Here is a 72,089-nt window from a genome sequence, read left to right as displayed (position 1 = left end):
GTCTGTGATTGATTCTACTTAGTTTAATTTGTTATTTGAGAAAGGTTTATTTCAGGAATGAATTCAAATTACCCAAATTATACAAGTATACACCCAGGGTTGGCATATTTAACACTTTTTGTATATTTAATTTGTACTATAAAAAATATGAAAATATAATTATATATCATATATATCCAAACCACTGTATCTTGAGATCATTAATGTATCATATCATAGGATACCTTTATCATCATGATCATCCCAGCCCTAATTTACAAAGAATGCGATAAATTGGAACTGAATTTTTAAGTCAATGTTTAACTTTATATTAATGGGTGTTCATTTCTCACATGTTACATGTATTTTTTTTTCCAAAACAAAAGGGGTTTTTAAAATGTACAGTACAGTTAAATGAACTTCTAATACATTCCCTTAATATGATAAACCACAGATAATCCAAACAAGACTGAGCAAAATTTGATACAGATAACCTTTCTTGCAGATGGATACTGTTTTTATATCTTTATACTGAAACAGTATGGTCAGGAGATAAAACCAGATGGAACTTGTTAACAGGGTTACTTAAACCAAATACTAGTTTTACCTAGAAAGCTATTTCTAGTCATCTGCCTGTAGTTTACATGGTATTAAAACCTTCAGTCTGATTGTAGTCTTTTGTTAAATTACTAATTTCTGATGGTAGATGACATTATTTCTAAAATTGTGCCACACTGTCAAAACCAATTTGATCTCGTTCATTGGCATATTTGGCATGCTTTAAAGTTATTGAAATTTGCTGACTTTATAAACACCTGGACAGATCTTCACAATTGTGAATGGTTATAAACCTCCCCTCTCTGGCCCAAAAAATAAATATATAAACACTAAAAATGTATCCATGGAAAGCACTGAATGAAAATAATGATGATGTTTCATATAATTTTTAATCTACTTTGTTCTGTAATATTAATATCTAATAGACAAATTACTTAGCAGATCCAATGCAAATGCATTCCATCATTATGTCAATCACAACATACTCATCATAAAGCCCACCAAATACCATCCTGTAAGAGCGATTATCATAAGTATTCCTATTTCCCTCATACCATCCAAGAGTGGAACAAACTACCATCAGAGATAGTCTTGGCGAATACACCTGAGACCTTTAGGTCTTAGGTGATCGCCTTCCAGCCATAAATAAGAAATATTATTTTAATCTTTTAACCTTTTAAAGTTTTAATTTTGGTTATATCATGCGCACCACATTTGCCATAATAATCAGCTTGTTGATTGTGGGCAATACTTGGCATGAGCAGAAGAAGTGAAATGTACGAAAACTATGTTTGAATTCATCTTACAAATCAAGTAAAAAATATAAACAAAATGGAATATCATGAATTTAGGACACATATCTTCTTTTCTAAAGGTAAATATATTAATCTAAAATATGTGTGCGTAAGGTTACTGGCTTCACTTTTGCAATAACAAGACAACACTGAAGTACAATACATATCAAACTATACTTAGGCAGGGCCTGGGAAGGGGCCGCGCCATGCGCTATCAGTGTTCGAAATTCAGAATTATTTTCTATGGGTCCAAAGGACCCACAGAGAAAGGGACCACATGAGTCCTTCCAGGGCAGCGTAGGCCCAAAAATTATTAATACCATAAAATATTTGGGAAAAATAAACTTTTACGTATTGATGATCTCGGTAAGTTTATTGCTTCATATGAAATATGTCAATTTAATAAAGGGTAACTACAACTCGCAAGTATTAACAATATGAAACGGTAAAACATCAATCGTCAAACAGTCTTACTTGGTCATATATAACATGTAAAGAGCTTAACATGTGTTTAGATTTTTCCTTGGAATTACAATTTCTGTTTTTAAAATCGGCGGGTAGAAAATTACACAGGTTTCTTAGATTACCACAATATGTTGTTAAAATGTACTTATAAGTATACTTGGACAATTTTCCGTAGAAAGTTTGTAACCGCATACATATAGCGTAAATTTATTCCACGCAGGAAAAAAAATTAAATCTTCAGTATTTATTTAAAATGCACATGAAAAGAAGATATCATCATCGGCCCAAAATTATTTCAAGGACCCATTTAGTCATACTATTCGTGAGTCCTTCCGTTTGTACGTCGGCGCAGGACCGACGGGCCGACGCTAATTTCGAACACTGTGCGCTATATGCGCATACTTTCAAAAAATGGTGCAATGCCTTATGGTCTCTGTGCCATGTGCCATGCCCTGCAAAATGCAGGCACGCATGATTTTCTACTTTGTAAGTTTATCGCAATTGGCACTATTGGTATTCCTCATCGAAGTTAGATGGAATCTGCAATGTATCATATAATAAAATCAGAACCACCATTCAACATATTGACATTCACTGGCAAAGAAACAAACTTTTCCTCCCATGTGATTCATAAGCATCAAGTCTTTTTGGACGACTGACCACAGCTTTTCAAAAGTCATGCACATGGAAAAAAATTACCTTACAATGAAATACCTTATCAACCAAATCTACTTATCTTGGCCTGTCCCTTGATCTCTAAATGATAAAATCAGCATTTTTTATTTAGAATTGGTGCATTTGGTTTAAGTATAATTTTTCTAATACTTGCTGTGTTAGATGACGAATGTTTTAATTAAGAATTTCTTAGCAATAGAAAAATCATTTCCACTAGTCAATGTCATGATTTGTCAATTCCTATTGCATTTTTTCTTTGTTTTCCTAAATTTTGTTGTCAGAGATGTATGCATTATCATAGCATCTTACTATGATATATTTTAGAATGGTCCCAATATTTTCCTCTTGGCCCCTCGAATTTCAAAATGACCCCATCATTTTATGAATAACGGGGCCATTGGCCCCATCTGTTGTTTGACTTTCCCAGACACTGCTTAGGCTGAGTATTCTTACCTATCTAGTCAAATTGTATCATTTGAAATCATATTTTTTAAAGTAGAAAATGATAATAATATATGAGACTCTTGTCTGTCTACATGTTTTAGACTTGTAAATTTTTGGCTGTACTGACAACAGGTCTTAGCACCTCATTCTCAACATACAAATTCCACCCTAAACAATTCTCTTTTAGAAATATGTATAAAATCTTACTTTCGATAGATTTAAATACCCAGTTATCTAAAAATAGCTACACAGGTGAAAACAATCTTTACAATATACTGAACCTGTCAGGTATCAACAAGAATAATGTGTATCCTTTCCCTTTTCATAAAATTTCTCGCAATCTTTATTTCATATCAACAGCGTAAAAAGTCAGAACAATTCCTAAGTCCACTGCAATGACGACATATCGTGACTGGTGATGACACAAATTGCGGATTCATGCTATGATAAATGCGTAACAAAGGGATTTCTAAACCTGACAAAATAAAAACACTAGGGCTCTATATTTACCTTCGGTCTGTTGAACCATTTTCGAAGAGAATTCATCTCTAGGCTGGTTAGATAACATAATCAGATTGAGATTATCACATTCATTTGTCACCTGAAGGTACATTAGTCATAATAAATTGTTCATTCTTTCCTAACAGGATTTTCTACCTTCCCAGTCTCGCGATCATCTCGAAGTGGAATAGATAGAGAAACCAATATGAGTAAAAAAGGATTATCCGGATTCGAAAAATTCTGGCTAATCCAGCGCGAAGTTCAGGATCTCTCGTGATTTTCATTGTTGAAAATTTTACAAAGTATTCTAGAGCTTAAAATAATATATCCTTCCCCATTCATGCCCATAGCAACGGTTCTTCCTGAAGTTTTTACTTTACTTGTCTCAGAAATTCATTTGAACATATTGCACCTTCACTAACGCCGGAGAGTGAATGGTTTAAAGTAAAAAAAAAAAAAAAAAAAAAAAAAAAGATGGAGATTGTCGATCGTGGAACAAAAATTTGATACATTTCGCTGACATTTCGAGATTGACGAAGGGAGCTTTAAAAGAATACCTTAAGATTTTTTTGGTATAAAATAAAATGTACATCGATTGGCTGTTCCACGGATTTAATTAGTAAAATAAGTTCAAAACCAACGCATTTTCTTTAAACATGCTTAGCTCTCCGGTCTGTCAACAATATTTTTCCCGGAGAGCTGAGCTGTGAGTTTGTGAATACATATATAAGAAATCATCTTAGTTGGTTTGTGTATTAATTAAGATGAAAATAAATATTGAAATTATATATTTTATCATAAAAACTTCTTTATATAGCAGTTTCACATAGTTTTACAAATTAATTTAGATACTGAAAATAATTGCGTGATTGTTTAAAAAATATTTTTTTTATTTATTTTATTTCCTTCATCACTTGCACAGCAGTCTTTCTGAATCTTAGTTTTTGAAATGGATTTTAAAAAGATGCGGATGCTGAATAATTTTTCATTTTTCCTGCCTCGATTATCGAATTTTTCAACGGTTTCCAATGAAATTTTGAGTGAGAGTGTAAGTTGGAACAAGAATCCATGTCCATTTGCAGATGACAAGAAAGATAACTCTAGTTTGGAACAGCATTTTACTTTCGTTGGGGTCATCTTTAAAAAAATTGTTTGTTTACCCTCTCCCGACCGACTGACTAAAAACGGCCCCACTCAAAACTTTTTTTAACCTCCGGGAAACATTTTTTTTCATTTCGAAGTTTTGGTGAAGTTAAAATAGTTATTAGTGAGATGAAAAATTTTCTCATCTCACTAATAACTATTTTAACTTCACATTGATAAGTGTATTGGAATAAAAAAAAAACAACCCATCTACCTACCCACCCATTTTTTTATTCTGGGACGGGAGAGGACAAGCAAACATTTTTAAAAAGATGGTCTGAAATCAAATGTCAATGTTAGGATTAATATACAAGAAACATCATGTATTTGAAGCAAGTGCTTGTGTGGCGGATTTAGAGGGGGGGGGGGTCCAAAATATACATAAGATTTAATAAATATTTTTTTTGGGGGGGGGGGTGGCTATAGGCCCCTATCCCGACCTCAAACTGGTCGCCCACCCCTTTTCAAGATTCCTGGATCACCCACTGTTGTGAATTTATGTTTCTTAATAGAGAACCTTATAATTAATCGACAATGTCATTAAAATATTTAGAAAAAAATTAACCAAACAAAACAATCTGTTATAGCAGTAGGGTATCTGTATAACACATTTGATATATAGCCTAACCGTTTTTTAGACTTAGAAGAAAAGTAGCTTCCCCCACCACAACCTTCAATAGAAAAGTTGGTCGGGACCACCACAACCGCACCCTCTGGAGAAATAAAAGACCTTTAAACCCTCCCAACAGGAAACACTGAACTCCTCGTAAATTTGAAGAAGAGTCACTCATATAGATGCAGATATGGATATATATGGATATGAAGGAAAGCCGGCGGCTTAAATTGTGCATTATCATGAGAAGATCCCTCTCCCCTCCTTGATAAATAGTTTTTTTTTTTTTTGTTTTTTTTTTTGTTTTTTTTTTTTGTTTTGGTTTTGTTTTGTTTTGTTTTGTTTTTTTGTTTTTTTTGCGTTTGGACATGATGTTTATAGACATAGTACGCAAGGTCGGGTTAAACGGTCAACAGGAGATCTTCACTCCTACCTCTGGAATATTCCCAGGAGTCCTCTGTTTACAGATTTGTATTGTTTGTAGGTTTTTTGAGATCGATCACTGTTCGTTATCTTCACCTATTTCATTCCACTTACTGAAAAAAATCTGGCATCTTATTTCGGAATATCCAGATTTTACCGAATATATTTCATATTTAATTGAGGATTTTGTCTTAATCAACTGCACGTTTGAAGTCACGAAGATTTAGTAAGTCCCTCTGAAACAACTAAGTAACATTGAATATTGTTCTGCTTTCGGTTTTCATGGGACAAACCCGTTGAAACCATTAAAGGATATTGATAAATAATTAAAACTAAGACATTTGAAGTATGGAACCTCATAGGCCAGCAGTATGGCTAGACGATACAAGAATGAATGTCTTGTTTTCGCCTTTTCGAGAAAAGAATTTAAACCCTTCATCGTGGAATCAGAAAATGAAATTTTGGATTCAAGTCATAGAAGACGAGTTTAAACATTCAAACAAGTGTATTCTAGAAAGAAAATCCATACCATTCGTTTTCAAGAGAAAAGGAAAAATGCCAAGCTGTTTAGATACTGTGATTACAGAAATGCTAAGGTAAAATTTGCACATATTCATATTTGATGTGAAAATTATATTGGGGCTGCATTCAAGATCGTAGCAGCTAGTCTTGATGCTATTTTAGATATCTAAGTCATATTGAATGCACTGTATGAATTAACACTTGTTATGACTAGAATAGCATATTGTTCAAGATGGTACAGGGGTTGAAATATATGGTAGCCCGACCCCGGGGCTAGTCATTTTAAGACTCGGGCTAGGTAATTTAAATGTAACGATAGTCCATCGGACTAGCAGAACAGAAAAAAATTCTAGATCATCAGTTTACCATAGCTTTTCTATGTAGACTGGTTTCTTTTGACAGAGAACTAAGTTAATTTGTTCCTGTCACCAAAGTCAAACGTGTGTGACACTTTAATTTGTTACATTTTCATTTTGCATGAAAATTGTTGGGCTAGTTAGTTTAATATTTCAGGGTTTGACACTCGTTAAAATTTGGTCTCGCCATTTGGGCAACCTTGGTACTGATTTCAGGTTGCCCAATTGAATTTCAGGTCGCCCGAACAAAATATCAAAAGAAACAAAAATGTACAATAGTTTAAAATTTGTTAAAATAACAGAGGTTATGCTATTATAAAATGTGAACCAAATATTTTTGGAATATCAAAAGCTGTCTTCCAGTATATTATCAAACAAAGAAAACAAGCAACAAATATTAATAAGCAGAATCAGAATGCTAATTAGACTTTAAAAAAATTATGTTTGTTTCATGTATAATATTCCCAATTAATCAAGGGTTAGTAGGATGGGATTTTATTTATTTATTTATTTTTTGCTAATATACAATCTCACCTCACATATTCATTATTGACACAAAATAAAGTTTCTAGTTTAAAACATTCATTTTCACTTAACAAAAAGGCCTTAATAAATGGGGTCAAACATCCCTGGACTGAATTAACCAGGTGTGATGTTTACAGTGGACACCCTACATGGCTGTCTAGCAGCAGAAAACGAACATCAGAAAGTTGTGGGGGAAATACTGGATGTTACAATAATGATCATTACTCTTTATATTTATGGTGATTGTTGACTAGGTTTACATATTTTATATCTCAAATAAAACTTAATTTAACACTTTTGGTAAAAATTACATCAGCTGATTGATCAAACACAGATTTGACAGAAAGAAAAATCCACGCGGCTGCTAGTTGAATGGGTCGGTCGGGTTACAGGAAACAATGTTTTCAAGGCCTTATAAAGTGTATTTTAAAATATTAAACATCATTATTGAAAATTCCCAACTCGTCCCAGGTCGTCATTTGGGCGAGCCAGACTGAAAATCAGGTCGTCCAAAATCAATCAGGGGTGGAAATGACGAGGTGACGAGCGTGAATGTCGAACCCTGATATTTGGGCTAGTAAATTTTTACTGATCAGTAGCCCCTGGGCTAGTGGGTTTTCCGGAAAAATTTCAACCCCTGTGGTAGTGGCTACATTTAGCTAAGTAACTGCAACAATCTTGAACGCAGGCCTGATTTCTTAGTCAACAGGCCCGGCACTGTCTCTTCATTTAGCTTGATCATGAATTAGCTTTATAGCTGTGTATTTCATGGGCAGATACAGGATTTTTGATTGGGGGGGGGGGGGGGGGCGTGGATAAATTCGTTCAGACAGCTCCTGGATTTTTGTGATTTTAAGAGTAAAACCAGGTACAAAAATAGTGGTATTGATTAGTTATGTACACTATGATATTTCACTTTTTAAAAGAAAAACACATACACACACACACACACACAAACAAACCAAAAAACAACGAACAAACAAGATCAGATTTTAAAAATAGCATTTTACTTAGGTATACAAGAAGTCACAAAAATCAGAATGTGTTTCAAAGTACACTGTCACTTAAGAGGGCTGGGTGGTTGTGGCCATTTTCAGACTATATTGATCTCCTTTAAAAGAAGAACTCCATATAAAGATATGCAAAAATGATCAAATTTTAAAACTAAAATGTGTGAAATTTTTGTTCGCCAAATGATAGTTGACAGCTTAAGATATCATATCTAAAAGATTAAGTTATATCTGATGGTTAATTTTTTGCCCCCCCCCCCCCCTCCTTATCTGGCCCATATTAGCAATTTAAGTTGCAAAATTAAACATAGTTGATAAATTTCATGCCAGGAATATCCAGTGTCTTTCTAACCTAGAAAACCGATACTTGGTCATTAAATAAAATTACCATTTTTAGCTCACCTGAGCTGAAAGCCCAAGTGAGCTTTTCTGATCACCTGTTGTCCGTCGTCCGTCCGTCCGTCCGTCTGTAAACTTTTCACATTTTCAACTTCTTCTCAAGAACCACTGGGCCAATTTTAACCAAACTTGGTACAAAGTATCCTTGGGGGAAGGGGAGCTTAAATTGTTAAAATAAAGGGCCAAGTCCCCTTTCAAGGGGAGATAATCAAGAAAAGACAAAAATAGGGTGGGGTCATAAAAAAATCTTCTCAAGAACCACTGAGCCAGAAAAGCTGAAACTTATGTGGAAGCATCCTGGGATAGTGTAGATTCTAAGTTGTTAAAATCATGACCCCCGGGGGTAGGGCGGGGCCACAATAGGGAATCCAAGTTTTACATTGAAATATATAGGAAAAATCTTTAAAAATCTTCTTCTCAAGAACCACTGAGCCAGAAAAGCTGAAACTTATGTGGAAGCATCCTGGGGTAATGTAGGTTCTAAATTGTTCAAATCATGACCCCTGGGGGTAGGGCGGGGCCACAATAGGGAATCCAAGTTTTACATTGAAATATATAGGAAAAATCTTTAAAAATCTTCTTTTCAAGAACCACTGAGCCAGAAAACCTGAAACTTATGTGGAAGCATCGTCAAGTAGTGTACACTCTAAATTGTTCAAATCATGACCCCGGGGATGGGGGGGGGGGCACAATAGGGAATCCAAGTTTTACGTTGAAATATATAGGAAAAATCTTTAAAATTCTTCTCAAGAACCACTGGTTCAGAAAACTGAGACTTAAGTGGAAGCATCCTGGGGTATTGTAGATTCTAAATTGTTCAAATCATGGCCCCTGGGGGTAGGGCGGGGCAACAATAGGTATTACAAGGGGGGAAGTCTGGTAATGAACAGCATGGCCAAAGTTACTCAGGTGAGCGATGTGGCCCATGGGCCTCTTGTTTAATTGACCATTGATTGTAAAACCAAAGTAGGGCATTATTAATAGTATTCGCATTTAAGGGGGGGCGTGCGCCCCCCACACTCCCCCCACCCCCCTTAAATCCACCAATGTATTTAGTTATATAATATAGAAAGGCTTGATTTAGCTGTTTTGATACATTTAATTAAATAAATGTTTTATTTTGAAAGCGAGGTCCGTGTTTGCTCTGTTCCTATTTTGTATTGTATAATGGACTTTTGAGCTTGAATACTGTTCGTTATCTCCATATATTTCATTTATTTTGAAAGCTATATATGGTGTATCTGAGCTTAAAAAAAAAAAGGAAATTGAGTGTATAGATATGCATGATATATGTTATGTACATTAAAATTACAATTTTCACCGATTCTGAACTCAGATAACCTCACTTTCTGTAGTTAAATTGACTTTAAATTTTGCTGTAATTGTGTTGAATATTAATAAGATCTGCCAAGCACATGACTTCAGGAAAATACAGCATTAAAGCCATGATGGAGAAGAGGTATAATGTACTTGATATTGTTAATATAACATAATTTTCTCTTTATGACTCCCCATGTCTGCCTATGATATCTCTTTCTCGCATTTCTCTCTGAATCTGTTAAACTGCTTGTGTTTGCTGGTCTACCCCTCATTCTCATCACTGTCAAATTAAGGTGGTGTTAATATGCACATCTCCATTATTTTTGTGGAGTCGGTAAATAAATCGGTTCTTGTTTTAAATTTTTGATATCTTTGAAACGTGATAGATTTAAATTATGTAATTTACAGAAAAGTCCATTCTTTATATAAAGTATTGAAACAAATAGATCTGTTTAATTTTGGTTTTCTAAACTTATCAAATATACACCCTATAAAGCTTTAAGTGTGCAATATTTCAGCTTATAAGAAAAGTCACAGTTTGATGTTTACTTGTATGTTATTCTTGAAACAATGCATGAACAAATAACTTTTCAAAAAGTGTTTCCTTCAGAGCATTTGCAATGAAAGTTCTAAAAGTCTGTCAGGGTATATTATATGACTATAAAAAGTTATGTAAGCAAGTTTGATGGCTGAAACTTCCTTTTTCTCTTCTTTTGTGCAGCCTTGGAAAGATTCGAAAACTTCAGAACAGTGACATTCTCCAGCCACCTTCAGAAGCCAGTGGTAAGGGCTGGCTGACGTGGGGATATGACACCCTACTTAAGTCACCCATCACTTGGAGCTGGAAAGCATTGACTAAAGACGAGAAAAATGAGGATAATACACAATACATATTGGAGGAGTGTTTAAAAGTATGCATTAAATGTTTCACTGTCAGTGACTAATGTTTTGATATTCCCTATTTTTAATGTTTTCAATGTCTTTCCAACCATCTGTGGACAATTTAATTGTACTAATGGTTTTATTTGCAAGTCTTTCAATGTGCAGCTGGTATAATAAGGTGTTTTATGTTTGTCTGTATTTTTTTTTTAAATGCTTACCTCTCTAAATTTTCAAGAAAATTTAATAATAAAAATAAGATACATAATATTCTGTAAAAATGAAAATATTGTAAGTATTAATCTTACAAGACCAAGAGCAATTACCATGAATACTCTTGATTAGATTATACTTTTAATTTCAGGATCAGTGCACCAAAGTTCTACAGAGGCATCAGTGTCAGGTGTATTGTGACATTGTCAGCAACATTATGGAATACTCTGTGCTCTACGTTCAGTGTGGTGATCTGTGTTCCTCAGAACTGGAATTTAAGGTCGTGTTACAACAGCTCGTAAAAGAAAACAAAGCAGTGATCAGTTCAGATCAAGACACTGTTGTAAGTTCAGCTGAAGAAATGTTTTCATTTTATCAGATATTTTCTTCATGATACATATATATTCATATATCCATAGATATATGATTGTAATTGTGCCAAAATGTCAGCAATTTGTAGGTGTTTAATTTCACTGGTGTTTAAATTTATGCATCCTTTGGATTTTTGTTAAAGCTAGTCACTAAAAATGTCCTCATTGATGCACATAATTATTGCACTTATGAAATATCACTGTTTCTTCAATCTTGCTTATATTTAAACTGTAAATGTTCATAATGCCAGCAAATCCCCCCCCCCCTTTAATGAATCTTCTTCAGAATGACTGGGTCAGGAAAGCTTAAACTACATCAAATTTTTTTTGCAAGCGTTTTTTTCTATTAAAGAAAATACAGTAGAAATTGATTATAAGAATGTTTATTATCTTTACATCTGTTTAACATTTTTTCCCCCTACATTTTACAAGATTGTTAAATTTTGTTCACGGGATGATGACCAAGTGAAGAAAATTACAGAGGAAGATTTAAAGATTTTGAGGTATGAAGAGGTCATTGCAAACATTATCAAGAAGCTTCAAACTTTTCAAAAATTGAAAGATTTTCTTCACAATTATTTTTTTTAAGACATCATTCTGGTTTTCTGAAGTTTTATTTTCATTTTAAGGGTTTTATTTTTAGAATTAAGAAAACATCTGGTAAACTTTTGAACGATGTTGAAAAACTGTCAGCTGTAAGTGAGAGGTAAGATTGAAAAGTTCAAACACAGGGGCATCTTATCCACTCTGTTCTCTACATACACGGGGGCATCTTATCCACTCTGTTCTCTATTTCACATGTGCTAATTATGTGTGAAATAGAGGACAGAGCAGATAAGATGCCCCTGTGGTTCATACAGTCTAGCATTTCAATGTACTTAAGTCTAAATTAGTACCTTGTATTTTTGGTAAAATCTTACTCATATGCAACTTAAAGCCAAATACTTTTTACCATCTTGTAGACTTGTACTTGTGTACACATGTAAAATATTAAATGTGTCTTGCTTATTATAGATTAAAAATGGAAGCTATTCAACATAAAAATCAAAGCAAGAGGCAACATGTAAGTTGAATCTATATTTTTTATTATATTTTTTTATGCAGGCCATTCAGTCTGTATAAATATAATAGCACATACTACTATAAGTTATCAACTTTGTGGAGGGACAACATACAGGCATCATAACAATAGTTTTTGTTAGACATAGGGGTGCAACGATACACCAACCTCACGATACGATACGTATCACGGTATTCAGTTCACGATACGATACGTATAACGATACATGAGAAGGTTAAGTCTTTCAAGTTTGTCAACATATTTTTTTCAAAACTTGACAGGGTTATATTAAATGTTAATAATTTTTGATAATAATGAAAATATAATTTTGTTAACTTGAATTGGATTGATTGGAAAATCTTTTGAGTTGTGACAATATTCTAAACCAATGACGAACATTTACAGGGAACCATGGGGACCTTTCCCAATAATCTTTCTTTTAAATTGGAATGAAAAAGGGAAGACATTCATTCTTTTATTCCTTTTATTTTCATAGAAAACCAGTTGTCATATTTCTCGTGTTAACACGTTTCAATCAATAAGACAGCGAATTTTCATCGAAAAACACGCGTGATGAGATATCGTGTATTACCATAAAATACGTTTAGATTCAAAGGGTTTATCACTTGTCTTAATATCTATAATACTAGTAATTTTAATCACATTAAAAATGAGATAAAGTCCTCCTCCGTGTTAAATCTGAGGTCTGTAAGATGCTGGAGATGAGTTTAACTGCCATTAATGCGTAATCGTCGACCTCACGTTTTGCGCGGAAGCCATTTTGAAATTGTAAACATGGAAACAAAACGGACGATTCAGATAATTCTGGACTGATTGAATCGAACCGCGATATCAGTCTAGCGTATCGTGAATTGAACCGTGGAAAAATATACTGCGATATACCGTCAAACGGTTTATCGTTGCACTCTTAGTTAGACATGAATTTAGTAAATGCATGTATACACATAGCACTGAAGTAATTTATATCTATAAAATACCATGAATATTCTTTATTACTAATGCCATTTAACTAATTTTTTTCAGGCTTTGAGAGCATTCAGACAGTATAAGAGAATTCAGGACAGAATTTCCAAATTATCAAACTCTATTGACTTTTTAGATGATATTTTACACAGGATAAGCCATGCTGCATCAGAAGAAATGGTAATTCATTAACGTAACTCAAACAAATGTATCTATATATACAAGTACACTGTACATTTGTTGTGACTTTACTCAGTTTAAATACGTTATCATTTTATTTTCAGAGTAAATGTTTTAAGTATACAGTTATGACTGTATTTGAATGTTTTTCTAGTGATGTGAATTGTCATTAAAATTGAGATAATCAAAAAGAATATTAATATTTTTATCGAGGATTCATTTTGTTTGTAGATTGTAAAGGCCATTGAAAGTGGAACTCAAGCTTTAAAAAGCATCAATGAAAGAAATGACCTAGATAAAGTTACTGACATCATGGATGACTTGAGTCAGGTATTTTACTAGTATTTAAATTGCTTAAATGGGGAATTTTAACATATTTGAATCATGTATCTAACCATTATTTGAATTGCTTGAATGGAGGAATTATAACATGACAGCCAAGCTTCTGGTTTCTAGCAGTAACTGTTAGTCTAACATTGCATGAGATATCCTATTTGATTAATGATACATAGGTGATTTTTTATAATTGTCCTACTGTGATCAATGGAAGTCATATCAGCTTTTAATTTATTTATTTTTTTAATATTTCTGATTTCAATGTTTACCATTACAGACAATAGAGGATCAGGAGGACATTCAGAATGAATTAGGAAGATTAAGTAAGGATGATGAAGAGTCCTTGGAGGCTAGTCTAGAGAATCTGCTCAAGGGAGATAATTCACCTCTAGTGGATGTTCCCACAACACTCTCTGATGTAATGGATGGAAAAGGTGATCAGTTGTCAAGTGCAGATGAACTAGCAGATCTACTGTCTGGTGAGTACACACATAAATTTGTACCCCCCCCCCCTCCAAAAAAGGTAATTAAATCCTCATGTGTGTATAAAATTAAAACTGCTATATTTAGAATCCCAAAAAACCAATTGTTCTATTTTTAGATCTGAAATTGCCTGAGGTGCCAGAGTCTCCTCCAGGAAGAGAAAAGGATTATGGGAGAAAGGAACTACCAGCACATGAAGATATATTTATTCCAGATTTATCTCTACAAGAAGCAAAAACAACAGAAAAGTCAAAGAAGAAAAAAGAGGCTGCTTGATAATGTATAGAAGAAGTATACCCAAGTCTTTCACTGAACAAATTAGGAGCATTAAATATGTATTTTATTTAAAAGCAATCATGCTTATCATTTCACTTCATAATCATATCAATTAAATATTTATACTGCTTAATATCCCTTCAAAGTATTTTTAATTATGGATATATTTTCATCAAATTATTATCATATCTTGATATTTTAGTGAATTATTAAACAAACCGCCTTGAGAGATTCAATACTGTGTAACTGTATCAATAAAGTTTTAAAATACCTCAGTCAGATTTACAATTAAAAAAAAATAAAATCACTGGTATCAACTGACTGTCTATTACGCAGTAACCATCAATCATCAAACACGGAGACTCCAGAAAAAGATATGAAATTCTCGGACCTTCTTCAAAACCAATGGATCAATTTCAACCAAACTTACCACAGTACTGGGGCCGATTTTGTAACATGAGAAAATAATCTCTTGAGTGTAGAACGTATTTCGAATAAATGTTCATCTCACCCAGGTGTTGACTTTTTTAACAATAACCAGTATTTTTTTTGTCTTGTCTTCTTTCACTTTCTATTTTTCTTTTCGTTAAGAAATTCTGATTCTCTTTTGCTAATTACAGGGTGTGTATTTTCCCTTTAAAATGGCATGTGCTCGAAAAAGTAAATTTTTGAAGGTGCTTTATTTGTTGTGAATGTCTAAGCGAGAAAATGTCGAAAAAATGAATACATAACAATTTTGACAAAACATCGAATTTTGGCTCTGTTTGCTGAAAAAAATCTACTTCTTAAGGTTGCTGAAATAAACTCTACGTTTAACATCACCTATAAACTTCAAAACCTACGACAGAGGGAGAAAAAAATTAAAAATTTCAAACAAATGAGTATTAATTCATCTACATGGATTAAAATACTGTTGATATTTGTACATCATGTAGGCACCCTGTTTAATGATCATTTTCAGTAAATGATAAACTCAGCTCAAATATACCTCACAGAGAGCCCAAATGTTGTCTATCTCTACGGAATGCAGTTTTTAGGTGCTAAGGGGAAGGTCACGTGACTGAGCTAGGGTAAGGTCGTTTTCGACTAGGCTCCGTCTTTTTGACAATATTTGGCCTTTTTGAAGGCCTGTCTTTCGCCAAAAACGGTGATTATAGGTGCAAATTGTGTACCTAAGCTGTATATATGTTCATTTTCACTCTTTGAATTAATGTGGACTTTGCATTTTGTGTATTCACTATCGGCGAGTAAGTGTTCACTATTGTTTGTAAACTACTGACACGCTGTATTCGTATTGTTTACCTGTCCTGTATTGTGTTTTGTGTCCTGACTACTGAACATTTATATAATCGTGTGAACTATTTCAATATGTCCGGTGTTTATTAAAAACAAAAAAATTACAGAATACGTTATTATGCAAGCTCGTGTGTGTCCAGCTGGACCGGAGCCTATGGCATGTATACCCATCCGACAAATCAAGCAGACAACAGCTAGTATTACAAGGCATTGATCTAACAATCAGAATTTCAACGTCTATGACAAAAACCCCTTTCTGCTTGCACCCCAAAGAGACCAGATAATCTCCTCAAGGTAACAGATCTATGTTAAATAGTGATGTGGAAAACATGTTAACAAAGCTGGGTGCCAAGCTTAAACAGGTCTGGTACAATCACTAGATTTAGCTACGTACTAGCTTGAATTACTTACATAGCTTTATTTACCTACCTGAAGTAGCTTTATTTAGCTACTAAATCAAACTTATTTCTTAAATTAGCATTTTTCTCAGGAAGTGCAGAAAATTGCACTTTGACGCAGGGATAATTTCCTACTTGAAGTCATCTGAAAACAATTCATGAAAAAATCACTCTTAGAGATGTGTTTCATTTTCTGCGCATTTGCAATCAAAGTTCTAAAAGTTTTGGGGCTATATACAACAGTTAATTTGTGGCCAAACAGTTACATTCAGAATGGAATAACAAAAAGCGACCAGTTTTGTTTAACATGAGCACAAGATGAAGTAACCATACTTATCCACGCCTCACCGCACACAAGGTGGTGTACAGTTACTCAAACAATGGAAATACATCTTTTCTTTAAAAGTGTTCAAACGCAGCAATGTTTAATTAAATAATCCCTAGTATAATTATTAGTAGACATTTACTTGCGACTTTTTGTCTTTTTAAAATAAAATGCAAAATTGTGAAAAGTTGCCTTGAAATAGCTAAATAAAGTTACCTGAAGTAGGTAAATAAAGCTACGGTAGGTAATTCTAGCTACGTAGCTAAATGTACTGATTGTACTGGACCTGTTAAAAGCGCGGTTGAGTTTGAGAGAATCCGCAACCCCATTACCGGTCAGTTGATGTCGGTTCTCGATGGGAAAAGGATCGTTTACGTAGAACCACTAGGCCTACCTGACAAAAAATTCCTCCCTCGGAAAAGCTATTGCTGTGGTCAACAGTGTAGCATCTATCATTTTGGGCAACCTAATTAAGTAAGCCAAAAGAAATGAAGTATTTGCTGGAGTGATCAACATTTCACACACGAGTGCAAAGAGGGGCCCAAATGTAAGGTTTGCCTACAGGCCGGAGGATGAAGATTGTCCTATATATCATAAACAACACCCTCATTCTGTTTCAATGTTTAGTGGAAATGAGAACCATGAAGACGGTAGAAAAATTTTGGTTAATATTAAAATTAATGATTCAGTATATACTATTGTAAATGTATATGCGCCAAATAAACGAAAATTGTCGCTCAGACTCTTTTAAAAAAAACTACAGAAAGTGGATATGCCAATTCTCTCTTAATGATCAAAATATAATTTTAGCAGGAGATTTTAATACTACTTTAACCAAAGAAGATAGACACTGTTCACAACAAGCTATAAGTGATAAAAGCTCCAAACATTTGGCAGATTTACTGAAATATTTAAATTTTACTTATCTCTGGAAAATAACTACACCAAATAAATGTGGTTTTACGTGGTGTGAATGATAAGGAAATCCAAAGAGTCGCATGTACTTTGTTTTTATATCAAAACTTTTCGAATTGGAAATAGCTGATATTCTTACTAAAAAGGCACCAAGTATACAGAACAACAAATTTTCGGATCATTTGGCTATAAGATATGATTTTATACTTGCTGGAGAAAAAAGAGGACGAGGATACTGGAAATTATATACTTCTTTATTAACAGATCCAAGTTCAAGTTCAGTTTATTCACCCAAACCAAAATATTGGTGCATGGGGTACATTAATAATATATATACATTATATACTGGTCAGAGGAACATGTACAACAAAACAAAAAAACATGACAGAAGATTGAAAAAATAAATAACTAAAAGAGGGGAGAATATATATATATATATATATATATATATATATATATATATATATATATATATATATATATATATATATATATATATATATATATCCAGGCACAGGGGCTTGCTCCCGGCGTGTAATAATTATTTATTTAAAAAAATCATATACGGTAATATTAAAAATAAATAATTATTACACGCCGGGAGCAAGCCCCCTGTGATCCAAGCTATATAACCAAACTTAGAGAACTGATAAAAGAAAAAAAGGAGGAAATTAATAATATTTTAGATGATCAATTAAAATGGGAAAAATTAAATACAATTGTTGAAATGTTTTCAATACATTTTTCGTAACATAAAGTTTTGAAACGAAACAACGTATAAAGTCCATAGAGGAAGAAATAAAAAAAAAATTAGAAATAATAAATTCCAGCACTACTGATATGAAAAGAAAAACAACTGGAGGCAGAGAGACTTGATATATATAATAACGTTACAAAAGGTGCATTTATACGACCAAAATCAAATTGGATTGAAAAAGGCGAAAAGAACACGCCTTGTTTTCTAAGATTAGAATGACAAACACAAGCAACAAACGTGATACATGAAATAAAAACTGAAAATAAATATTTAATCAAACCGGCGATATAATGAATAAATTATGTGAATTCTATGAAAATCTGTATGCAAGTAAAAATATTTCTGAAAATGTTATAAATGAATATTTAAATGATATTAAGAGTACTTCATTATATCAAATCAAAAAAGACAACTTTGCGACGAATTTCCTACCCTCACAGAATGTGAACAGGCTATAAAACAAATGAAAAACAAGCATTCTGAGAGTATTGCATTAGCAATACTAGTCCCCTACCGGCAAGTGTAATCTGGTTCCCGTTTAGAATTGAAATGCCATAATTCCGTCAAAAATCAATGAAGCGGGACTAAATGCAAACTTGATCTATAACTAATCAAGGTAAAGTCACATATCAAAAATCAGCTCAATATCTGCAAGCGTTTAGGAAAAAAGTGCGGAAAACCAAGTGGGACAGATTGACAGACAGACAGACAGACAGACGGACGGACAGACTCAGAGGAAACCTATAGTCCCCTCCGGTTTCACCGGTAGGGGACTAATAACACAAATCCCCTGACTCAGATGGATTACCCGTTGAAGTTTATCAAATATTTTGGAATGATATAAAAGATTATTATTAGTCCCCTACCGGTGAAACCGGAGGGGACTATAGGTTTCCTCTGAGTCCGTCCGTCTGTCTAGCTGTCCGTCTGTCTAGCTGTCCCTCTGTCTGTCAGTCTGTCCCACTTGGTTTTCCGCACTTTTTTTTCTAACGCTTGCAGATATTGAGCTGACTTTTGGTATGTGAGTGTATCTTGATGAGTTTTAGATCAAGTTTGCATTTCGTTCCGCTTCAATGATTCTTGACGGAATTACGACCTTTTCAATTTTTCAGGGTTTTCCGCAATTTTTTTCTGAACGCTTGCAGATTTTGAGCTGATTTTTGGTATGTGACTTTACCTTGATGAGTTTTAGATCAAGTTTGCATTTCGTTCCACTTCATTGATTTTTGACGGAATTATGGCATTTTCATTTTTTTCAATTTTTAACGGGAACCATATTACACTTGCCGGTAGGGGACTAGTATTGCTAATGCAATACTCTCAGAATGCTTGATATAATTCACTAAAACAGACTTCCGAAAAAAATAAAATGCCCTTTACACAAAGATTATCAATAATTTCTTTTGATTTACAAAAAGGCGAAAAACTGACCTACGTAAATATAGACCCATCAGCCTAACAAATTGTGATTATAAAATACTCGCTTTTGTTTTTGCAAAAAGATTACAAAAGGTTATAGATAAGCTCATCAGTAAAGATCAAACAGCATTGATTTATTGGCACGAATGCACGACTTCTGTTCGATATATTTGAATACTGTGAATCCACTAATAAAGATGGTATTCTGTTATTTTTAGACTTTCAAAAACTAGGACTTTCTATTTAAAACTTTAGAAAAATTTAATTTTGGACAACAGTTCCTTAAATGGATAAAAATTCTATGAAAATCCAGTCTTTCGCATTAAAAATAATGGTTGGATCTCTAAACCATGCTCAATGAAAAAAGGGAATCATACAAGGATGCCCGATTTCAGCAATTATTTTTCTTTTCATTGTAGAAATTATGTCATTAAAGATTAAGTCATCTAAAAATATAAAAGGTTTCACGAATGAATTTATGGACACAGAGATAAAACTTTTACAACATGCAGACGATGCATCCTTGCCATTACTAAATGAAACATCGATTGAAAACACTATAAGTTTAATAAAATATTTCAGTCAAGCATCAGGCATGCAATTGAACATTAAAAAAAAACAGAGGCGATCTTACTTGGACCTTTTAAAAACAGAGATAAAACCTTGTTTGAGGTCAAAATTACAAATGAGCCAGTTAGGTGTTTAGAAATTTTTATAGGCCACGACCGTGAAAAGTGCTACGAAAAAATTGGAAAGATAAGGTTAACAAATGTTAACAAATTAGGGAAAAAAACTTACAATGTGGAAAAATAGAAAACTTACTCTCTTTGGCAAATGTACTATTATAAATACCCTTGCTCTTACACAGCTGTATTATAGTGCCACAATACTGAATTATCCTAATGATGAAACTTTGAAGACCATTCAAAAAATTAATTTGTAATTTTCTTTGGGGAAAACGGGATAGAATTAAAAGAAATACTTTAATTGGTAACATCAACGAGGGCGGAATTGGAATTGTCGATGTGGAAAGTAAAAAAAGCATTTAAAGCTATACGTGGATAAAGCGGTTAATAAGCAATGATTCTACGATTAAAACTTTAATTTTTTCAATCACTAGACCTTAAACATCTACTAAAGACTAGCAGCACAAAATTCAAGATCTGCAAAATGCCTTTAAAAAACTACCAACGGAGATGGGTGAAGAAGGCGTGCAGAATGCCTATAGCTTTAGATCTGTAAAAATCTTATTCAATTCGTGAATTTAGTATTTAGAGCAAAGTTTTCATTATTGAAATTTATGGAATTATGATAAAGAAAACGTTTTTGAGGAAAATTTTTTCGGCAAAAATTATTCTGTTATTAAAAAAATTATGTGGTATTCGTGGGGATCGAACCCTAGCAATAAAATTCCTGAGTATCATTTTCCTTTGAGACTAACGCGCTAACCACTACGCTACACAGCACCTGATGAACAGTGACATTTAAATCATGTTTGTGATATGACCCCTGACTTAATGGACTTCAAGTATTTCTCGGAAATATGCGAATGTTGTATCATAAAAGTATATTTTTAAGGTATAGTGGGTCTTTGCTCCATGTGTTTGTTACCCAATAAATGTATATTTTTCCGCAAACTTTGAGGATAAACTTAAAAAAAAATGGAGTAAAGACCAACTCATATCGAAAAATTGTGTTATAGTATGAGAAAATGATCCTTTTAGCCCTCTTTAATGTGTGCATGCTATTTAATAGACAAATAATTTCTATCTTTGTGAGATTTTTGCAAATTGAGAAGATTTTACATAAAGTATACTTAAATGTTAGACGAAATGTCAAAGAAAATTTAGTTATAATTGAGATTTAATTTTTCACCTTCATGTTTGTCGCACTATAGGCACTTCGCTCGCCTTGTTCACCCATCTTCTTTCTACTGTGAAGTTTTATGTGCTTTTAATGAATGTAAACAGAAAGAAAATATTTATACATCAGCGGATAAAGTGTGGTCACAGCCTATTTGGTTTAATGGCAACTTTCAACTTATAAAACGGTCCTTATTTTATTCAAATTGGACAACAGCAGGAATTTTATACGTAAAAGATCTTTTCGACCGCGAAGGGAAATTCCATGATATTGAACATTTCCTTAATGTACTAAAAAATAAGTCTAATTATTTATGTGAATACTAATTGCTGAAAAGAATTTTTAAACCTTTACAAAAGATTGTGGATACCAGTAAAAGCAAATATATCAACATAACAAATATAAATGTCTACTTTTTGCGAAACAAGGAGAAAACATCTTTATAGATAAGCTAAGTTGTAAAATGTTCTATATCGCTTTCATTGCTCAAAAATTTATTAAACCATACTCTGAAAATATATGGACTAAACTTTTGAATGTTAACTTTGAAGAACACAGAGCGCAAATCTATGCATAGAAAATTATACAACTTGTCAAAATTATGCAAAAACTGTAATGTACTAGAAGATATTAAAAATTTAATCTTTGACTGTGAAAATGTAAAACAAATATGGAATGCTGCGCGAATTATTAGTAATACAAATATTCAGTGGAAACATGTAATTGGTTATTGTTTGGTTGAAAATCAAAATACACAAATTCTTAACCTTTTGATATCATATGGGGCTTTTTTATATATACTAGATGAAATCCCGCGCAAGCGCGGGGAATTGAATTTATACCACTACCGACAGAAAAAATCCAATAATATATATATTATGTAAACATAAACATAATATACATAGTTTTTACTGACAGCCTACAGGCTTATAGCAGGAAGAAATACTTGTTCAAAATCCCGCATGAAGTAGAAGTACGTCTCCACTCCCACCTTTGTAAAACTTAAATAAAAATTTCATTAATTGACGTTTATTGTGAAACCTGTTATATACATGTACTATGTTATGGATATTGTATATACTGTGTTATGGATATTGTACTTCAGATGCTCTTATTTCATTTCCGTCAAGAAATGCACATTTTACTGAGAAATTGATTCATTTTTTTTTTTTTGGGGGGGGGGGGGGGGTAAAAATTCACAGGTACTTGGGTCTTGGTTTATAAATATGTATGTACCTTATTGAAATGTAAAAACTGTACCTTACCTCTCTTTTTTTTTACATATCAATAAGGTACATACATATTTATAATCCAAGACCCAAGTACCTGTGTAAAAATTAGCTTTTACATAACGCCCTATGAGTACACAGGCGGATTTAGAGGGGGCAGTCCCCCTCTCGTTTTGTGTCTAAAATCTATACTTATCAATTATACATAAAATTTAATAAATCAATTTTAGGGGGTTGTGCATGGGCCCCTACCCCAACTCCCTCCCCCTCCCCCTCCCCCTATCAAGATTCCTGGATCCGCCACTGGAATAGGCCGAGTATTTGATACAAAAGACTATATTCAGAAAAAAACTTAAATGTATTGATTAAAGCACAGAATTTTACAGCATAATTGTATTTGAACAATGCTTTATTCATTAATTTTTTTATTACGAAGTACATATTGTACTTCGGGTTCGTTGCCATGATGCTCTCAGTGAGGAATATATATACAAATTTTACCGATAAATTTATCAGGAAAACCTACTAAATATATGTAATAGTCTTTCGATATATAAATATATTCACAACTTACAGTGTTGTCAATGATTTACCATTATTTCAATGACCATTCACACAAAAGCTTTTTTAATGTTAAAGCAGCTATTTTCTTTTTAACATCGGGCTCGATGCTATATGATGTTCTAGAAGCTTCCGTCAATATTACGATCGGTGAATGACGAAAATAATTTGCACATTTTCCTTTTTAATCGGTTATCACAACTTATTTCTTTTATATCATTTAAATCAAGTTTTGATTGAATAATTCTGTAATGACGTTTAATGAAATAAATAAACGATTGCTTGTTGTCAGTCTCATTAAAAATTGCCAGTAACTTAGATCCGCCAACCGGAAACGCCACCGTACTCATGTTTTTGCTATTTCATGGCTGTTTATAGAAAATAAAAGTAGACTTTTAATTTAATGTACGATACTTACAATGCAAGTGAAATCTAAATATAGTTTACGGACATCATCTTGTATCATGTGTATTCTTAGAGGAGTAAGTTAGAACTCTGGTGCACCCGTTTCGGAGTTTATTTGCAAAATTTATTAATTTATAAGTATAGATAAAGTTAAAATGAAATTATGGTTTGATGATAATTTAGAAACATATACAGAGGTTAAAATATATGTTAAAAACAATTTATTGTATTACCATGAAATCTATAGAAAAATAGAAAATAGATTAAATATGAAAGTCTTCTGACGTTACGCGCGATGTTGATGCCATTTTATAATTCTAATACCTGACCTATTAAACTCATCGGTGATTTTAAAAAAATTATTCGCAATATGGGTGATTTTGGTATGAATGGATAGGGTTTGAATTGAACTACCCGACTCCAGTCAGAAAATAACATTTAAATGAATTTTATGCAAAATATAAAATTTTACAGCGCAAATAAAAGGTATTTTAAGGGTGTAACGCGTTACATTTTTCAAGCAGGGATCGCGCATTTCTAATTTGAGGAAAACAGCACTAATAAGCTTGATGACAATGCAACTGAGGTAAAAGGCAAAGCTGACAATTTGCGATCAATGAGATACAATGCAGGCTTCAGCAATTTTCCTGCGTTTTGACTCCCTTGTGTTCCGACCCTCGTGTTATCACCTCTAGTATTCCGCGATTATGTTCTCCTACATCACTCCACTTATAAATTTTCATCCTTTCTTCCATGCAATGTTGTTCTTGCATGGTCACTCCAATGCTTTGTCGCACTGCTTCTCTGCTGTTATTCCTGTTCTTCAGCTCTTGCTGTAAGGATAAGGAAGCGAGTACTCCCGTCAGTACGCTATATAAACAAGTTCAAATCTTTCTTGTACAACTTTTATTTTTGGCAATTGAGGATCTACTTGTCAATGATTTTTTTTTTTTTACATGGGGGATCGATCCACGTTTGACTTGGGCAAAATAGTCAATCTTCGCCTGGTCTCACTCTCAGTTTTAAGTTTTGAAATATATGAGAAGCATTAATGATCGATATACTAGCTGAGGAGCATCAATGTTTCCTTCGGAATTTGTGACCAAATTCATGTAGATGTATATCGAGATTTACAGCAAACGAAAGATTGATGCAAAGATGGATGAAGATGTGGCAGAACAATAAACGCTATACGTACACATGATTTACGCCATTTTGTCACACTATTTTACAAGAACAGTAACGATCTAAGTGAGGCATGTCCTTATGTATACAATTTGAAGTATTCCCATATTTGTTAATTCGACTAATTTCTTGACCACTTACAATGAATTTGTCACCTTTTGCATTGTACTTCACGGTAGTTTCAAAAATGCCATCACCGGGTGTTGTTTGTAAAGTAATTTGATACAAAGCACTTCCATCTATAGCATCATTCGACTCCTTTGGTACTCTCCCATCTGTGTCAGCACTACCCAAATAACGTGCTATGTATGGGTTTGATTGTAAAACCAAAGAATTTTTGATAGATTTCAATGACAATTCTTGGCATTTGGCTCTAACAGTTGCAGTCAAGTTGTTCATAAATTTGACTATTGAATTAGCTGCTTTCTGTGTAATGAGATCATCTGAGGAAGTGACGTTCCATCCTAAGCATGCGCACCAATGAGGGGATATATCAGCATCGCTACAAGTACGATGTTTTGGTATTGGTCTGAAAAGACTCATTCCTCTTGGTAATTTCTCTGTTTTAGTTTCTTTCTTCTCAAATTTCATCATATCAAGGAATGTTTCATGTATATCAAATGGCGTAGTTAATCTACCTGAATTTTCCTTAAAAGCTTTAAACTCTAAAGGGTACTTCTCTGGAAACCATTTTGGAAACCGGAAGGAAAAATATGGCATTCTCTCCTCATATTTTCCTTGAATACTCTCCCTGATTTTGTGAAATCGAGCACCATGATCACTCATCAGAATTAAAACTGTGTTGTTAAGAAAGTTGTTCTTCAAATATTTAAGCATTTCCAAAAAATCATCGTCAGCCCACTTTAGTCTGCTTGTATCTTCATGACTGTACTCGCTATGAAAAGCAAAAATAAACTTCAATCGATTTCGATACATTTGAAATCCATGTTTGACCCAGTCCATCATAACTTTGTGCCTTGCCTCAGATCCCAGACAATAAGGTTTACTGTACTTTTCTATTGGTTTTGTTGACTGAGAATAGGGTCGCCAGTAATGATCCACAGGCTGTTTCTCAAACCCAAGCATTCTGTAGTGAAATGTGCCAATCCAGTGCATATCTTCTCCGTATTGTGTCATATAACCAGCCTTTTTAAACTCCTTCCAAATCCAAGGATGGTCATCGACTACTTTTGCTCCGGGTTTTCCACGGCGGGCTTCCGGAAGTTCGACTTCTGTTTGCCCCGTCAAAATCGGCAGCAGAGCCTGAGGTGTTCCGTCACCCACGATATTGTATCCCTTGAGAACAATACCTCCCAACTCTTCCGTGAAATACTTGTGAGTTTTTGGCAATACTCTTAACCATGTATTTCTAGACACGGAATCAAATCCATACATTAACACATTAAGAGGCATATAAAGTTTGTCGTACGAGGCTTTGTTAACTCTGGCGTGAACTGTTTTGTTATAAGAAACTGTTATATGTATATTGGAGTAATTGTATCCAGAGACCTCCGACTGACAAGTTATTTTGACAATATCAGCAGGTGCATTTACAATACCTTCACTAAAAGTTTGTCTGCTACCCACCATAAAATTATTCTCGTCCTTGCGGTAGATAGGAAAGTATTGACAAGAAATTTTACCATGCCTAGCTTTGGCCTTTTTGGTTATCCAGAATGTTCCATTGTCAACTTTTATCCAGTTCTTGGTTTCGTCACACTTCAAAGTACCGACATCACGAAAGAACTTCATAACGGCGGGATCATAAGGATCTAAGTATGGATGATTACAGAGCTGGCTACGGCTGAAAGACTGGTTTTTAAGGACACTGTTCAAAACTGCACTGTCGATAACTTTGTTCATATCCTTGACAGATATTTTTTCATTAGTTTTATGTATTTTTGCTTTTGTTTTAGATATTTTTGCATTTGTTTCAGATATTTTTGTACTTCTTTCGGGTATTTTTGCACTTCTTTCGGATATTTTTGCACTTCTTTTAGATATATTTACATTTCTCTCCCTTGATTCATTAAACTTAAATAACATCTGACTCTTGTCAAGAATTCTTTCTTTTGGAGGTTCTCGTTCAACAATCTCTTTTAATATCATCCAAAAACATATAATTGAAATTAAGATTATGAGCACTATTTTGGGACGTTGCCTCCATATTCGATTGTACTTCCAACGGCAGATTCTCATGGTATCCGTCGATGGCCAACAATAATGGAAAACCCGAAACTACACAAAAAAAATGATTTGAAACATTTAACCAGGTGTGAAATATGCCATATTTAGTGAAACTGGCAGCAACTAATGTAAAGCATTTACCTAGTAAGTGATTAAATGTAAAGGTCACAACATAGTATTTAGAAATAAAACATGTTAAACAAAGTTAAACAAAAATTAAACAATTTAAACCAGAGGAACTGTAGGCACTGAGCTCACAAAGTCATACCCACCGTCCATATGTTTATAATGGCAAAGTCCATATTTTGCTATGGGAAATCCGAAATAAGTGTCAGATCAAAAAGTAAAATAGGAGGTGCACAATGACACTATGTAACAAAGATTCTGTGAAAGTATCATTAATTTTTATTTAATGGTTTAGGAGGAGTTGCGGGTAAGAGATGGCTACCCCTCAATATTATTGAAAAATGGCAGCGTCTATGTTTTGCTACTGGAACCCCCCCCCCCCCCCAATACTTTAAAGATTATCACAACATAGTTACTAGATTCCGTCGTAAGAATGGAATATCGTCAGTGTATAAGCGTTTGCCTCTTAATGTACTTTTTGTGTGGATAAATTGGTTAAATTGTCACTCTATTCCTTTTAGTGCCTTTTTAAATCTCAAATAAATGGCTATTAGCGAATTTCATATTTTCAATGAAGAAACTTGTACAATGTAAGCAACACCAAGAATTGTTAAATTACGGAAATAACAAACGTAGATGTGACTAATAAAAGCTTAAGGTTATGTTAATTTTCTTCTTTTAAAACCAAGAAATGCAAAAGGATTTGTAGGGATTTTTTTCCTAAAAAAAAAAAAAAAAAAAAAAAAAAAAAAAAAAAAAAGGTAACCTATTGCTAACTGTTTTTGTCCGTCGGTCGGACATTCTCGAATCTCTTGAATGGCTGAACCAATTTTAACCAATTTTGGCATATAGCATTTATTGGTAAAAGGAAACAAAACTGCGAAATCCTTGGTCCCTACATCCTTGAGTGATGGGTCCAAAACTGTAAAAGATTATTGAAATCTTTCGAAGTCTTCTTCTTTACTCCTAGATAACTAACAGGCAAATTCTTGCCATGATTAAATAAATCATGAGCCCTTTACCAAAATTGTAAATTTCATTGACCTTCGGTTAATGGTTAAGGCTCCATGGTGTTGCTAAGTTGGTCATATATTGAAAATTAATGCATCATTCCTTATAAAATCCTCTTCCTCATAGGCATCAAACAGACAAACTGTTTGCCTAATGATGGTATCACACCGGTAATTGATCAAATGTAGTTCTACAGATAATGAAGAAATATTTTTTTATTGTGAGAAATTTTATATTTTCTCTTATTCTATTTTTGCATTTTTGGTATCTGTGATACTTTATGTACTTTGTAAAATATTAAAAGTTTTTGACAGGAACTATTTCTTTCAGGGCATAGAAGGCCACTTCCTGGGGTGCACACAAGATGTTTACAAACACATTGAAAACACGTGGTTTTGAGGGTATTCCTGTTTGCGGATGGAAAAAATCAGAAAATCCCGTATACTGTATATTCCTAAATATACGCGATTAATTAATTATCGCGTAATTCCGCGAGAAGCACCACTCGCGAAATAAAATTACTCGCTTTTATTTTTATGTTGTTGAAATCAATGTAAAGTATCTTGATGAACCGTCTACTCGCGAATTATTGTTCTCGCGATTTGACGCTTAAGAGCCATTTCGCGATAATAAGTACTCGCGAAAAAATAAGGAATCTACAGTACGTACATGTACCCTATTTTTTTGGTGTCAGCTGATGTGACTGGTAACATTTAACACTTCCTGCAAAATATTTTTTCATGAATTCGAATACTTGATATTTTTTTTTAAAGATTCTTTATTCTATATAGAATTATATAGCTGCAATAATGTAGCCCTCTCCGATTTTTTTAAATCTGATTTTTTCTGGAGAGGGCTACAATTCCACAGCATTTTCGTAATTGTGCAAATATATTTTTTTTAACTACGGACGACTTCTGATAAGAAGAATTTTTTTTCACTGTCAACAGCATAGTCCTTTAAACGCAAAAACCAGGTAAAATAAATCTGCCTGTTTACCAGTCGTTCTCCTCACAGGTGCTTGTGGACAGGACCCCCCCCCCTCCCCGAATATACACCCTTGGTCCAAGGATATTTTTGTTCGTCTTTTTCCATTTATTAATCTTCTAGTACACATTTACAATGTATATGAAAAATCCAAAAAAATATCGTAGAATTAACGTTTTATTAAAAAATCATACCCGTGGTATTATAAAATAGAAAAGGTAAGTCACTTCCATTTGTTAACAGTGGACCCCTCTTGGATATCGGGCCTAAAATATCATATACCTACTACACGTCACCAAAATGTGTCATTATATCTTGTTTCGGTAGATATTTTTGTCTTTAATCGTGCTATTTAATTGCCCAGGCATTCCACAGTAATCCAAATCATCGTCAAACGTGAAAAATGCTACAAGATTTGGAAATGTCAAAGTAGAAATTACGGAAGTGACGCAGAAACGACACCTAGCGGGTAACTCTCGAGTTCCGAATGTTACAGAATTAAGGGAAGAGCCAGAGGTCTACGAAAAAGTTCGGGAAAATTTCGATAAAGAAGTCTTGGTTCATAAATATGATCCTGTGTATCATGATTATGCTGAACTTCTGTTTTTCGATCCATTTTACTCGCGAGCAAATGCTAGTTTATTCAAAATCACCTCAAGCTTTCTCAACACGTCCCGGGAAGAATTTTCAAAATGGCGTGGGTGAAATATTGTTGACCAATCAGAGAAGAGTACGGAAGAGTTTTAAAATCTGACCAATCAAATTGTGTCATATATACGAAAATTACCGATGTTGAAATCGGAACAGTTAGAGAAAACATATTTACACGGTTTTAAATAGATAGAATGTTCTATCGTTAAAATGATAAATGTCCTACGGACCCGGTTTAACGAAAGAATGCGTTCCGTGTATTGTCAATGTAGCATAGAAAATACAGGAGATAACTTTAACTCAGTGCATTCACTATGAAAAATCCCGAGAGTTCCGAATGTCAACATGGTGTATAAATGTGAAACGAGTAAAAAACGTTGGTGAAAAAGTGTTGAATTCTTCCATTATATGGAAAATTTTTAGATGAAAGGAATTTACAGTCTTTATGATTAATTTGACTGTTATTTTCAATGCAACTTCATTAATTTTCTCCAAAATCGTTTCGGAGCGATTCTGCAATTTTCTGCTACATTACGGGTATATACTGTGGTGAGGGCCTGTCCCGAGACACAGTTAGATTATTCTAACTAGGTTTTAAATATCTTGAATCAAGTGAACAAACCTAAAATTATGTTACAAAAAAAAAACGATGTTCAATTTAATCGTCAGAATCATTCTTTTATTCCTTACGGAATTTACCGATTACGAAACATCGTTATTTGCGGTCGGTCATCATTTCCGCTGACAGCAGCCATTTTTGTATTCAAGTTGACCTGTGAAGTAGACCATAAAGTTCAAATATAATTATCAAAACAAGCGGGAGATACATAAGATAGTCTTTTTGACGGACAATTTAACTCATACGCACGGTACCAGAGATTGAAATAATGTTTAACAACTATCCTTTACACTAATTTCACAACATTTTCTATATTATTTTATGAAATTCTTTCGTTATAATTTCTTATTTATTTTCTTTTTAAAGCGGATAATAAAATAGTTCTATTCCATGTTATTGTAATACGTACTGAATTAAAAATAATGTATACGAAATTGATTTGTATAGTCAAGAAAACATCGTAGGTACTGTAATTAGTGGAACTCTCCATGTTTTTTTTTCTTTCTTTCTTTTTTTTTGTTGGGATGTGTTTACACGGGTAAATCATGTTATTTCTACAAGTAGTATAACATGTACTCGCCTATTGTTCGCCCCCACTGTTCAAACCATATAGCTACCTGTTTGTATGGAAGCAATATCTAAAGTTAGCACCGTTTTATTTACGTCAAATTCAGACATGTTGTATAGTTTTTGAAAGGGGCGGGGGGCAAAAAATTTTGACAACTTACCTTTAAAAATATTGTCCAAAACCCAATTTCATTGGGGGGTGGGGGTAAAATTCGAAATATATATATATATATATATATATATATATATATATATATATATATATATATATATATATATATATATATATATATATATATATATCAAATAATCGTATCTTACGCTTCTTGATAGATTTATACCAAAATAAATTCTATTGAGATTTGATTTTATGATGCAAACTAAAAAAGATTTTGAAATTATAATATTTAAAATTAATGGTTTGAAACGGCGATTAAAACTAAATTAAATTAAAAGCATCTAAAGCAAAATTTATTTAACTCATTTAATAATATATATTGAAAAGAAAATGATATAATGATCTAGCGAGTTTTCCTGTTTAAGAAAGAATGCTACTTACAGGTTCACGGAAATTTTATTTACCTGATCTTTAAGATATCTCCTCTGAAATATGACTTAAGTATGAAAAGATTGATATAAGTTTAAATCATTTTTTATGAATTTTGGGGGCTTTTTAAGGAGAAAATGAAAGATTGTTTTAATTGCAAACAAAATCCTTTATAGTTTAAAGTTTGCCCCAAATAAATGCATACATGTACTGTAATATAAATATTTAATAAAAAAAAAATGTCAAGAAAAATCAGATAAGCTTTTTTAAAATTTTGCTAAATAATTATTTATGAAAATAAAACACATTTTTTAAGCATTTTTTTTAAACTAATGGATAAAATCTTCAAGATTTTTACATTTCCCCTGAAAAAAAAAAATCATGTAAAACAATAAATATCTTTTATCAATCTTTCCGTGCTTAAATCATGTTTCAGAAGAGATGCCTTAAAGATCCAAAAATTATTGTTGCTGTAGAATTCTCCCTTTAAAAAATACAGGTAAAGCTATTTCATAAATGATTGTAGACTGTACCTGTACCCCTTAGAGGGCCCCTTAATTGAGTGTGATAATTAGATGTTGGTTTAGTCCAGTAGACGTTCGGGGAACACACCCGCCTGCAGTGGCCACCTGTGCTGTTGGCGATAGTTGTAAACACGCTGTAAAATTTTCAACACTAGAAGAAAGTCTGAAACTCTGAAACTTCAAAATTTACCGCGTGTTTACAACAGTAACTATCATGTACAGCACAGGTGTCCCCTTAGACATATCTATCCCTTTCCAAATGACAATTTCACACCTAGTAAAGACATGTTTAAAAAAATGAAGAAATATGAAATTGTTTAGATAACAAATTTAAACTACTGAAGTTTTCTGTTCTAAATATCAATTAAATGTAAATAGTATAAAAGCAACCTTTTATAGCCAAGTAGTCATGATAGTGGTCTTAATTAATAAAATCTGAGAAAAAATATTAATTTCAACAGACTTATTGCAAGGTCATTCTGTAAATTTTCCTAAGTTCAAAGAAATACAAATTTCAGTAAAAGAAAATACTAAGTCCAAATTAAATACAAAAAAAAACATACTAACTGTACAGTATCTTTTGGAAAAATTATTAAGTCCAAATTTAATACAAAAATAATACAGACTAACTGTAAGTAATTTTCAGTAAAATTACTAACTTCAATTTTAATACAAAAATAATACAGATTAACTGTACGTAATTTTCTTAAAAAAAAAAAAAAAATAAGCTACCTATTTTTTGGTGATACAAAAATAATATATTTTTTCTGTATTAATTTTAAACAATACGAAAATGATTGTATTAATAATATATAAAAAACATACTTTTATGAATTATTTTTTTTATACACACACACACATATATATATATATAACAAATGGTATATCAATATATAACAATCGTACCCTACCCTGGGCCTTGAACTATGAACCTTTAGACCATGCACTTTACAATTTTGGTTGGGGATAATTGCTTAAAATAATTATGTAATCATTCATTATGCTTGATTTCTAGGAGTAAAAAAAGATATTAGAAGATTGATGATTTTTAATGGTTTTGGCCCAAAAGTGACTAGGACCATGAAATTTAATTTTTGCTATATATCAAAATTGGCTGTGTCCAATAATTTTTGAGAAACTGAAAATGTTCGAAAGGTAACGAACGACTCCGACAAACCCGCAAAACAAATGACGAGAATAGATAGCAATATCATGCTTAATATCTGTTGCATGGGGTTCTGTAAAGAGACACAGTCCCAATTCAAAAATGACTCACCCCTCCCACTCTCCCACAAATTAAGGTAAACAATTCCCAAATGATAAGCAGATAGAATTTTTCAGTGGTTTTATTAAAAATCTCAATACTCAGATTGTAATAGTTGATAAAGATGTGAGTAGAGGATAAATCTGTATTTTTTACAGCAAAACTTAATACGTCATCAATATTTTTCCATCTTGCAACTTTTAAAAATTAAATTTTCCAATTAAAAGGGTACAGGACCCTATCCCCAAAAAGGTCATTGAACCCCTGAATAGGTCACCTAGAGACCAGAAGCCCTAAAAATTAGTAGATACCTGCCGAGGTCCTTGTAATACACAGAATTAGGCCCAGTGCTTCGATAATGATTCCTTTGACAGCAGCTGCGTATACCCCTAGTATGGTGATTGTTTGGTTCTCGATTCACCTGGTTCTCCTCGAGCCGTCAGCAGCTGGGTGATGTTTTATTAATGTAGTGAATACCAAATGTATATAATGTACATACCTATAAGAGAACTACATTGCCATAAAAAAAATACATTTTTTTTTACTTTAATGATGTCAATTCATATTATTATTCCATTTCTTTCAAAGTTAGTAATTTACCTTGCATTGTTGGTGCCTTCAGAAGATAACTGCATGTACATCCAGCTGTAATATATTGGTCATACATGAGAATAAATAAATAAATAAATAAACATCGGGAGTGTACATATATATTTTAATCAAGCAAAATAATTATACGAGGGTTGTTAAAAAAGTTCGCAGACAAGTTCTATTGTGAGCGCGCTATTCGCATGAAACCATTAAAACTCAGCAGATAAAAACTGTATGTATTTTCCAATAAATATGCAAAGGTTTGGTGTTTTTCGAAGATCAATGAGCTATATTATTTAGATAAAACATGCTTCACGGAGCATGCAACTTTTTTGAACGTTTACATTACATAGGCATTTTTTGGAAATTAAAAATTGCACTGTTGTAGTGCATAAGAATTTATGATAATTCACCTGTGTCAAAAATATTCGTGAAACATCGACGAAATTTTGAATTAAATCAGAAAAGATATGACTGTTTTATCGCCAATTATAGGCGACCAATGCATAAAAACACTGTCAAGAAAGGCAACGTAATTAAACGTCTTGAAGCACCGAGCTATTGGACAAACACCACCAAATGTTTTCCCATAGACTTCCATACAAAGTTTAGCCCCTGTCACTGATTCATATATTCAATTTTGGGCAAATGACTTTCTTGCCGTGAAAGTTCGAGATCTTGCAAAATAAAACATGCCAGAAAAAATATACCGTGCCGTTGCACTTTTACTTTCAAATTCCATTTGTTTACAACTAGGTGCGTTCAGCACCAAATGAAAATCTCTAACCAAAGTGCACCCCTCCCTTCAAATTTTTACCTGTAACTCCTACATATCTCAAAGAAGCCTAAGTCTTGATATGAGATTTTTATCACCTTTATTTCACTTGTCAAATACATAACAAGTCTTTTCTCTTAATGACCAATCATGTGCCGTGTAGCATTTTCTTCTCCGCACAACTTTGGGTGTCCAAAATGTCTGCGCCCATGTATAAGGTTATGTAGGTGTTTTTCCTATAGAGATATAGAAAACACTTGTAAAAAGTGGTCAATTTAGTACATTTAGAACACATATCCATCGGTTATCTCACCTCATGAATATAGGGACTGACAGTCCTAGCTGAAGTACACCACTGGCTGTTACATTTCACACCCCAGTCAATCAGACCTATACATGTGAAATAGAAAAAATGTCTATAAATTGAAGCATTTTTCCACTTTTCTTTCAAAATTTTGAAATAAAATGATTAATCTAGCACATGTTTTGCTTGTTTTTCTTATTATCTCTCATAATCTCTTAAGACAGATCATGTTAATCAATAAGGGTATCAGGTACCCGGTATAAATGAAAAATGAAAAAAATCAGCAGGTTTTTGTAAGAAAATGCTCAGTTATGGAAAGAGGAAAAGCTAATGTAGATTAAATAATCAATGAAAAGAAAGAGAATTGTGTTTGATTTAAAAGAACATTAGATTTAAAAAAAAAAAGTATATCAGGAATGGGTTGCTGGCATCAGAGAATCAAATACACCCCCACTGAAAATTTTGTAATTCTGAAGGGGGTGACCTACATTTTAGCCATTATTATAGGAAATTTCATGTAATAAATGTTAAATATGTATATTCTCATGAAAGGCCAATATATTTATTTGCATATCATTTCTAATTATTGACATAATTATTAAATTGATTAAATGCCAAGGGCAGATAAATCATGTTGTCTGTCTGAATACAGGGCTCAATTGTAAGCAAAATGCTTAAATAACTGCAGTTCTGAGGAAGTTTATATTCTAATAATCTTTAAAAAGTTCTAAATAACTTAAATATCAAGAGATTAACTAGATTTGCTAAGAAAACCATACCTGGGAACTCTTAATGAATGCAAAGTGTTCATCCTGGGAGTGTCCATATGTTGTTCATTGTAAGAGGGGAGGGTTCATTAAACTTCTCCTTCTTGATGATGCATAGCTGAAATGCATTTTATTTTATTAAAACATACTGATACATGCATGTAGTAATTTATATTATAATTAATTATTATTTACACCATCTTTTGAATTTTTTATAAGCATTTGTTATGTAATAGCTTAAAAATAATAATGTTTTAATAGGATTTACTCAGATAATAATAAAAAAAAATACTCAAGAAATTTAAAAAAAAATTACTGCAGATAAGAATTACTCTTGTTATTCAAATATACTACATTAAAATTCTTTTCCTTCATTTTTTAGTATCATTAGAGCACAAATATACCCCCCCCCCTTTTTTCTACAGCATATCAAGATGGGATCTGACAAGGGGGAGGGATATTTAGAAACACATTTCACCATTTTTTTCACTTATAATTTTGCACATTTCTTGCATTTTCAATGTATTTTCTTTTGCAATATATTGTACAGTAATTTTAATAAGATATCCTACTAGTAACCTCTCAGTTACACCAAAAGCACAACTTTTATTTCAAACCAGCACTAATGAGATGACTGAAATCTGCTTTGCAGCTGGATTAGGCCCCTTATGTCAAAACAAAGTAAACTATTTAGTTAACAAAACAGTCAAATATTGTTAAGAATTATTCCATTAACTCTGATTAACACAAATTTGGAAGATGTTTAGTCAATCTATACCAATGTCTACACTCATAAAACACATGGATTTAAATGAATTTCTCAAGCTGCGAGGGGGATATTCATCTATTCTGTGTATTAATGATGCCAATAATTATCAATATTGTATTATTTACAACATTCCAAGTAAATTTCAGCATAAATATTCATTAAAAATTATTTACATGTACATTTATTGCAAATGTGATAGCTAGGGGGGAAAATTTTGGCATTTTTGCACCATGTGGAGTCCCCATTGGGGGCCTCAGTTTACCCAAACCCTCTGATTTCTATACAGATAGTAAATATTAACCAAAGTATAATCCCAATGCCAAAAATATAGGAATTGATTGATTTTCTGGCTGTAATCAACGTTTACCTATGTAATACATACCTACTCTATAGGACAAACACCACCAAATGTTTTCCCATAGACTTCCATACAAAGTTTAGCCCCTGTCACTGATTCATATATTCAATTTTGGGCAAATGACTTTCTTGCCGTGAAAGTTCGAGATCTTGCAAAATAAAACATGCCAGAAAAAATATACCGTGCCGTTGCACTTTTACTTTCAAATTCCATTTGTTTACAACTAGGTGCGTTCAGCACCAAATGAAAATCTCTAACCAAAGTGCACCCCTCCCTTCAAATTTTTACCTGTAACTCCTACATATCTCAAAGAAGCCTAAGTCTTGATATGAGATTTTTATCACCTTTATTTCACTTGTCAAATACATAACAAGTCTTTTCTCTTAATGACCAATCATGTGCCGTGTAGCATTTTCTTCTCCGCACAACTTTGGGTGTCCAAAATGTCTGCGCCCATGTATAAGGTTATGTAGGTGTTTTTCCTATAGAGATATAGAAAACACTTGTAAAAAGTGGTCAATTTAGTACATTTAGAACACATATCCATCGGTTATCTCACCTCATGAATATAGGGACTGACAGTCCTAGCTGAAGTACACCACTGGCTGTTACATTTCACACCCCAGTCAATCAGACCTATACATGTGAAATAGAAAAAATGTCTATAAATTGAAGCATTTTTCCACTTTTCTTTCAAAATTTTGAAATAAAATGATTAATCTAGCACATGTTTTGCTTGTTTTTCTTATTATCTCTCATAATCTCTTAAGACAGATCATGTTAATCAATAAGGGTATCAGGTACCCGGTATAAATGAAAAATGAAAAAAATCAGCAGGTTTTTGTAAGAAAATGCTCAGTTATGGAAAGAGGAAAAGCTAATGTAGATTAAATAATCAATGAAAAGAAAGAGAATTGTGTTTGATTTAAAAGAACATTAGATTTAAAAAAAAAAAGTATATCAGGAATGGGTTGCTGGCATCAGAGAATCAAATACACCCCCACTGAAAATTTTGTAATTCTGAAGGGGGTGACCTACATTTTAGCCATTATTATAGGAAATTTCATGTAATAAATGTTAAATATGTATATTCTCATGAAAGGCCAATATATTTATTTGCATATCATTTCTAATTATTGACATAATTATTAAATTGATTAAATGCCAAGGGCAGATAAATCATGTTGTCTGTCTGAATACAGGGCTCAATTGTAAGCAAAATGCTTAAATAACTGCAGTTCTGAGGAAGTTTATATTCTAATAATCTTTAAAAAGTTCTAAATAACTTAAATATCAAGAGATTAACTAGATTTGCTAAGAAAACCATACCTGGGAACTCTTAATGAATGCAAAGTGTTCATCCTGGGAGTGTCCATATGTTGTTCATTGTAAGAGGGGAGGGTTCATTAAACTTCTCCTTCTTGATGATGCATAGCTGAAATGCATTTTATTTTATTAAAACATACTGATACATGCATGTAGTAATTTATATTATAATTAATTATTATTTACACCATCTTTTGAATTTTTTATAAGCATTTGTTATGTAATAGCTTAAAAATAATAATGTTTTAATAGGATTTACTCAGATAATAATAAAAAAAAATACTCAAGAAATTTAAAAAAAAATTACTGCAGATAAGAATTACTCTTGTTATTCAAATATACTACATTAAAATTCTTTTCCTTCATTTTTTAGTATCATTAGAGCACAAATATACCCCCCCCCCTTTTTTCTACAGCATATCAAGATGGGATCTGACAAGGGGGAGGGATATTTAGAAACACATTTCACCATTTTTTTCACTTATAATTTTGCACATTTCTTGCATTTTCAATGTATTTTCTTTTGCAATATATTGTACAGTAATTTTAATAAGATATCCTACTAGTAACCTCTCAGTTACACCAAAAGCACAACTTTTATTTCAAACCAGCACTAATGAGATGACTGAAATCTGCTTTGCAGCTGGATTAGGCCCCTTATGTCAAAACAAAGTAAACTATTTAGTTAACAAAACAGTCAAATATTGTTAAGAATTATTCCATTAACTCTGATTAACACAAATTTGGAAGATGTTTAGTCAATCTATACCAATGTCTACACTCATAAAACACATGGATTTAAATGAATTTCTCAAGCTGCGAGGGGGATATTCATCTATTCTGTGTATTAATGATGCCAATAATTATCAATATTGTATTATTTACAACATTCCAAGTAAATTTCAGCATAAATATTCATTAAAAATTATTTACATGTACATTTATTGCAAATGTGATAGCTAGGGGGGAAAATTTTGGCATTTTTGCACCATGTGGAGTCCCCATTGGGGGCCTCAGTTTACCCAAACCCTCTGATTTCTATACAGATAGTAAATATTAACCAAAGTATAATCCCAATGCCAAAAATATAGGAATTGATTGATTTTCTGGCTGTAATCAACGTTTACCTATGTAATACATACCTACTCTATAGGACAAACACCACCAAATGTTTTCCCATAGACTTCCATACAAAGTTTAGCCCCTGTCACTGATTCATATATTCAATTTTGGGCAAATGACTTTCTTGCCGTGAAAGTTCGAGATCTTGCAAAATAAAACATGCCAGAAAAAATATACCGTGCCGTTGCACTTTTACTTTCAAATTCCATTTGTTTACAACTAGGTGCGTTCAGCACCAAATGAAAATCTCTAACCAAAGTGCACCCCTCCCTTCAAATTTTTACCTGTAACTCCTACATATCTCAAAGAAGCCTAAGTCTTGATATGAGATTTTTATCACCTTTATTTCACTTGTCAAATACATAACAAGTCTTTTCTCTTAATGACCAATCATGTGCCGTGTAGCATTTTCTTCTCCGCACAACTTTGGGTGTCCAAAATGTCTGCGCCCATGTATAAGGTTATGTAGGTGTTTTTCCTATAGAGATATAGAAAACACTTGTAAAAAGTGGTCAATTTAGTACATTTAGAACACATATCCATCGGTTATCTCACCTCATGAATATAGGGACTGACAGTCCTAGCTGAAGTACACCACTGGCTGTTACATTTCACACCCCAGTCAATCAGACCTATACATGTGAAATAGAAAAAATGTCTATAAATTGAAGCATTTTTCCACTTTTCTTTCAAAATTTTGAAATAAAATGATTAATCTAGCACATGTTTTGCTTGTTTTTCTTATTATCTCTCATAATCTCTTAAGACAGATCATGTTAATCAATAAGGGTATCAGGTACCCGGTATAAATGAAAAATGAAAAAAATCAGCAGGTTTTTGTAAGAAAATGCTCAGTTATGGAAAGAGGAAAAGCTAATGTAGATTAAATAATCAATGAAAAGAAAGAGAATTGTGTTTGATTTAAAAGAACATTAGATTTAAAAAAAAAAAGTATATCAGGAATGGGTTGCTGGCATCAGAGAATCAAATACACCCCCACTGAAAATTTTGTAATTCTGAAGGGGGTGACCTACATTTTAGCCATTATTATAGGAAATTTCATGTAATAAATGTTAAATATGTATATTCTCATGAAAGGCCAATATATTTATTTGCATATCATTTCTAATTATTGACATAATTATTAAATTGATTAAATGCCAAGGGCAGATAAATCATGTTGTCTGTCTGAATACAGGGCTCAATTGTAAGCAAAATGCTTAAATAACTGCAGTTCTGAGGAAGTTTATATTCTAATAATCTTTAAAAAGTTCTAAATAACTTAAATATCAAGAGATTAACTAGATTTGCTAAGAAAACCATACCTGGGAACTCTTAATGAATGCAAAGTGTTCATCCTGGGAGTGTCCATATGTTGTTCATTGTAAGAGGGGAGGGTTCATTAAACTTCTCCTTCTTGATGATGCATAGCTGAAATGCATTTTATTTTATTAAAACATACTGATACATGCATGTAGTAATTTATATTATAATTAATTATTATTTACACCATCTTTTGAATTTTTTATAAGCATTTGTTATGTAATAGCTTAAAAATAATAATGTTTTAATAGGATTTACTCAGATAATAATAAAAAAAAATACTCAAGAAATTTAAAAAAAAATTACTGCAGATAAGAATTACTCTTGTTATTCAAATATACTACATTAAAATTCTTTTCCTTCATTTTTTAGTATCATTAGAGCACAAATATACCCCCCCCCCTTTTTTCTACAGCATATCAAGATGGGATCTGACAAGGGGGAGGGATATTTAGAAACACATTTCACCATTTTTTTCACTTATAATTTTGCACATTTCTTGCATTTTCAATGTATTTTCTTTTGCAATATATTGTACAGTAATTTTAATAAGATATCCTACTAGTAACCTCTCAGTTACACCAAAAGCACAACTTTTATTTCAAACCAGCACTAATGAGATGACTGAAATCTGCTTTGCAGCTGGATTAGGCCCCTTATGTCAAAACAAAGTAAACTATTTAGTTAACAAAACAGTCAAATATTGTTAAGAATTATTCCATTAACTCTGATTAACACAAATTTGGAAGATGTTTAGTCAATCTATACCAATGTCTACACTCATAAAACACATGGATTTAAATGAATTTCTCAAGCTGCGAGGGGGATATTCATCTATTCTGTGTATTAATGATGCCAATAATTATCAATATTGTATTATTTACAACATTCCAAGTAAATTTCAGCATAAATATTCATTAAAAATTATTTACATGTACATTTATTGCAAATGTGATAGCTAGGGGGGAAAATTTTGGCATTTTTGCACCATGTGGAGTCCCCATTGGGGGCCTCAGTTTACCCAAACCCTCTGATTTCTATACAGATAGTAAATATTAACCAAAGTATAATCCCAATGCCAAAAATATAGGAATTGATTGATTTTCTGGCTGTAATCAACGTTTACCTATGTAATACATACCTACTCTATAGGACAAACACCACCAAATGTTTTCCCATAGACTTCCATACAAAGTTTAGCCCCTGTCACTGATTCATATATTCAATTTTGGGCAAATGACTTTCTTGCCGTGAAAGTTCGAGATCTTGCAAAATAAAACATGCCAGAAAAAATATACCGTGCCGTTGCACTTTTACTTTCAAATTCCATTTGTTTACAACTAGGTGCGTTCAGCACCAAATGAAAATCTCTAACCAAAGTGCACCCCTCCCTTCAAATTTTTACCTGTAACTCCTACATATCTCAAAGAAGCCTAAGTCTTGATATGAGATTTTTATCACCTTTATTTCACTTGTCAAATACATAACAAGTCTTTTCTCTTAATGACCAATCATGTGCCGTGTAGCATTTTCTTCTCCGCACAACTTTGGGTGTCCAAAATGTCTGCGCCCATGTATAAGGTTATGTAGGTGTTTTTCCTATAGAGATATAGAAAACACTTGTAAAAAGTGGTCAATTTAGTACATTTAGAACACATATCCATCGGTTATCTCACCTCATGAATATAGGGACTGACAGTCCTAGCTGAAGTACACCACTGGCTGTTACATTTCACACCCCAGTCAATCAGACCTATACATGTGAAATAGAAAAAATGTCTATAAATTGAAGCATTTTTCCACTTTTCTTTCAAAATTTTGAAATAAAATGATTAATCTAGCACATGTTTTGCTTGTTTTTCTTATTATCTCTCATAATCTCTTAAGACAGATCATGTTAATCAATAAGGGTATCAGGTACCCGGTATAAATGAAAAATGAAAAAAATCAGCAGGTTTTTGTAAGAAAATGCTCAGTTATGGAAAGAGGAAAAGCTAATGTAGATTAAATAATCAATGAAAAGAAAGAGAATTGTGTTTGATTTAAAAGAACATTAGATTTAAAAAAAAAAAGTATATCAGGAATGGGTTGCTGGCATCAGAGAATCAAATACACCCCCACTGAAAATTTTGTAATTCTGAAGGGGGTGACCTACATTTTAGCCATTATTATAGGAAATTTCATGTAATAAATGTTAAATATGTATATTCTCATGAAAGGCCAATATATTTATTTGCATATCATTTCTAATTATTGACATAATTATTAAATTGATTAAATGCCAAGGGCAGATAAATCATGTTGTCTGTCTGAATACAGGGCTCAATTGTAAGCAAAATGCTTAAATAACTGCAGTTCTGAGGAAGTTTATATTCTAATAATCTTTAAAAAGTTCTAAATAACTTAAATATCAAGAGATTAACTAGATTTGCTAAGAAAACCATACCTGGGAACTCTTAATGAATGCAAAGTGTTCATCCTGGGAGTGTCCATATGTTGTTCATTGTAAGAGGGGAGGGTTCATTAAACTTCTCCTTCTTGATGATGCATAGCTGAAATGCATTTTATTTTATTAAAACATACTGATACATGCATGTAGTAATTTATATTATAATTAATTATTATTTACACCATCTTTTGAATTTTTTATAAGCATTTGTTATGTAATAGCTTAAAAATAATAATGTTTTAATAGGATTTACTCAGATAATAATAAAAAAAAATACTCAAGAAATTTAAAAAAAAATTACTGCAGATAAGAATTACTCTTGTTATTCAAATATACTACATTAAAATTCTTTTCCTTCATTTTTTAGTATCATTAGAGCACAAATATACCCCCCCCCCTTTTTTCTACAGCATATCAAGATGGGATCTGACAAGGGGGAGGGATATTTAGAAACACATTTCACCATTTTTTTCACTTATAATTTTGCACATTTCTTGCATTTTCAATGTATTTTCTTTTGCAATATATTGTACAGTAATTTTAATAAGATATCCTACTAGTAACCTCTCAGTTACACCAAAAGCACAACTTTTATTTCAAACCAGCACTAATGAGATGACTGAAATCTGCTTTGCAGCTGGATTAGGCCCCTTATGTCAAAACAAAGTAAACTATTTAGTTAACAAAACAGTCAAATATTGTTAAGAATTATTCCATTAACTCTGATTAACACAAATTTGGAAGATGTTTAGTCAATCTATACCAATGTCTACACTCATAAAACACATGGATTTAAATGAATTTCTCAAGCTGCGAGGGGGATATTCATCTATTCTGTGTATTAATGATGCCAATAATTATCAATATTGTATTATTTACAACATTCCAAGTAAATTTCAGCATAAATATTCATTAAAAATTATTTACATGTACATTTATTGCAAATGTGATAGCTAGGGGGGAAAATTTTGGCATTTTTGCACCATGTGGAGTCCCCATTGGGGGCCTCAGTTTACCCAAACCCTCTGATTTCTATACAGATAGTAAATATTAACCAAAGTATAATCCCAATGCCAAAAATATAGGAATTGATTGATTTTCTGGCTGTAATCAACGTTTACCTATGTAATACATACCTACTCTATAGGACAAACACCACCAAATGTTTTCCCATAGACTTCCATACAAAGTTTAGCCCCTGTCACTGATTCATATATTCAATTTTGGGCAAATGACTTTCTTGCCGTGAAAGTTCGAGATCTTGCAAAATAAAACATGCCAGAAAAAATATACCGTGCCGTTGCACTTTTACTTTCAAATTCCATTTGTTTACAACTAGGTGCGTTCAGCACCAAATGAAAATCTCTAACCAAAGTGCACCCCTCCCTTCAAATTTTTACCTGTAACTCCTACATATCTCAAAGAAGCCTAAGTCTTGATATGAGATTTTTATCACCTTTATTTCACTTGTCAAATACATAACAAGTCTTTTCTCTTAATGACCAATCATGTGCCGTGTAGCATTTTCTTCTCCGCACAACTTTGGGTGTCCAAAATGTCTGCGCCCATGTATAAGGTTATGTAGGTGTTTTTCCTATAGAGATATAGAAAACACTTGTAAAAAGTGGTCAATTTAGTACATTTAGAACACATATCCATCGGTTATCTCACCTCATGAATATAGGGACTGACAGTCCTAGCTGAAGTACACCACTGGCTGTTACATTTCACACCCCAGTCAATCAGACCTATACATGTGAAATAGAAAAAATGTCTATAAATTGAAGCATTTTTCCACTTTTCTTTCAAAATTTTGAAATAAAATGATTAATCTAGCACATGTTTTGCTTGTTTTTCTTATTATCTCTCATAATCTCTTAAGACAGATCATGTTAATCAATAAGGGTATCAGGTACCCGGTATAAATGAAAAATGAAAAAAATCAGCAGGTTTTTGTAAGAAAATGCTCAGTTATGGAAAGAGGAAAAGCTAATGTAGATTAAATAATCAATGAAAAGAAAGAGAATTGTGTTTGATTTAAAAGAACATTAGATTTAAAAAAAAAAAGTATATCAGGAATGGGTTGCTGGCATCAGAGAATCAAATACACCCCCACTGAAAATTTTGTAATTCTGAAGGGGGTGACCTACATTTTAGCCATTATTATAGGAAATTTCATGTAATAAATGTTAAATATGTATATTCTCATGAAAGGCCAATATATTTATTTGCATATCATTTCTAATTATTGACATAATTATTAAATTGATTAAATGCCAAGGGCAGATAAATCATGTTGTCTGTCTGAATACAGGGCTCAATTGTAAGCAAAATGCTTAAATAACTGCAGTTCTGAGGAAGTTTATATTCTAATAATCTTTAAAAAGTTCTAAATAACTTAAATATCAAGAGATTAACTAGATTTGCTAAGAAAACCATACCTGGGAACTCTTAATGAATGCAAAGTGTTCATCCTGGGAGTGTCCATATGTTGTTCATTGTAAGAGGGGAGGGTTCATTAAACTTCTCCTTCTTGATGATGCATAGCTGAAATGCATTTTATTTTATTAAAACATACTGATACATGCATGTAGTAATTTATATTATAATTAATTATTATTTACACCATCTTTTGAATTTTTTATAAGCATTTGTTATGTAATAGCTTAAAAATAATAATGTTTTAATAGGATTTACTCAGATAATAATAAAAAAAAATACTCAAGAAATTTAAAAAAAAATTACTGCAGATAAGAATTACTCTTGTTATTCAAATATACTACATTAAAATTCTTTTCCTTCATTTTTTAGTATCATTAGAGCACAAATATACCCCCCCCCCTTTTTTCTACAGCATATCAAGATGGGATCTGACAAGGGGGAGGGATATTTAGAAACACATTTCACCATTTTTTTCACTTATAATTTTGCACATTTCTTGCATTTTCAATGTATTTTCTTTTGCAATATATTGTACAGTAATTTTAATAAGATATCCTACTAGTAACCTCTCAGTTACACCAAAAGCACAACTTTTATTTCAAACCAGCACTAATGAGATGACTGAAATCTGCTTTGCAGCTGGATTAGGCCCCTTATGTCAAAACAAAGTAAACTATTTAGTTAACAAAACAGTCAAATATTGTTAAGAATTATTCCATTAACTCTGATTAACACAAATTTGGAAGATGTTTAGTCAATCTATACCAATGTCTACACTCATAAAACACATGGATTTAAATGAATTTCTCAAGCTGCGAGGGGGATATTCATCTATTCTGTGTATTAATGATGCCAATAATTATCAATATTGTATTATTTACAACATTCCAAGTAAATTTCAGCATAAATATTCATTAAAAATTATTTACATGTACATTTATTGCAAATGTGATAGCTAGGGGGGAAAATTTTGGCATTTTTGCACCATGTGGAGTCCCCATTGGGGGCCTCAGTTTACCCAAACCCTCTGATTTCTATACAGATAGTAAATATTAACCAAAGTATAATCCCAATGCCAAAAATATAGGAATTGATTGATTTTCTGGCTGTAATCAACGTTTACCTATGTAATACATACCTACTCTATAGAGATATAGAAAACACTTGTAAAAAGTGGTCAATTTAGTACATTTAGAACACATATCCATCGGTTATCTCACCTCATGAATATAGGGACTGACAGTCCTAGCTGAAGTACACCACTGGCTGTTACATTTCACACCCCAGTCAATCAGACCTATACATGTGAAATAGAAAAAATGTCTATAAATTGAAGCATTTTTCCACTTTTCTTTCAAAATTTTGAAATAAAATGATTAATCTAGCACATGTTTTGCTTGTTTTTCTTATTATCTCTCATAATCTCTTAAGACAGATCATGTTAATCAATAAGGGTATCAGGTACCCGGTATAAATGAAAAATGAAAAAAATCAGCAGGTTTTTGTAAGAAAATGCTCAGTTATGGAAAGAGGAAAAGCTAATGTAGATTAAATAATCAATGAAAAGAAAGAGAATTGTGTTTGATTTAAAAGAACATTAGATTTAAAAAAAAAAAGTATATCAGGAATGGGTTGCTGGCATCAGAGAATCAAATACACCCCCACTGAAAATTTTGTAATTCTGAAGGGGGTGACCTACATTTTAGCCATTATTATAGGAAATTTCATGTAATAAATGTTAAATATGTATATTCTCATGAAAGGCCAATATATTTATTTGCATATCATTTCTAATTATTGACATAATTATTAAATTGATTAAATGCCAAGGGCAGATAAATCATGTTGTCTGTCTGAATACAGGGCTCAATTGTAAGCAAAATGCTTAAATAACTGCAGTTCTGAGGAAGTTTATATTCTAATAATCTTTAAAAAGTTCTAAATAACTTAAATATCAAGAGATTAACTAGATTTGCTAAGAAAACCATACCTGGGAACTCTTAATGAATGCAAAGTGTTCATCCTGGGAGTGTCCATATGTTGTTCATTGTAAGAGGGGAGGGTTCATTAAACTTCTCCTTCTTGATGATGCATAGCTGAAATGCATTTTATTTTATTAAAACATACTGATACATGCATGTAGTAATTTATATTATAATTAATTATTATTTACACCATCTTTTGAATTTTTTATAAGCATTTGTTATGTAATAGCTTAAAAATAATAATGTTTTAATAGGATTTACTCAGATAATAATAAAAAAAAATACTCAAGAAATTTAAAAAAAAATTACTGCAGATAAGAATTACTCTTGTTATTCAAATATACTACATTAAAATTCTTTTCCTTCATTTTTTAGTATCATTAGAGCACAAATATACCCCCCCCCCTTTTTTCTACAGCATATCAAGATGGGATCTGACAAGGGGGAGGGATATTTAGAAACACATTTCACCATTTTTTTCACTTATAATTTTGCACATTTCTTGCATTTTCAATGTATTTTCTTTTGCAATATATTGTACAGTAATTTTAATAAGATATCCTACTAGTAACCTCTCAGTTACACCAAAAGCACAACTTTTATTTCAAACCAGCACTAATGAGATGACTGAAATCTGCTTTGCAGCTGGATTAGGCCCCTTATGTCAAAACAAAGTAAACTATTTAGTTAACAAAACAGTCAAATATTGTTAAGAATTATTCCATTAACTCTGATTAACACAAATTTGGAAGATGTTTAGTCAATCTATACCAATGTCTACACTCATAAAACACATGGATTTAAATGAATTTCTCAAGCTGCGAGGGGGATATTCATCTATTCTGTGTATTAATGATGCCAATAATTATCAATATTGTATTATTTACAACATTCCAAGTAAATTTCAGCATAAATATTCATTAAAAATTATTTACATGTACATTTATTGCAAATGTGATAGCTAGGGGGGAAAATTTTGGCATTTTTGCACCATGTGGAGTCCCCATTGGGGGCCTCAGTTTACCCAAACCCTCTGATTTCTATACAGATAGTAAATATTAACCAAAGTATAATCCCAATGCCAAAAATATAGGAATTGATTGATTTTCTGGCTGTAATCAACGTTTACCTATGTAATACATACCTACTCTATAGGACAAACACCACCAAATGTTTTCCCATAGACTTCCATACAAAGTTTAGCCCCTGTCACTGATTCATATATTCAATTTTGGGCAAATGACTTTCTTGCCGTGAAAGTTCGAGATCTTGCAAAATAAAACATGCCAGAAAAAATATACCGTGCCGTTGCACTTTTACTTTCAAATTCCATTTGTTTACAACTAGGTGCGTTCAGCACCAAATGAAAATCTCTAACCAAAGTGCACCCCTCCCTTCAAATTTTTACCTGTAACTCCTACATATCTCAAAGAAGCCTAAGTCTTGATATGAGATTTTTATCACCTTTATTTCACTTGTCAAATACATAACAAGTCTTTTCTCTTAATGACCAATCATGTGCCGTGTAGCATTTTCTTCTCCGCACAACTTTGGGTGTCCAAAATGTCTGCGCCCATGTATAAGGTTATGTAGGTGTTTTTCCTATAGAGATATAGAAAACACTTGTAAAAAGTGGTCAATTTAGTACATTTAGAACACATATCCATCGGTTATCTCACCTCATGAATATAGGGACTGACAGTCCTAGCTGAAGTACACCACTGGCTGTTACATTTCACACCCCAGTCAATCAGACCTATACATGTGAAATAGAAAAAATGTCTATAAATTGAAGCATTTTTCCACTTTTCTTTCAAAATTTTGAAATAAAATGATTAATCTAGCACATGTTTTGCTTGTTTTTCTTATTATCTCTCATAATCTCTTAAGACAGATCATGTTAATCAATAAGGGTATCAGGTACCCGGTATAAATGAAAAATGAAAAAAATCAGCAGGTTTTTGTAAGAAAATGCTCAGTTATGGAAAGAGGAAAAGCTAATGTAGATTAAATAATCAATGAAAAGAAAGAGAATTGTGTTTGATTTAAAAGAACATTAGATTTAAAAAAAAAAAGTATATCAGGAATGGGTTGCTGGCATCAGAGAATCAAATACACCCCCACTGAAAATTTTGTAATTCTGAAGGGGGTGACCTACATTTTAGCCATTATTATAGGAAATTTCATGTAATAAATGTTAAATATGTATATTCTCATGAAAGGCCAATATATTTATTTGCATATCATTTCTAATTATTGACATAATTATTAAATTGATTAAATGCCAAGGGCAGATAAATCATGTTGTCTGTCTGAATACAGGGCTCAATTGTAAGCAAAATGCTTAAATAACTGCAGTTCTGAGGAAGTTTATATTCTAATAATCTTTAAAAAGTTCTAAATAACTTAAATATCAAGAGATTAACTAGATTTGCTAAGAAAACCATACCTGGGAACTCTTAATGAATGCAAAGTGTTCATCCTGGGAGTGTCCATATGTTGTTCATTGTAAGAGGGGAGGGTTCATTAAACTTCTCCTTCTTGATGATGCATAGCTGAAATGCATTTTATTTTATTAAAACATACTGATACATGCATGTAGTAATTTATATTATAATTAATTATTATTTACACCATCTTTTGAATTTTTTATAAGCATTTGTTATGTAATAGCTTAAAAATAATAATGTTTTAATAGGATTTACTCAGATAATAATAAAAAAAAATACTCAAGAAATTTAAAAAAAAATTACTGCAGATAAGAATTACTCTTGTTATTCAAATATACTACATTAAAATTCTTTTCCTTCATTTTTTAGTATCATTAGAGCACAAATATACCCCCCCCCCTTTTTTCTACAGCATATCAAGATGGGATCTGACAAGGGGGAGGGATATTTAGAAACACATTTCACCATTTTTTTCACTTATAATTTTGCACATTTCTTGCATTTTCAATGTATTTTCTTTTGCAATATATTGTACAGTAATTTTAATAAGATATCCTACTAGTAACCTCTCAGTTACACCAAAAGCACAACTTTTATTTCAAACCAGCACTAATGAGATGACTGAAATCTGCTTTGCAGCTGGATTAGGCCCCTTATGTCAAAACAAAGTAAACTATTTAGTTAACAAAACAGTCAAATATTGTTAAGAATTATTCCATTAACTCTGATTAACACAAATTTGGAAGATGTTTAGTCAATCTATACCAATGTCTACACTCATAAAACACATGGATTTAAATGAATTTCTCAAGCTGCGAGGGGGATATTCATCTATTCTGTGTATTAATGATGCCAATAATTATCAATATTGTATTATTTACAACATTCCAAGTAAATTTCAGCATAAATATTCATTAAAAATTATTTACATGTACATTTATTGCAAATGTGATAGCTAGGGGGGAAAATTTTGGCATTTTTGCACCATGTGGAGTCCCCATTGGGGGCCTCAGTTTACCCAAACCCTCTGATTTCTATACAGATAGTAAATATTAACCAAAGTATAATCCCAATGCCAAAAATATAGGAATTGATTGATTTTCTGGCTGTAATCAACGTTTACCTATGTAATACATACCTACTCTATAGGACAAACACCACCAAATGTTTTCCCATAGACTTCCATACAAAGTTTAGCCCCTGTCACTGATTCATATATTCAATTTTGGGCAAATGACTTTCTTGCCGTGAAAGTTCGAGATCTTGCAAAATAAAACATGCCAGAAAAAATATACCGTGCCGTTGCACTTTTACTTTCAAATTCCATTTGTTTACAACTAGGTGCGTTCAGCACCAAATGAAAATCTCTAACCAAAGTGCACCCCTCCCTTCAAATTTTTACCTGTAACTCCTACATATCTCAAAGAAGCCTAAGTCTTGATATGAGATTTTTATCACCTTTATTTCACTTGTCAAATACATAACAAGTCTTTTCTCTTAATGACCAATCATGTGCCGTGTAGCATTTTCTTCTCCGCACAACTTTGGGTGTCCAAAATGTCTGCGCCCATGTATAAGGTTATGTAGGTGTTTTTCCTATAGAGATATAGAAAACACTTGTAAAAAGTGGTCAATTTAGTACATTTAGAACACATATCCATCGGTTATCTCACCTCATGAATATAGGGACTGACAGTCCTAGCTGAAGTACACCACTGGCTGTTACATTTCACACCCCAGTCAATCAGACCTATACATGTGAAATAGAAAAAATGTCTATAAATTGAAGCATTTTTCCACTTTTCTTTCAAAATTTTGAAATAAAATGATTAATCTAGCACATGTTTTGCTTGTTTTTCTTATTATCTCTCATAATCTCTTAAGACAGATCATGTTAATCAATAAGGGTATCAGGTACCCGGTATAAATGAAAAATGAAAAAAATCAGCAGGTTTTTGTAAGAAAATGCTCAGTTATGGAAAGAGGAAAAGCTAATGTAGATTAAATAATCAATGAAAAGAAAGAGAATTGTGTTTGATTTAAAAGAACATTAGATTTAAAAAAAAAAAGTATATCAGGAATGGGTTGCTGGCATCAGAGAATCAAATACACCCCCACTGAAAATTTTGTAATTCTGAAGGGGGTGACCTACATTTTAGCCATTATTATAGGAAATTTCATGTAATAAATGTTAAATATGTATATTCTCATGAAAGGCCAATATATTTATTTGCATATCATTTCTAATTATTGACATAATTATTAAATTGATTAAATGCCAAGGGCAGATAAATCATGTTGTCTGTCTGAATACAGGGCTCAATTGTAAGCAAAATGCTTAAATAACTGCAGTTCTGAGGAAGTTTATATTCTAATAATCTTTAAAAAGTTCTAAATAACTTAAATATCAAGAGATTAACTAGATTTGCTAAGAAAACCATACCTGGGAACTCTTAATGAATGCAAAGTGTTCATCCTGGGAGTGTCCATATGTTGTTCATTGTAAGAGGGGAGGGTTCATTAAACTTCTCCTTCTTGATGATGCATAGCTGAAATGCATTTTATTTTATTAAAACATACTGATACATGCATGTAGTAATTTATATTATAATTAATTATTATTTACACCATCTTTTGAATTTTTTATAAGCATTTGTTATGTAATAGCTTAAAAATAATAATGTTTTAATAGGATTTACTCAGATAATAATAAAAAAAAATACTCAAGAAATTTAAAAAAAAATTACTGCAGATAAGAATTACTCTTGTTATTCAAATATACTACATTAAAATTCTTTTCCTTCATTTTTTAGTATCATTAGAGCACAAATATACCCCCCCCCCTTTTTTCTACAGCATATCAAGATGGGATCTGACAAGGGGGAGGGATATTTAGAAACACATTTCACCATTTTTTTCACTTATAATTTTGCACATTTCTTGCATTTTCAATGTATTTTCTTTTGCAATATATTGTACAGTAATTTTAATAAGATATCCTACTAGTAACCTCTCAGTTACACCAAAAGCACAACTTTTATTTCAAACCAGCACTAATGAGATGACTGAAATCTGCTTTGCAGCTGGATTAGGCCCCTTATGTCAAAACAAAGTAAACTATTTAGTTAACAAAACAGTCAAATATTGTTAAGAATTATTCCATTAACTCTGATTAACACAAATTTGGAAGATGTTTAGTCAATCTATACCAATGTCTACACTCATAAAACACATGGATTTAAATGAATTTCTCAAGCTGCGAGGGGGATATTCATCTATTCTGTGTATTAATGATGCCAATAATTATCAATATTGTATTATTTACAACATTCCAAGTAAATTTCAGCATAAATATTCATTAAAAATTATTTACATGTACATTTATTGCAAATGTGATAGCTAGGGGGGAAAATTTTGGCATTTTTGCACCATGTGGAGTCCCCATTGGGGGCCTCAGTTTACCCAAACCCTCTGATTTCTATACAGATAGTAAATATTAACCAAAGTATAATCCCAATGCCAAAAATATAGGAATTGATTGATTTTCTGGCTGTAATCAACGTTTACCTATGTAATACATACCTACTCTATAGGACAAACACCACCAAATGTTTTCCCATAGACTTCCATACAAAGTTTAGCCCCTGTCACTGATTCATATATTCAATTTTGGGCAAATGACTTTCTTGCCGTGAAAGTTCGAGATCTTGCAAAATAAAACATGCCAGAAAAAATATACCGTGCCGTTGCACTTTTACTTTCAAATTCCATTTGTTTACAACTAGGTGCGTTCAGCACCAAATGAAAATCTCTAACCAAAGTGCACCCCTCCCTTCAAATTTTTACCTGTAACTCCTACATATCTCAAAGAAGCCTAAGTCTTGATATGAGATTTTTATCACCTTTATTTCACTTGTCAAATACATAACAAGTCTTTTCTCTTAATGACCAATCATGTGCCGTGTAGCATTTTCTTCTCCGCACAACTTTGGGTGTCCAAAATGTCTGCGCCCATGTATAAGGTTATGTAGGTGTTTTTCCTATAGAGATATAGAAAACACTTGTAAAAAGTGGTCAATTTAGTACATTTAGAACACATATCCATCGGTTATCTCACCTCATGAATATAGGGACTGACAGTCCTAGCTGAAGTACACCACTGGCTGTTACATTTCACACCCCAGTCAATCAGACCTATACATGTGAAATAGAAAAAATGTCTATAAATTGAAGCATTTTTCCACTTTTCTTTCAAAATTTTGAAATAAAATGATTAATCTAGCACATGTTTTGCTTGTTTTTCTTATTATCTCTCATAATCTCTTAAGACAGATCATGTTAATCAATAAGGGTATCAGGTACCCGGTATAAATGAAAAATGAAAAAAATCAGCAGGTTTTTGTAAGAAAATGCTCAGTTATGGAAAGAGGAAAAGCTAATGTAGATTAAATAATCAATGAAAAGAAAGAGAATTGTGTTTGATTTAAAAGAACATTAGATTTAAAAAAAAAAAGTATATCAGGAATGGGTTGCTGGCATCAGAGAATCAAATACACCCCCACTGAAAATTTTGTAATTCTGAAGGGGGTGACCTACATTTTAGCCATTATTATAGGAAATTTCATGTAATAAATGTTAAATATGTATATTCTCATGAAAGGCCAATATATTTATTTGCATATCATTTCTAATTATTGACATAATTATTAAATTGATTAAATGCCAAGGGCAGATAAATCATGTTGTCTGTCTGAATACAGGGCTCAATTGTAAGCAAAATGCTTAAATAACTGCAGTTCTGAGGAAGTTTATATTCTAATAATCTTTAAAAAGTTCTAAATAACTTAAATATCAAGAGATTAACTAGATTTGCTAAGAAAACCATACCTGGGAACTCTTAATGAATGCAAAGTGTTCATCCTGGGAGTGTCCATATGTTGTTCATTGTAAGAGGGGAGGGTTCATTAAACTTCTCCTTCTTGATGATGCATAGCTGAAATGCATTTTATTTTATTAAAACATACTGATACATGCATGTAGTAATTTATATTATAATTAATTATTATTTACACCATCTTTTGAATTTTTTATAAGCATTTGTTATGTAATAGCTTAAAAATAATAATGTTTTAATAGGATTTACTCAGATAATAATAAAAAAAAATACTCAAGAAATTTAAAAAAAAATTACTGCAGATAAGAATTACTCTTGTTATTCAAATATACTACATTAAAATTCTTTTCCTTCATTTTTTAGTATCATTAGAGCACAAATATACCCCCCCCCCTTTTTTCTACAGCATATCAAGATGGGATCTGACAAGGGGGAGGGATATTTAGAAACACATTTCACCATTTTTTTCACTTATAATTTTGCACATTTCTTGCATTTTCAATGTATTTTCTTTTGCAATATATTGTACAGTAATTTTAATAAGATATCCTACTAGTAACCTCTCAGTTACACCAAAAGCACAACTTTTATTTCAAACCAGCACTAATGAGATGACTGAAATCTGCTTTGCAGCTGGATTAGGCCCCTTATGTCAAAACAAAGTAAACTATTTAGTTAACAAAACAGTCAAATATTGTTAAGAATTATTCCATTAACTCTGATTAACACAAATTTGGAAGATGTTTAGTCAATCTATACCAATGTCTACACTCATAAAACACATGGATTTAAATGAATTTCTCAAGCTGCGAGGGGGATATTCATCTATTCTGTGTATTAATGATGCCAATAATTATCAATATTGTATTATTTACAACATTCCAAGTAAATTTCAGCATAAATATTCATTAAAAATTATTTACATGTACATTTATTGCAAATGTGATAGCTAGGGGGGAAAATTTTGGCATTTTTGCACCATGTGGAGTCCCCATTGGGGGCCTCAGTTTACCCAAACCCTCTGATTTCTATACAGATAGTAAATATTAACCAAAGTATAATCCCAATGCCAAAAATATAGGAATTGATTGATTTTCTGGCTGTAATCAACGTTTACCTATGTAATACATACCTACTCTATAGGACAAACACCACCAAATGTTTTCCCATAGACTTCCATACAAAGTTTAGCCCCTGTCACTGATTCATATATTCAATTTTGGGCAAATGACTTTCTTGCCGTGAAAGTTCGAGATCTTGCAAAATAAAACATGCCAGAAAAAATATACCGTGCCGTTGCACTTTTACTTTCAAATTCCATTTGTTTACAACTAGGTGCGTTCAGCACCAAATGAAAATCTCTAACCAAAGTGCACCCCTCCCTTCAAATTTTTACCTGTAACTCCTACATATCTCAAAGAAGCCTAAGTCTTGATATGAGATTTTTATCACCTTTATTTCACTTGTCAAATACATAACAAGTCTTTTCTCTTAATGACCAATCATGTGCCGTGTAGCATTTTCTTCTCCGCACAACTTTGGGTGTCCAAAATGTCTGCGCCCATGTATAAGGTTATGTAGGTGTTTTTCCTATAGAGATATAGAAAACACTTGTAAAAAGTGGTCAATTTAGTACATTTAGAACACATATCCATCGGTTATCTCACCTCATGAATATAGGGACTGACAGTCCTAGCTGAAGTACACCACTGGCTGTTACATTTCACACCCCAGTCAATCAGACCTATACATGTGAAATAGAAAAAATGTCTATAAATTGAAGCATTTTTCCACTTTTCTTTCAAAATTTTGAAATAAAATGATTAATCTAGCACATGTTTTGCTTGTTTTTCTTATTATCTCTCATAATCTCTTAAGACAGATCATGTTAATCAATAAGGGTATCAGGTACCCGGTATAAATGAAAAATGAAAAAAATCAGCAGGTTTTTGTAAGAAAATGCTCAGTTATGGAAAGAGGAAAAGCTAATGTAGATTAAATAATCAATGAAAAGAAAGAGAATTGTGTTTGATTTAAAAGAACATTAGATTTAAAAAAAAAAAGTATATCAGGAATGGGTTGCTGGCATCAGAGAATCAAATACACCCCCACTGAAAATTTTGTAATTCTGAAGGGGGTGACCTACATTTTAGCCATTATTATAGGAAATTTCATGTAATAAATGTTAAATATGTATATTCTCATGAAAGGCCAATATATTTATTTGCATATCATTTCTAATTATTGACATAATTATTAAATTGATTAAATGCCAAGGGCAGATAAATCATGTTGTCTGTCTGAATACAGGGCTCAATTGTAAGCAAAATGCTTAAATAACTGCAGTTCTGAGGAAGTTTATATTCTAATAATCTTTAAAAAGTTCTAAATAACTTAAATATCAAGAGATTAACTAGATTTGCTAAGAAAACCATACCTGGGAACTCTTAATGAATGCAAAGTGTTCATCCTGGGAGTGTCCATATGTTGTTCATTGTAAGAGGGGAGGGTTCATTAAACTTCTCCTTCTTGATGATGCATAGCTGAAATGCATTTTATTTTATTAAAACATACTGATACATGCATGTAGTAATTTATATTATAATTAATTATTATTTACACCATCTTTTGAATTTTTTATAAGCATTTGTTATGTAATAGCTTAAAAATAATAATGTTTTAATAGGATTTACTCAGATAATAATAAAAAAAAATACTCAAGAAATTTAAAAAAAAATTACTGCAGATAAGAATTACTCTTGTTATTCAAATATACTACATTAAAATTCTTTTCCTTCATTTTTTAGTATCATTAGAGCACAAATATACCCCCCCCCCTTTTTTCTACAGCATATCAAGATGGGATCTGACAAGGGGGAGGGATATTTAGAAACACATTTCACCATTTTTTTCACTTATAATTTTGCACATTTCTTGCATTTTCAATGTATTTTCTTTTGCAATATATTGTACAGTAATTTTAATAAGATATCCTACTAGTAACCTCTCAGTTACACCAAAAGCACAACTTTTATTTCAAACCAGCACTAATGAGATGACTGAAATCTGCTTTGCAGCTGGATTAGGCCCCTTATGTCAAAACAAAGTAAACTATTTAGTTAACAAAACAGTCAAATATTGTTAAGAATTATTCCATTAACTCTGATTAACACAAATTTGGAAGATGTTTAGTCAATCTATACCAATGTCTACACTCATAAAACACATGGATTTAAATGAATTTCTCAAGCTGCGAGGGGGATATTCATCTATTCTGTGTATTAATGATGCCAATAATTATCAATATTGTATTATTTACAACATTCCAAGTAAATTTCAGCATAAATATTCATTAAAAATTATTTACATGTACATTTATTGCAAATGTGATAGCTAGGGGGGAAAATTTTGGCATTTTTGCACCATGTGGAGTCCCCATTGGGGGCCTCAGTTTACCCAAACCCTCTGATTTCTATACAGATAGTAAATATTAACCAAAGTATAATCCCAATGCCAAAAATATAGGAATTGATTGATTTTCTGGCTGTAATCAACGTTTACCTATGTAATACATACCTACTCTATAGGACAAACACCACCAAATGTTTTCCCATAGACTTCCATACAAAGTTTAGCCCCTGTCACTGATTCATATATTCAATTTTGGGCAAATGACTTTCTTGCCGTGAAAGTTCGAGATCTTGCAAAATAAAACATGCCAGAAAAAATATACCGTGCCGTTGCACTTTTACTTTCAAATTCCATTTGTTTACAACTAGGTGCGTTCAGCACCAAATGAAAATCTCTAACCAAAGTGCACCCCTCCCTTCAAATTTTTACCTGTAACTCCTACATATCTCAAAGAAGCCTAAGTCTTGATATGAGATTTTTATCACCTTTATTTCACTTGTCAAATACATAACAAGTCTTTTCTCTTAATGACCAATCATGTGCCGTGTAGCATTTTCTTCTCCGCACAACTTTGGGTGTCCAAAATGTCTGCGCCCATGTATAAGGTTATGTAGGTGTTTTTCCTATAGAGATATAGAAAACACTTGTAAAAAGTGGTCAATTTAGTACATTTAGAACACATATCCATCGGTTATCTCACCTCATGAATATAGGGACTGACAGTCCTAGCTGAAGTACACCACTGGCTGTTACATTTCACACCCCAGTCAATCAGACCTATACATGTGAAATAGAAAAAATGTCTATAAATTGAAGCATTTTTCCACTTTTCTTTCAAAATTTTGAAATAAAATGATTAATCTAGCACATGTTTTGCTTGTTTTTCTTATTATCTCTCATAATCTCTTAAGACAGATCATGTTAATCAATAAGGGTATCAGGTACCCGGTATAAATGAAAAATGAAAAAAATCAGCAGGTTTTTGTAAGAAAATGCTCAGTTATGGAAAGAGGAAAAGCTAATGTAGATTAAATAATCAATGAAAAGAAAGAGAATTGTGTTTGATTTAAAAGAACATTAGATTTAAAAAAAAAAAGTATATCAGGAATGGGTTGCTGGCATCAGAGAATCAAATACACCCCCACTGAAAATTTTGTAATTCTGAAGGGGGTGACCTACATTTTAGCCATTATTATAGGAAATTTCATGTAATAAATGTTAAATATGTATATTCTCATGAAAGGCCAATATATTTATTTGCATATCATTTCTAATTATTGACATAATTATTAAATTGATTAAATGCCAAGGGCAGATAAATCATGTTGTCTGTCTGAATACAGGGCTCAATTGTAAGCAAAATGCTTAAATAACTGCAGTTCTGAGGAAGTTTATATTCTAATAATCTTTAAAAAGTTCTAAATAACTTAAATATCAAGAGATTAACTAGATTTGCTAAGAAAACCATACCTGGGAACTCTTAATGAATGCAAAGTGTTCATCCTGGGAGTGTCCATATGTTGTTCATTGTAAGAGGGGAGGGTTCATTAAACTTCTCCTTCTTGATGATGCATAGCTGAAATGCATTTTATTTTATTAAAACATACTGATACATGCATGTAGTAATTTATATTATAATTAATTATTATTTACACCATCTTTTGAATTTTTTATAAGCATTTGTTATGTAATAGCTTAAAAATAATAATGTTTTAATAGGATTTACTCAGATAATAATAAAAAAAAATACTCAAGAAATTTAAAAAAAAATTACTGCAGATAAGAATTACTCTTGTTATTCAAATATACTACATTAAAATTCTTTTCCTTCATTTTTTAGTATCATTAGAGCACAAATATACCCCCCCCCCTTTTTTCTACAGCATATCAAGATGGGATCTGACAAGGGGGAGGGATATTTAGAAACACATTTCACCATTTTTTTCACTTATAATTTTGCACATTTCTTGCATTTTCAATGTATTTTCTTTTGCAATATATTGTACAGTAATTTTAATAAGATATCCTACTAGTAACCTCTCAGTTACACCAAAAGCACAACTTTTATTTCAAACCAGCACTAATGAGATGACTGAAATCTGCTTTGCAGCTGGATTAGGCCCCTTATGTCAAAACAAAGTAAACTATTTAGTTAACAAAACAGTCAAATATTGTTAAGAATTATTCCATTAACTCTGATTAACACAAATTTGGAAGATGTTTAGTCAATCTATACCAATGTCTACACTCATAAAACACATGGATTTAAATGAATTTCTCAAGCTGCGAGGGGGATATTCATCTATTCTGTGTATTAATGATGCCAATAATTATCAATATTGTATTATTTACAACATTCCAAGTAAATTTCAGCATAAATATTCATTAAAAATTATTTACATGTACATTTATTGCAAATGTGATAGCTAGGGGGGAAAATTTTGGCATTTTTGCACCATGTGGAGTCCCCATTGGGGGCCTCAGTTTACCCAAACCCTCTGATTTCTATACAGATAGTAAATATTAACCAAAGTATAATCCCAATGCCAAAAATATAGGAATTGATTGATTTTCTGGCTGTAATCAACGTTTACCTATGTAATACATACCTACTCTATAGGACAAACACCACCAAATGTTTTCCCATAGACTTCCATACAAAGTTTAGCCCCTGTCACTGATTCATATATTCAATTTTGGGCAAATGACTTTCTTGCCGTGAAAGTTCGAGATCTTGCAAAATAAAACATGCCAGAAAAAATATACCGTGCCGTTGCACTTTTACTTTCAAATTCCATTTGTTTACAACTAGGTGCGTTCAGCACCAAATGAAAATCTCTAACCAAAGTGCACCCCTCCCTTCAAATTTTTACCTGTAACTCCTACATATCTCAAAGAAGCCTAAGTCTTGATATGAGATTTTTATCACCTTTATTTCACTTGTCAAATACATAACAAGTCTTTTCTCTTAATGACCAATCATGTGCCGTGTAGCATTTTCTTCTCCGCACAACTTTGGGTGTCCAAAATGTCTGCGCCCATGTATAAGGTTATGTAGGTGTTTTTCCTATTGAAAAATTATGTGTGCAGACAGGAAAATGCCGAAACAGAGACTGAAATATTTTTAGATGCTGCTTTGGATTGCCTACACGTACCTGGGACCAAAGTATTCAAAAGGTAGTAGCTTTGTAAGAATGAAATAATTGACAATTTGATGTCAACTCCTGTGATACCCCAAAACCCCACAATCGCACGGACGTTGCGCCTATGGATTTTGCATTGTTTCCATACCTGATCGCTTAACTGCGTAGACATTAATTTTAAGATCTCACTAATATCCGATACGCCTCAAAAGACATTTAAGAAAGAAGTGACATGTTTAATTTTTAAGTAGGAAAAAGACATTAAAAGTCTACAGAAATGACAGATATTTTAAACTGTGAGAAAGATTGACAGGTTTGGATTAGGTAGTCGCGTCACCTAACGTCATAAAAACGTCAAGTGATTGCTCCGTGAATCCTCTGAACGCACAGTTCAAATCATTGTATATTTTCAAAAGTTTAGTAACTGGACCTGATTTTTTTACAAGATAAGAATTTAATCAGACATAAGCCATTCTTCAAAGTACTTAATAAATTTTCCTCAAATCAATGTGTCCGCGAACTTTTCTAACAACCCTCGTACACTTTACAAGGAACTTGGCCAATGAAGTAAAGTACAGACCCGTAGCAACGTTTTTCAAAGTTGTATTTTTTTTAAGTTTCTTTTTTCAAATCTGGAATTTTACCAGTGTTCGCCCGTACAGCAACAATTGGGGGGGGGGGGGCAAGCAGCTTCCAAATGAAAATTTACATCTAGTAAAACTACGTCAAAAACCGATTCTCAGAAAAAGTGGGGAGGGCCGGGTCCCCTGTCCCCCCCCCCCACCCCAGAAATATGCTGAAAAATGTTCACGAGAATAAAATCAAATAAATGCAATTTTATGATTGCTTTTTCGTCCTCCCCCTTTTTAAATGTTACTTGTTCCAAAATTTTTGACTACAATTCAAGGATTAAATGAATTAATTTACTAAGATGAACTTAGAACTAAATTCTTGCCTACAATTGAATCACGGGTACAAGTATTAAAAAAAATTCAAAGCTAAAACATGAACCATTAATATGCTATTCATTACGAGGGGTTATCAAAAAGTTCATGAACTGGAACCATTAAAATACCCCAAAATACGACGTATTTCTGCCGTGAGTCTAACGGAGACTAATATTTTGATATAAAGATTTATCGTCCAATTTTCACGTTCATTTACTCGTGCGATGTGACACAACTGTTCCGTTAAATTTACAATTTTTACCTCATTTTGTCAGTTCTATGAGATGTTATCGTAAATTCAGTAGAGTGCTTCTAACCAGAATTTTCTGACGAGACTGTAGCTCTACTGGTTTGTACTTATAACAAAGGAAGAGAAAAAATAGCACTTGGACTTGAAACTTTTCAACAGCAAAAAATAGAATAATGATCCTTGGTTTAGTTTCTTTTTGTTACAATATTTATTGCAGTCAGACTAAAACTGTAGGAGGAGTAGACTTTTGAAAGTATTTCACAGAAATTTCTATTTTTAGTAACATGGCAACACTTCATTCAAACCAAAAACCGATATATAGAACTATGTATCTCGGTGTAATCTACTTGTGTGCCAAGTTATATTGAAATCAGACCCAAACTGTAGGAGAAGTAGCGTTTTGAAAATCTTTCACAGAAATTTCTATTTTTAGTAACTACGGCATCACCGTTCATCGCAATCAAAAGCGATAAAAAAAAAATCAAGTCGCTTAGTGCAATCTATTTGAGTGCCAAGTTAGATTCAATTCAAACCAGAACTGTAGGAGGAGTAGCGTTTTGAATGTATTTCACATAAATTTCTATTTTTAGTAACCATGGCAACACCGGTCATCGAAATAAAAAAAAAACCGATATACAGAATTATGTAGCTTATTGTAATCTACTTGTGTGCCAAGTTTATTGAAATCAGACAAAAACTGTAGGAGGAGAAACATTTTGAAAAATTGTTTACAGGCAAACAGACAGCTAGATATACAGACGGACGGGCGGACGACAGACACCTTACTATCACAGGGGTCCTGTGTCAATTCGTTGCCGTGGGACCCTGGACAAATTTCATTCGATATCTTACGGGGTGACTGCTGAGACGTCTTTCGGGAAAATTACAAATCTTGATTGTTTTTCTTCTTTCTCAACCAATCACATTAAGCCTTTCGGTGATAAACAATGCGTAACACATAAATTTTAGGTATGAGCTGATTCCTTTCTGTATACATTATCTCTTTTTGATTGGTGCTTCTCAATGAGAGAAGCAAGCCCGAATAAAACCGAATGAAATTTGTCAGGGATCTCACGCAACGAGTTGATCAAAGGACCCCTGACGTTGTGAGGATGATTTAGAGTTTTAACAAACTTGTTAAGGTTTTCTAAATTTTATATATTTTTAATCTAATATTACACAAATCTGAATGATAGGAACGCTAAGCTTTTTGTAGCCTCAGATTACTTTTATGATTTTGTTTAGGGATGTCAACGAATTTTCGAGTACTCGACTATCGTTCGATCATACCAACTTTCTACTAAAATATCTTTACTCGTTTTTCGTTAAAAATTCGCCACTTAAAAGTAAATTTAAATTCAAGGTAATAAATTTGGATCCGCCCGATTCATTTATTAACAGATCAGTATTCTCAAGAGTTAAAACTCATGGTAAGGATTAACCGGTCTTAGTTAATTGATCAAAATCATGCATCCAAAGTCTACAATTTGGGCATACTCTAAAAGATTTCAGGATGGAAAACAGTTAAATGTACGTTATCACGGTTATGTGAAACTGAACTTGCATTCTGCAGTGGAACATCAGATATGATGTTTCATATTGTATACCGACATTTGTCAAACATATGGAAATCTTCAAGTGAAACGTTGCTAGTAAATTCTCCACAAAGATACCAAAGTGCAGAGACGGAAACAAATGTTGCTATCACAAACATGATTACAAAGGATTGTTTACCTCTTATTGTTGTAAATGGAGAAGGCTTTCAAGAGTTATTTGCTTTGCTAGATCCAAATTATAAATTTTCAACCTGAAATTCCATAAGATCTCGCGTAACAATTAATTAAGCTTTTACATATTTGTAAATACACGTAAATTGGGCGACAGTTATGAGCGTAATTTAAGGACAGATGATACGTTCCTCAGTACATATATGTATTGTATCCAAAATATTTTGCATGAAATCGATTGGTATAATCCCAATAAATGATCAAAAATCAAAATCCAAAGAAGAACCATGGACTTCTCTGATACATGTACATTTAGTCTGCAAAATAAAAACTTCCTAATTTGACAACTGTAGGAGGAGTTATTCGGACATATTATGTGCCCTATATGAAATATTCTTCAGAAAAAAATACTAAGTTCAGCAAGTGGTATTTTTTCTCATAAATTATCAAAAATCAAAATCCAAGTACCATACTTACTTACTTAGTCCTCTTCGTGCTTTGAGCACATAAGGCCTGCACCGAGGACCTCCATCTCTGTCTGTCTGCTGACATCTGCTGTACCTTTCCCCAAGTCCATCCCTGTTCTTTCATTTCTTTTTCTACTGACCGCCGCCATGTCTCCCTTGGTCGCCCTCTGTTTCGTTTCCCTGGTGGAGTCCATCTTAAGGCTACCCTCGGTATATCTGATGTTTCCATTCTCAAGTACCATGCACATCTCTAATATATGTACAATTGATCTGCACAAGAAAGACTTCCTTTCTTGAAATTTGTAGGAGGAGCTATCCGGACATATGATGTGCCCTATATGCAATATTTTTCAGAAAATTTACAAAGTTCAACAGGTGGCATTTTTCTCATTAATTATCAAAAATCAAAATCCAAGTACCATGCACAACTTTGATATATGTACAATGTACATTGATCTGCAAAATGATGAGAGGCCCATGGCCCACATCGGACAGCTGAGTTACTATGGCCCAGTTGTTCTTCATCAGCAGATTTCTTCCCTGTCCCATGTCAAAATTTGATTACAGTCAGATTGTGACCCACCCTTCTTCCATGGTTCATGGAATGAACAATTTAAAATGAACACTATCTGAGGATGCTTCAATATTATACATTTATTGACCGGGTTCGAGGGCAACATGCGTTTTGTCGGACCCAAGAACCTAACTGTTTGCTTGAGGCCGTTAGTCGAAGGCAAGAAGTTTGGTTCGAGGGGTCGACAAAACACATTTTGCTCGAGAACACTGTCAATAAATGTTTTGTTATACCATTTATTTTTTGACGTACATGTATCTTGTACTCATGGCTTCCATGATGTAAATTTCCTTTACCCGCACTGCGATTAAACTCGGTCAATTCCGTCACTGTGGAACACCAAGGAATGAAAATGAGATTTAGCTGATCCCGCCCACGGCGTGACGTACGCGCTCCAATATATCTCATCGACAGGTCCAATATCTCACTCGGTCAAACATAGATTTTTTATGACCGCTCAGTAAAACATTGGAAATGTTAAACTTAGATTTATATAGGAACCAATTCTTAAAGGTATAACAAACATATGACTAGTTCTTGAGAGGATTTTAAAAGATTTATCATATATACAATATTCCTTTGTGAAACTTTGATCAGCAGTTTTGACCCCGTTTTACCCCCCGGGGGTCATGATTTTGAACAAATTTGAATCTAAACTACCTGAGAATGCTTCCATATAAATATGACTAATCATGGCTTTGCTGTTCTTTAGAAGATTTTAAAGATTTTTCCTATATATACCTATATAAATCTTCAATCGCCTATTATGGCCCAGCCTTAGCCCCGGGATCATGATTTGAACAAATTTTGAAGTACACTATGTGATGAAGCTTTCATATAAGTTTCATCTTTTCTGGCCCAGTGGCTATTGAAAACTTTTTTTTAAAAAAAATGTCATTACAATATTAACTAATTCTTACTTACCTCCCTGAAAACGTTTTTAAAAGATGTCATTACAATATTAAATAATTCTTAATTATCTCCCTTGAAAGAGGGCGTGACCTTTCCCATGAATAAACTTAAATTCCCTTCACCCAAGAATGCTTTATTGCACTTTTGGTTGAAATTTACCCAGTGGGTTTAGAGAAGAAGTCGAAAATGTGAAAAGTTTACAGGCAACAGACGGACGCCGGACACCCTTCGATCAAAAAAGTTCAACTGAGCCTTCAGCTCAGGCACACGAGCTAAAAACTTTTGATAATGAAAACTGTAGGAGGAGTATCCGGAAAAATAATGTACCCTATATGCAATATCTCCAGAAAAATAACTAAATTCAACAAACGGTATGAATCACACATGCTGTTAAAATTCAAAATCCGAGAACCATGCACATCTCTGACATATGTACAATTGATCTGCAAAATAAAAGCTTCCTGTCTTGAAAACTGAAGGATGAGTTTTCCGGACAAATGATTTACCCTAAATGGAATGCATGTATTTTGCAGAAAAATGACTAAGTTCAACAACTAGTATTTTTTTCATTAATGATCATAAATCAAAATCCAAGTACCATGCACATTTTTAATATATGTATATTTGATCTGCAAAATAAAGATTTCTTAGCTTGAAAACTGTAGGTGGAGTAATCCGGACAATTGATGCACTCTAAATGCAACATTTTGCACAAAAAAGTTCTAAAAGGCCGTCGGAAGGGGGAAGTGAGCTGGGTTCAATTGCACCCCCTTTTCCTTGAGAAAATAAATTCTTTATGATGAATTTATTATTCCTCTGTTTAACGAAATGTTAAAGAACTAAAGCCAGAATGTACCAAAATCCGCCCTGTCACCAAGACAGATGAAACCTTCTCAAACAATGCTCTTAGATTAGTAGATTATAAAACATTTTATTTTTTAACAATCTTTTCTAGTTTTATTTTTACAGCCGTTTGAATTTGGTATTGTTTTCCAAATTAATTCTATATAACGTCATGACGTTGACGTTATTACTATAACGTCATATAATGTCCATGTTATGTACTATAACGCCATGGTGTTAATATAATTAATAATAAGTGTATAATACGTATACAATAAATGAAAAGAAACCAACAATTTTATAAATTTCAATTTATCATAGCTTTTTCCAAGAAGTTCTGAAATATAGGAAAGTCTAATATGCTTCTCAAACAGCAACTTTAGATTTAACGTGAAAAAAATACTATTGCGTGTTCATCTGCACATAATCTTCTGAGTGAAAATGAAGATTAAATTTTTCTACATTGAACTAAAAATAAAATTCCAAATTGATAGAAATATTTCACTTGAACCTGACTTTTACTTAGGAACTTGTGTGTTATATGAACATAAAATTCAGGCATATAGAATCGGGGTTGGGGTGAGGTGGTGGTTCAAACTTTTTTCTGAACTTATTTTTAACTTTTCATCAAGTATGAAAATATTCATTTATAGGATTGTTCCCCCTGTAAATGACAGCCCCCCCCCCCCCGATATAAATAAAGTTTTGAGTTTTGAGAATTCTTTTCTTTGCTTGTTTGTTTGGGTTTTTTTTTAAGGGGGGGGGGTTAATCCAAGATTTTTTTTTCAGGTTATTAGTCATTTTTTTTTCTATTATAACCCCCTCACCCTCTTCGAAATCGATCCCACTTGCCTTACATTTACTTTTCCTACATTGTACCTAATATAGATATAAAAATTCCAAATTAATACAACTGGATATGTCTATTTTTACCCCGTTTTTCACAATGTATTTGCTAGAACTTCAGCAAATATTCAATATACGAGTATTTACATGTGTATATTGTACTCCTAAGGTGTTTTAATAATCGTATTGACCTCAACAGCAATGATTGTACATGTACAGTCATAGAGGGTATTCCGAATCACCTTTTACATTTTGACTGCAAGCGATTTTATTAACAAGTTTATGAATGGTTGTTTGGTATTAAAGCAAATCCAATTGTATGAAAAATCAGATCTACTTCATATGGCCAGTCTATCTTCGATTCAGCGACCTTGACTGGGGTTATATTTACATCACCTTCTTAGTGTATTGCGGGTCACTTCCGGGTATTTCGAATCACCAGGTAAATAGATGAAAAGGGTCAAATAACAACATTATTATAATTAATGAAATAGTTGCATTGTTTACCAAAAGTCTCCAAAAATAAAAAGATTTTTTTTGTTGATTGTTCAGGCCCGTAGCAACGGTTTTAAAAGTGTGGGGGTTGGGGGGGGGGGGCTGACAAGCCAAAAAGAAAATTATAAACTGACCAAATGTTGGAGGGCAACTTCCCAAAATTATCTGACAAGCAAAAAAGAAAAAAAAAATACTGTCTGAATCTTGAAATTTATCAGTGCTCGACCTTAAAACATCAAAAAAAGGGGGGGGGGGCGGCAACCTGCATCTAAAGGAAAAATTACTATAGCAAAAAAGTATACTCAGAAAAAAGTTGGAGGGCGCCCCCCTCTCCCGCCCCGCCTTCTACGGGCCTGTTGTTCCTGTTTATTTTAAAGTTATTAAAGCGGCACTATAAAACAGCGTTCTCTGACCCTGATCATGCAGTACAGCAATTACTAACAAAATAATGGTTCCAGAAATTATTACTTGACTGTAAATTTTTGTCCTGTAAATATAATGTATGTCATTATTTTTACCCATGTGAATTTTCTTTAATGCAAAACAATTAACATTGAAAATGTAATACTTAATCATAATTCTACCGGTAGGCTTCCCAAAAAATGATAATAATGATGAAAAAAATGAAATGTATGAAAATCAATTAAACCAACTCATCTTTGAATATCACGATTATCAAGTATGACATACCTGTATATCACTGCTTAACATGCATGTACACATATACTTGTATATATACATATATGTGTACACATGCATGTCCGTATTTGTATATATGATAAAAGGATCAACACTGATCTTTTTTTTTTTTTTTTGCTTGTGACTAGAGTGGACCCCCCCCCCCTGGAAAAAATTCCTGGATCTGCGCCTCAGTATCCCACCATATTAGCTTTATTTCTTTTAATAAATCCATTTAGCCTGGCTGAAATGAATTAAACTTTTAACGACACGGTCATAAACTTCAAAACCTACGAGGAGGGAGGGAGAAAAAAGTTAAACAAACAGAAATATCAAATAATTGAATATGTACTCATTTACATGAGTCAAAATACTGTGAATATTCATGCATCATGTAACCTCACTGTTTAAACATTTTTGATAAATCTATCAGTTTAAATGATACTTCTTACCTCATTCGGGGTCCAAGTATTGTTTAAGGACCCTCTCTACAGTAAATGAAAATGTTTTTTGGACATTGAGAAAACTATATTGTTTAAGGACCCTCTCTACAGTAAATGAAAATGTTTTTTGGACATTGAGAAAACTATATTGTATAAAGGTGTAAATATTGAGCTTATTTATATCATTTTTAACATAGGGTGCTTGGCTTTTACCCCCAGGAAAAATGTTCAAAGTTAACTAGGTTTTGATGAACAGAAATAACTCTTGTTTACCTAAGTGGGGAAAATGCATGTAGATGAAGTGTTCAATTAATTATTTTGGCCTATCAAAATGTTAAGAATGCTTGAATTAATTAGAAATTGATTGCTTTTATAAACTATGGATTTCAATTTATTTCATTTTAGATCTAAGGGCAAATTACTCTAACTACAAAAAAATACCTCAGAATCAGAACTTTTTAGTGTGCAGTGTATAGAGGGTTCTTAATCATATGGAATACAGTTTTTTATTTGCTAAAAGGCTATCTGACATGAATCTTTAAAAAGTCAGAATTTGTACTAGGGTTATCGAAAATTCTACTACGATTATTGCCGAGATCAAAGAAATGCCGCGGACATTATTCTCCAATAAATCACGAACGTCATCAAAAAATTATCAGATCAGAAACACATGTCAAATCTGTACAGTTGAAATAAATATTTCACTGTATAATCTAATACTTATTTAGACCACATCGATGTGTCGTCTTCCGCAGTCTAAACGTGTGTATTGCCTGAAACAGCTGATAAATATCCGTTTTTATAGCCAAGTGTGACTGTTCTACGGACCTCCCCAATAACATTTACACTCCCGTGATTTTACTGATAAATCAATGAAATAGACAACTGGTTTTGTTATTTTTCATTCATAAAAATTAATCAATATATGTTACAAGCAAATTTATAATAATTAAAGGATATTTTTAATCCAGCAAAAGCTGAAATCGTCTGCATTTTATGCAATCGATTGACCCTCTGGTGTTAAATGGAACAGCGAAATTGCGACATGGTGACCTAATTCGTTTCTCTATAGAGAAAACGATCAACTGTATTTTAGAGCCGTTAGTAGAATAGAAATAAAGTCCTTGTTGTCGTGAATGATGCAGGATAACCTCCTCGGTCTCGAAATGTTGTCTGAAATATAAAAGCCTCGGCTAACGCCTCGGCTTTTATATTTCAGACAACATTTCTCGACCTCGGAGGTTATCCTGCAACATTCACGATAACGCGGACTTTATTTCTTAAATAATGAGTACACACCTTTAGATCCAACCCATAACTATTTATATTTAATTTAATTAACCAATGAATAAAAATAAAAAAAAAAGCTGCTGTGTTAAAATATAAAGTCCTATTGCGCCTGTCTTTCTTTTACAATGTTTAAATATAAGATTTTATGAAATTGTCAGTAGTTTAAAATGTTTTATTAATATTGTTGATTACATAGATATTTTTTAGTTCTAAGTATAAACGAGATTTAACAAAAATTAGTGCAATAGAACGTACATTTTTCAAAGAGAGGTAACTCTTGAAAACAGAAAATAAAGCGAGTATATTAATCCTACAGTGTAATTATTTGTGTTTAATGTGTCAATTTTATGCAAACTAAAACTTTTTTATATATATAATATATGCGTATCTTGCTATTTTTACATTGATGCTGTCTTTATGTGAACACCGACTTTATCATGTTTTATTCTAACATGTTGAAGGACATCATAAAATGATATATTTTTCTTGAATAAAGGGTTCCGACTTACAGTTAATACTGCTTATCATATTGGGTGGGATAAAATTAACGTACCTACGTGATTTTATATCAAAGTACTGAAAGTACTACTACGAGTTGATGGTATTGATTATATAATGTTTAAATGAGTTCAGGTCTCTGTTTCATATTTGGATTATGTGATATTATGTGCAATGATGAAAACTATCACATCTTTTCTTTTTGTTTTCTTTGAGAAATAAAATTGTATCATTTTATTTCCACCTTTTCTATCATGCATTTTTAATATTTCTTATTTTTTTTAGTATCTACTGGAATGTATAATAATTTATCACAAATCGAACCTTTAAATATAGAAAACAAATACAATGTAATACTAATTCAGGCGCGGATTCAGGAATTTTTTCCAGGGGGGGGGGGGTTCCACCCCAGTGAAAAAATTTCCAACCCAAAAATTTCTTGACATGCAAAAAAAAAAAAAAAAAAAAAAAAAAAAAAAAAAAATCAATTTCCAAAACGTGAAGAACACCTATTTCGTGGTTGTGGGGTCCACGTTTTCGGGGGGGGGGGGGGGTCCAATGTCATTTTATTTTGCTTCAATATATACTTTTAGTAACTCTGCAAATTCCAGGAAGGCTCGGACCCCCCCCCCCTCCCCCTTCTAGATTCGCGCATGTAATTAGTT

The 72,089-nt window shown here is 32.5% G+C and overlaps 3 protein-coding genes and 9 long non-coding RNA genes across 12 annotated transcripts in view; 1 reads left to right on the top strand and 11 right to left on the bottom strand.

Annotated features, from left to right (window-relative positions):
• Positions 1 to 3,583, bottom strand: part of LOC133202992 (lateral signaling target protein 2 homolog) — a 15,483-nt gene extending 11,900 nt beyond the window's left edge. The window contains exon 1 of the mRNA XM_061338845.1: positions 3,426 to 3,583. Within this exon, the coding sequence (XP_061194829.1) occupies positions 3,426 to 3,461 (36 nt within the window). The 5' untranslated portion in view covers positions 3,462 to 3,583. The remainder of the gene's footprint in view (positions 1 to 3,425) is intronic.
• A 2,336-nt stretch (positions 3,584 to 5,919) lies between these two features.
• Positions 5,920 to 14,725, top strand: LOC133202349 (charged multivesicular body protein 7-like). The gene is made up of 10 exons (XM_061338155.1): positions 5,920 to 6,191; positions 10,449 to 10,638; positions 10,971 to 11,162; positions 11,623 to 11,693; positions 11,834 to 11,896; positions 12,205 to 12,253; positions 13,295 to 13,414; positions 13,646 to 13,744; positions 14,028 to 14,229; positions 14,352 to 14,725. Exons 1-10 carry the CDS (start codon positions 5,944 to 5,946, stop codon positions 14,507 to 14,509), a joined length of 1,392 nt encoding a protein of 463 aa, XP_061194139.1. The 5' UTR covers positions 5,920 to 5,943; the 3' UTR covers positions 14,510 to 14,725.
• An 8,999-nt stretch (positions 14,726 to 23,724) lies between these two features.
• Positions 23,725 to 33,730, bottom strand: LOC133202384 (uncharacterized). Its single transcript, XM_061338199.1, has 2 exons — positions 33,657 to 33,730; positions 23,725 to 27,100 (listed from the first exon to the last, which is right to left on the bottom strand). Exon 2 carries the CDS (start codon positions 27,059 to 27,061, stop codon positions 24,896 to 24,898), a length of 2,166 nt encoding a protein of 721 aa, XP_061194183.1. The 5' UTR covers positions 27,062 to 27,100; positions 33,657 to 33,730; the 3' UTR covers positions 23,725 to 24,895.
• Positions 33,731 to 35,804: 2,074 nt separating this feature from the next.
• On the bottom strand, positions 35,805 to 37,546 carry LOC133202772 (uncharacterized). The gene is made up of 3 exons (XR_009723296.1): positions 37,469 to 37,546; positions 37,198 to 37,391; positions 35,805 to 35,900 (listed from the first exon to the last, which is right to left on the bottom strand). It is a non-coding gene; the product is annotated as an uncharacterized LOC133202772 (long non-coding RNA).
• Positions 37,547 to 38,248: 702 nt separating this feature from the next.
• Positions 38,249 to 39,990, bottom strand: LOC133202776 (uncharacterized). The gene is made up of 3 exons (XR_009723299.1): positions 39,913 to 39,990; positions 39,642 to 39,835; positions 38,249 to 38,344 (listed from the first exon to the last, which is right to left on the bottom strand). It is a non-coding gene; the product is annotated as an uncharacterized LOC133202776 (long non-coding RNA).
• A 702-nt stretch (positions 39,991 to 40,692) lies between these two features.
• Positions 40,693 to 42,434, bottom strand: LOC133202775 (uncharacterized). The gene is made up of 3 exons (XR_009723298.1): positions 42,357 to 42,434; positions 42,086 to 42,279; positions 40,693 to 40,788 (listed from the first exon to the last, which is right to left on the bottom strand). It is a non-coding gene; the product is annotated as an uncharacterized LOC133202775 (long non-coding RNA).
• A 702-nt stretch (positions 42,435 to 43,136) lies between these two features.
• On the bottom strand, positions 43,137 to 44,878 carry LOC133202779 (uncharacterized). The gene is made up of 3 exons (XR_009723302.1): positions 44,801 to 44,878; positions 44,530 to 44,723; positions 43,137 to 43,232 (listed from the first exon to the last, which is right to left on the bottom strand). It is a non-coding gene; the product is annotated as an uncharacterized LOC133202779 (long non-coding RNA).
• Positions 44,879 to 47,571: 2,693 nt separating this feature from the next.
• On the bottom strand, positions 47,572 to 49,313 carry LOC133202778 (uncharacterized). The gene is made up of 3 exons (XR_009723301.1): positions 49,236 to 49,313; positions 48,965 to 49,158; positions 47,572 to 47,667 (listed from the first exon to the last, which is right to left on the bottom strand). It is a non-coding gene; the product is annotated as an uncharacterized LOC133202778 (long non-coding RNA).
• Positions 49,314 to 50,015: 702 nt separating this feature from the next.
• Positions 50,016 to 51,757, bottom strand: LOC133202777 (uncharacterized). The gene is made up of 3 exons (XR_009723300.1): positions 51,680 to 51,757; positions 51,409 to 51,602; positions 50,016 to 50,111 (listed from the first exon to the last, which is right to left on the bottom strand). It is a non-coding gene; the product is annotated as an uncharacterized LOC133202777 (long non-coding RNA).
• Positions 51,758 to 52,459: 702 nt separating this feature from the next.
• On the bottom strand, positions 52,460 to 54,201 carry LOC133202774 (uncharacterized). The gene is made up of 3 exons (XR_009723297.1): positions 54,124 to 54,201; positions 53,853 to 54,046; positions 52,460 to 52,555 (listed from the first exon to the last, which is right to left on the bottom strand). It is a non-coding gene; the product is annotated as an uncharacterized LOC133202774 (long non-coding RNA).
• A 702-nt stretch (positions 54,202 to 54,903) lies between these two features.
• LOC133202781 (uncharacterized) lies at positions 54,904 to 56,645 on the bottom strand. The gene is made up of 3 exons (XR_009723304.1): positions 56,568 to 56,645; positions 56,297 to 56,490; positions 54,904 to 54,999 (listed from the first exon to the last, which is right to left on the bottom strand). It is a non-coding gene; the product is annotated as an uncharacterized LOC133202781 (long non-coding RNA).
• Positions 56,646 to 57,347: 702 nt separating this feature from the next.
• On the bottom strand, positions 57,348 to 59,089 carry LOC133202780 (uncharacterized). Its single transcript, XR_009723303.1, has 3 exons — positions 59,012 to 59,089; positions 58,741 to 58,934; positions 57,348 to 57,443 (listed from the first exon to the last, which is right to left on the bottom strand). It is a non-coding gene; the product is annotated as an uncharacterized LOC133202780 (long non-coding RNA).
• Between the last annotated feature and the right edge of the window lie 13,000 nt (positions 59,090 to 72,089).

The sequence above is a fragment of the Saccostrea echinata genome, unplaced genomic scaffold (genome assembly GCF_033153115.1).
Source record: "Saccostrea echinata isolate AGI-Se365-2 ecotype Australia unplaced genomic scaffold, CSIRO_AGI_Sech_v1 ptg000047l, whole genome shotgun sequence".
Lineage (NCBI taxonomy): Eukaryota > Metazoa > Mollusca > Bivalvia > Ostreida > Ostreidae > Saccostrea > Saccostrea echinata.
The sequence above is the reverse complement of the archived record's forward strand: the minus strand, read 5'-3'. Positions and strand labels throughout refer to the sequence as shown.

Bases quoted from the DNA above. Each gene is read 5' to 3' on its own strand.
- LOC133202349 (XM_061338155.1), top strand. From the start codon at position 5,944: ATGGAACCTCATAGGCCAGCAGTATGGCTAGACGATACAAGAATGAAT. The intron at 12,254-13,294 runs GTAAGTTGAATC...AATTTTTTTCAG, and splicing joins ATCAAAGCAAGAGGCAACAT to GCTTTGAGAGCATTCAGACA. The intron at 13,415-13,645 runs GTAATTCATTAA...TTTTGTTTGTAG, and splicing joins ATGCTGCATCAGAAGAAATG to ATTGTAAAGGCCATTGAAAG.
- LOC133202384 (XM_061338199.1), bottom strand. From the start codon at position 27,061: ATGAGAATCTGCCGTTGGAAGTACAATCGAATATGGAGGCAACGTCCC.